This window comes from Budorcas taxicolor, chromosome 2 (assembly GCF_023091745.1).
Source record: "Budorcas taxicolor isolate Tak-1 chromosome 2, Takin1.1, whole genome shotgun sequence".
Classification (NCBI taxonomy): domain Eukaryota; kingdom Metazoa; phylum Chordata; class Mammalia; order Artiodactyla; family Bovidae; genus Budorcas; species Budorcas taxicolor.
The window spans coordinates 136,363,403-136,435,491 of record NC_068911.1 but is presented as its reverse complement, the minus strand read 5'-3'; the positions used below and the strand labels follow the sequence as shown (position 1 = coordinate 136,435,491).

General features: G+C 41.6%; 1 protein-coding gene across 1 annotated transcript; it reads right to left on the bottom strand.

Moving 5' to 3' along the window:
- Positions 1 to 22,772: 22,772 nt before the first annotated feature.
- Positions 22,773 to 56,759, bottom strand: CD28 (CD28 molecule). Its single transcript, XM_052653272.1, has 4 exons — positions 56,570 to 56,759; positions 29,294 to 29,647; positions 28,918 to 29,042; positions 22,773 to 22,901 (listed from the first exon to the last, which is right to left on the bottom strand). The coding sequence occupies exons 1-4, from the start codon at positions 56,757 to 56,759 to the stop codon at positions 22,773 to 22,775; spliced, it is 798 nt and encodes a 265-aa protein (XP_052509232.1).
- Between the last annotated feature and the right edge of the window lie 15,330 nt (positions 56,760 to 72,089).

The window sequence follows — 72,089 nt, the reverse complement described above, 5'->3', positions numbered from 1 at the left end:
ATATACATAATATATAATATTAAAAAATTGATCAGACTGACTTCATATGATGCCTTTTACATATTATTATTAAATTATATTCAAATTCAAAAAAAAATGTGATATATGGGCTTTCCAGGTGGCTCAGTGGTAAAGAATCCACCTGCCGTTGTAGGATACATGGGTTCAATCCCTGGGTTGGGAAGATCCCCTGGAGAAGGACGTGGCAACCCACTTCAGTATTCTTGCCTGGGAAATTCCACAGACAGAAGAAACTGGTGGGCTACAGTCCATGGGATCGCAAAAAAACTGGACACAACTTAGCACCTAAACAACAACCACATTCTTGTATCAAATCTGACAGCACACACAAATTACAACATATCCCCAGTTTCTCTTCCCCAAGTTCCATTTTAACCCAAACTTTCTAATTCAACCACTTGTCTAATTAACTGTGTCTCTATTGGTATAGTTCATTATACTCCTGAATGTTATTACATATAGTCCATGCAAATGCTGAAAATTCAGAAAAACTCAGCAAAGCTTGTATAGAATACATTTTAGAATATTATCTTCAAACTATCTCCTAGGAAAGACCTCCATAAAGTGGTTTTTATATGTATAAAGATGATATTTTTAAAGATCTCCTTACCTGAGGCAGGAAAAACGTGTGGCTTCTGGGCTTAGTGTGACCTGAATTTCTCTCCTCCATTATTCATAAGTCTTTTCCTTTTTATGCTTGTTTTTTGATTCATACTATGAAAATTCCTCCCACCCTTGAATTCAATAGGTTGACCTAAAAAAGTATGTTTCTTGACTCATGAAGATCTCATACTCTTAACTTATCATGCCTAACACAGCTATAGAAAGACATATTCACATTTGCACACACACAGAGGCACATGCATATGTATTAAAGATTAAACTTTTGATTCTTGAGAACAGTATTATGCAATTTTAAATTTCACATACCATTAAGAATTCTTGTTAAAAATGTTTGGCTCTGACCATTCAGAAATCCTACTGGAACCTAACAAACATTACTGTCCTTGTTTCAGCCATCATCTAATTACGGTACGGTGGTAGAGAACCCTCCTGCCAATGCAGGAAACCCTACTGGAAACTAACAAACATTACTGTCCTTGTTTTAGCCATCATCAAATTACGGTACGGTGGTAGAGAACCCTCAGGTGATGTAAGAGAGGCAGACTGGATCCCTGTGTTGGGAAGATCCCCTGGAGAAGGGAATAGCAACCCACTCCAGTATTCTCTGTTTTTCACTCCAGTATTCTTGCCTGGAGAATCCCATGGATAGAGGAGCCTGGTGGACTACAGTCCATGGGATCCCAAACAGTTGAACACAACTGAAGTGACTTAGCACATACAATTACCGAATATAGGAATAAGACAGTCTGCAATTCAGCAGCAGTTCTTGGCATGTTCTTTCTTCCCAATGACTAAACTGTTAAGATTTTAAAATTTAAGATTGATTAATTCAAATCATAATAAGCATGGAGTCATTATGGAATCCATGTTAATGTGCGTGAGTCACTCAGTTGTGTCTGACTCTTTGTGACCCCTGAAGATTGTAGCCCACCAGGCTCCTCTGTCCATAGAATTCTCCAGTCAAGAATACTGGAGTAGGTTGCCGTTTCCTTCTCCAGGAGATCTTCCTGACCCAGGGATCAAACCCGCGTGTCCTGCACTGCAGAATTTTTTCCCATCTGAGAGTTTAAGAAATTGTCTTAAATTAAGAGAAGAGTAGGCTGGGCTGCTCCGGAAGGGCTGACCAAAGGATGCAGAGTCTGCCCATCTTCAATATCTCTTCTCTCCTTAAACTATTAAACACTTTGGTCTTCTTCAAAGCAATTCCCCAAAGGTGGATCCTGACCTGAGAAGGACAAGAAATCTCTAGCTGGGAGTGTTGATCATCCAAAGAGAGACTGGGCTGTTCACTGATATATATGTAGTTACACACTTCTCTCTCCTATCTCTCATCAATCTCCACCCAAATCAGTTACATTTGTTTAATCAGGTTAGTAGATTCACAAGAAACATTTTCAATAGCATGGCCAATATGGGCTTATCATTTAGATGCAGAAGACTAGGGTTCAGCCCTTTTCTCATCTGCGTGTGTTACCATGACAATTTCTTAAACACTCTATGCCTTGGTTTCCTGGGCTTCCCAGGTGGTGCTGGTGGTAAAGAACCCACCTGCCAATGCAGGAGACATAAGAGGCCTGGGTCAGGAAGATCCCCTGGAGAAGAGAATGGCAACTCACTCCAGTATTCTTGCTTGAAGAATCCCATGGACAGAGGAATCTGGCAGGCTATAGTCCATAGCATCACAAAGAGTCAGACAACTGAAGCGACTTAGCGTGAATGCCTTAGTTTCCTCACCTATAAAATCAAAACAACAACGTCTACCTCAGCGTGTTTCCATGAAGATCAACAGGGAAAGTGTATGTGACAGCATTTCACAAACTGAAAATGCAATATGACATCATTATTATTATTATTATTATTATTATTATATTAATTATCAGCTTCAAATAGAGTAAGACTAGCAACCTTCTAAAGAGGTCAAGGGTAGAACCAAAGAGAGTCCCAGACCAAAATCCCCGAATACGGTACAGAACACTAGTTCCATGAGTTATTAATAGATATTGTGTATGTGTGTGTGTTTTAAGTAAAAGAATCAAAATTAGATAGGAAATACTTGTTTAAAAGATAAATCAGGGTTTTTTTTTTAATTACAGGACTTCTCAGAACCTTTAATATGCAATGTACACAGTGATGCTCTGAAAGAAATATCATCTGTAGTGTTTACTCCCAATTTTTGCACCCTCCCCATTTTCTTTTTGCAAAATGCAAACTTTAGGAAGTACAATTTTATCTTTTGCCCACTCTCTTCCATGTCTGCACTCCTATTTTCTTTTTTTATTTTTATTTTATTTCAAATATAAATTTATTTATTTTAATTGAAGGTTAATTACTTTACAATATTGTATTGGTTTTGCCCTACATCAACAGGTATCCACCACAGGTATACACGTGTTCCCCATCCTGAACCCCCCTCCCACCTCCCTCCCCATACCATCCCTCTGGTTCATCCCAGTGCATCAGCCCCAAGCATCCTGTGTCCTGCATTGAACCTAGACTGGTGGTTCATTTCTTACATGATATTATACATGCTTCAATGCCATTCTCCCAGATCATCCCACCCTCTCCCTCTCCCACAGAGTTCAACAGTCTGTTCTATACATCTGTGTCTCTTTTGCTGTCTTGCATACAGGGTTATCGTTACCATCTTTCTAAATTCCATATATATGTGTTATTATACTGTATTGGTGCTTTTCTTTCTGATTTACTTCACTCTGTATAATAGGCTCCAGTTTCATCCACCTCATTAGAACTGATTCAAATGTATTCTTTTTACTGGCTGAGTAATACTCCATTGTGTATATGTACCACAGCTTTCTTATCCATTTGTCTGCCAATGGACATCTAGGTTGTTTCCACGTCCTAGCTATTATAAACAGTGCTGCGATGAACATTGGGGTACACGTGTCTCTTTCAGTTCTTGTTTCCTCAGTGTGTATGCCCAGCAGTGGGATTGCTGGGTCATATGGCAGTTCTATTTCCAGTTTTTTAAGGAATCTCCACACTGTTCTCCATAGTGGCTGTACTAGTTTGCATTCCCACCAACAGTGTAAGAGGGTTCCCTTTTCTCCACACCCTCTCCAGCATTTATTGCTTGTAGACTTCTGGAATCCAGCCATTCTGACTAGTGTGAAATGGTACCTCATTGTGGTCTTGATTTGCATTTCTCTGATAATGAGTAATGTTGAGCATCTTTTCATGTGTTTGTTAGCCATCTGTATGTCTTCTTTGGAGAAATGTCTGTTTAGTTCTTTGGCCCATTTTTTCATTGGGTCCCTTATTTTTCTGGAATTGAGCTGCAGGAGTTGCTTGTGTATTTTTGAGATTAGTTGTTTGTCAGTTGCTTCTTTTGCTATTATTTTCTCCCATTCCAAGGGCTGTCTTTTCACCTTGCTTATAGTTTCCTTTGTTGTGCAGAAGCTTTTAATTTTAATTAGGTCCCATTTGTTTATTTTTGCTTTTATTTCTGGTATTCTGGGAGGTGGGTCATAGAGGATCCTGCTGTGATGTATGTTGGAGAGTGTTTTGCCTATGTTCTCCTCTAGGAGTTTTATAGTTTCTGGTCTTATGTTTAGATCTTTAATCCATTTTGAGTTTATTTTTGTGTATGGTGTTAGAAAGTGTTCTAGTTTCATTCTTTTACCAGTGGTTGACCAGTTTTCCCAGCACCACTTGTTAAAGAGATTATCTTTAATCCATTGTATATTCTTGCCTCCTTTTGTCGAAGATAAGGTGTCCACAGGTGTGTGAATTTATCTCTGGGCTTTCTATTTTGTTCCATTGATCTATATTTCTGTCTTTGTGCACTCCTATTTTCTGTTTCTTAACTATTAGAGCACTTGATCTAATTTCTGTTTTGTTGGATTTCTGTTAGCAGGTGGAGAATAACAGGTTTTTCCAAAACAGTGTTTTATTGGAGCAAAAACCCCATGGCTAAGCCCACTCTATATAATACAGTTACAGGAACTCAAGGGAACAAAATATTAACAGGAAACCAAAGCCATCAAAAACATGAATTGTACTGTAGCAATACTTACCCCTCTCTGACCTACAAAGCAGGTTTTTGTAAAGGTAATTAATCAACCATCACTATTTATACTTAATTATTCTTTCTTATGAAGCAATACTATTATATGAAATCTTCACATGTCTCTTTATGCTAGATTTTTAAGACCTACCATCTCAGCTACATGTTTTCAAGTTCCATGGTAATTTTAGGAGCTTGTACTCTTTGACATGGAGCTCTTACAGGCACTGGTTTTACACTAATATAAAAACAGAGTGCAGAGTAAGTTTTTTCACATGGCATATTTTAGGACTTAGCATAGCCTAAGTGACACTCACTTCCTTATTTGGGGCATGAAAAGGTTCTAGCGCACTGTCAAAGTCATCAACTTGCTGTACTCTCTGCATGCACTCATATCTGCCTGAAGCACACACCTTCCTCTTCTCTCAAATGTTTTCACATCTATGAGTCAGATCTCAAGTTCTTGGGCCAAACTCAACTCCCCTACCCCTCTTTTTTTCCTTTTGTATCATATTTAGTATTACTTATAATCCTTCCCAAACACCCAGAGGCCACCCAGGTGTGGAGTGTCTCTGATCGTGGCAGTTGTCTTTCTAAACTTCACCTACACCTCCCCCAGTGCGACCCCCACACTCCCACAGACCCTCATGGCTCATTTTCTCCACTCCCTTTAGGGCAGCCAGACACAAGCTCCACCTAATTTATAAATGACTACATCTGCAAAAGTCTGTCTAGAGTCAGAAAACAACTTGGGTTTGATTTGAGTGTGAAAACCAATGTACTCACTTGTTTGTTAAAAGATTTATGAAGCTGCATTAATCATTTCAATTTCTGGACCCCCCTACATCCCCTAAAAAAGAAGGAAAAAACAAGTGGGAAGGAAACCTACAGTATTGTTTCATCTCCTTTTGCTACCATGCCTTGACACAAAAGTTCACAGACTTGTAGAATCTCTGAATGAGAAGGTCAAGATGGTTTAAGCACCTAACCCATGATGAGATCAACATGTGTACTAGTGAAAAGAAAGTAGGCCTTAAAGCCACACAAAATGGGTTGGCTTTGCTGCTTCCTAGTCAAATGGCCTTAGACAAGTTACTTAACTTCCCTGAGTCTCAACTTCCTCAAATGAAAAATGAAGAAAGTAATGTGCAAAGGTTATAAGGAAAATATGAGGTTACATACTTGAGATGCTTAAAGTTGTGCCAAACACCAAACAAATGGTAGCTATGATCTCATTTATTTAGCTATTTAATTTCTACGTATTTGATAAATGATCATCCTGCTGTCTTAACTTCAGGGATGAGAAACTCTGTGCTTCCTTAGTCAGCCCATTCCATCTTTGGAAAGTCCTCCAAGAAATACAAAGTAGCTCCTTATTGTTGGGATTGCCAAATTCCCAAGGAAGAAGAGATTGGGGTAAATGGTAGAGAGGGCTACATTAAAGAATAGCAGAGGAGGCTGTGGATTCAGATTGATCAGAAAAGAAAAAAATTCAGGCTCAGTCAGGTCAGCGTGTTCATTAACTCTCCTATTTGTGCATGCTGAGACACTGCAATCATGTCTGACTTTGTGTGACCCCATGGACCACCAGGCTTCTTGGTCCATGAGACTCTCCTGACAAGAATACCGGAGCGGGTTGCCATGCCCCTTTCCAGCTCTCCTACACATGTATGCGTACCTATCTCTCAAGCCCCAAAGACTTGTTCAAAGAAAGTTCACTCTCCAGCCGTTTCTGTGTGGATGGATTGGAGGGGGAAAGGCAGCTTCAATTAAAGCTGTTTAGTCACTCAGTTGTGTTCAACTCTCCGTGGCCCCATGGACTGTAGCCCACCAGGCTCCTCTGTCCATGGGATTTTCCAGGCAATAATACTGGAGTGGGTTGTCATTCCCTCCTCCAGGGGATCTTCCCAACCCAGGGATCAAACCTACATCTTTCATGCTCCTGCATTGGCAGGTGGATTCTTCCCCGCTAGCGCCACCTGAGAAGCCTCAGCAAGGAATCATTATTTCCCATACTGCCATCTGAGGAAGTTTTGAAGGCATTTGGGAGATACTAGCTATTTGTCCCTCTTACAAGGCATGAGTTGTTAGCCAAAGCTCTGATGTCAAATAGGTGAATACTTATTTGAAGTCATTAGTAAGATCAGGCGACTTCCCCTATCGCTTTGGCTTGGAGTAAGGAATTTGAGGACCTTGCATCCTGGTCCCACATAATAAGCAGATTACCTCTCCTGAGCCCAACCAAACCACCACATTCTTGCTTTAAATAACATATATCTTTTGCCATTTTGGAATGAAAGGGACAGAAGCTTCAATAATCTTTCTGAATTTAAGTTGATTCCTCTAGGATTTCAACTCATTGGTCCTCATTCTATTTAGCCCCTGGGTCACACGCACAAAAACGTCGAAACTGCTTGGCAAAGCTCATTCTCTAGGTAAGTGGGGGAAATTATCATTCTTGCCTAAGAACAATTACAAATTACTACAAGACATGGGCCTTGATGGTTCTCAACAAGTTGAAAGAAAAAGACCATGTAAAGCAAAATGATTAAAAATGTGGCTCTGGAAAGATTAAAACTTTAATCTTTAATTTAAAAGATTAAATGATTAAAAACTCTGGCTCTGAGTTTGAATCCTTGACAAGTCATTTGGATTCTCTAAGTCTTAGTTTCATTGACTATAAAATAAACAAAATACTCTAATAACAAAGCCAAGTGCATAGATGAGTTGCAATGATTGGATAAAACCCTGTGTGTAATGCACATGTTATGGCGCTTCTTTAAACATGGACCATAATATTATGATGGAAGCTTCAAATGTTTGCTTCTTGAATGCCAGGATATGAAAGCTATACTTATATACATGGCATTTGAAAGGAATTTAGAATTTATAGGAGCTTCTGAATGCCAGTGAAGGGTTTCCAGCCAACACTGACTTTTATGTTGTCTTTTGACATCTCTCCCTCCAAGGTTTAAGGCATGGAGAGTGTTAAAATGATCTTACACAGCAAATTAGTATCACCAAGTTAAGTCCTCTGACTCCAAATTCTATGACCTATCCACTTTGCTTGTTTCATGGCACTGTTGTTGATTTGGGATATAGCTATTTAAAAATTCTTTCCCCCTCCTTCCATCTTGAGCTAGGGACTAATTCTCCTGCTTTTGAATATGAGTTGGTCTTAGTGACTCAATTCTAACTTCTAAGGCAAACTACTTCTGTCTGGATCTCTCAAAGGATCCTTGCCCTTAAATCCCAACTGCCATACTATTAGGAAGCCCAGGGCTGCTGGAGAGGCTCTACATAGGCCAACAGCCTCCAGCTAACAGCATTCTCTGAAACCCCAACTGGAAGCCAACATCAGCTGCCAGATTCTACAAAGAAGCTTTCAAGATGGCCCCAGAGACCCAAGAGAAGATTATTAAACTGAACCTAGTCAATCCTCAAACTGTAAGACACAGTAATAATATATTGTTGTTGTTGTGTGCCACTAAGTCTGGGATGGTTTGTTACACATCAACAGTTATGTAGGTAACAGAATGGAAACAGTGGTGCAGAGGGAGGGGACGGCACTCACGCCTTCGGGTACCATTTGTAGATGTAGGCAAAAGCCCTCACAAAGCCAACTGATCCCATGAAGGGAAGGCTCCACTGCTCTTCCCACACATAAAAGAAATATAATGCAAGCTCTGATGGTTTGTCTTTGCCCCTGTAATATCAAATCACCCTGTGCGCTTTGCACCCAGAGAAGAATAGAAGAGCTTGCTTTGCAGGAAGCAAATCCCCCACAGTCCATTCATTGCCTAGTGCAGCAAAAAAATAAAAAAGAGTTGAGAGCAAATGAATGCAATGGCCTTTACCCACACGCTAAAAGTAATGATGCTCACTGCACCCTGCATATATGTGTATGGATAAGAAGGAGACCAGCAACCCTCTCCAGGCCAAGATTCTTGTTCCTCCCTCCCTACTGTCTCACCTTCTCTAACTCTACCACCCCACCTCAGTGCTCAAGAGTCTTTTTCCATCTGTTATTTTCTCTTATTCTTTCAGCTTTCATTTCTCTGTTTCTACTAGACGCCCCCTGTCCTTAGACAGCTTAAATATTTGCCTTCTAACATCAGCAAAACTTTCCTTCACCTTATCATTTTCCTCTTGCTCTCCAATCAACAAATACTTGTAAGCCTAGCATGGCCTCCATTATTGCATCGTGTGCTAGACTTTGGAAATACCACCAAGGAGTTCCCAGACCAATAAAGGTGCCAAGAAGCTTCTCTTCACAAAAAAATGTCTTGCCATAAGTTCTGCTCTTTTGACCTCCTGTTCTTCATTGTCTGATCACAATTTTCCCTGCTAGGACCTCACTTCTAGTCTCACTATCCCACTGAAACCAGTCTTGCCAAGGTCTTAGTTGCTAATTACAAGAGCTGACTCATCGCTCATCTCACTTACCTACAGTGTTGAGCACACTCTCAGATTTAGGATTTTCTTCTTTTTTTTCTTCTTTACATTGAACTACATGAAGTAACAGTTTCAGTAAATCAAAAACAGTCAAATAGTCAGGATTTGGGGGAAAGAAAGGATGAGTAGGTGGACCATGTGAATTTTTTAGGGACATGAAACTATCCATATATTATAATGATGCATGTGTTCAGTCATGTCTGACTGTTTGCAGCCTCATGGACTATCGCCCACCAGGCTCTTCTGTCCTGGAATTTTCCAGGCAAGAATACTGGAGTAGTTGCATTTCCTGCTCCAGGGGATCTTCCCAACCCCAGGATCAAACCTATGTCTCTTGCATCTCTCCTGTCTTGGCAAGTGAATTCTTTACCACTGGCGCCACCTGGGAAGCCCAATGTTGCATACATATCACTATTTATTTGTCAAAAATCTGTGGAAAGTATAAAAGCAAGAGTGAACTCTAATATGAACTATGGATTTGGCTGGTAATGATGTGTCAGTGATGGTTCATTGATTGCAATAAACGTACCACTCTGGAGGGAGAAGCTGACGATGCAATAAGCTGTATGGGGTGAGGTAAAGCAGGGGTGGGGAGAATTTATGAGAACTTCCTGTACTTTTACTCAATTTTGCATTAAATTTAACAGTGCTTTTCAAAGTGAGTCTATTAATTTTTCTTAATAAAAGGTCAAATGTCAGCAGTTTTACGTGGTTCAACCTAACAGTTCTACTTGCTTCCTCTGGTTTCTCCTGCTAGGTCGTTTTAGGCTTACCTCCCTCAGTTCCTGTCTTAGCTGTTGGTGTTCCCCAGGGTTCCGTATTTTCATCTCACTATGAAAACCCCCACGGGAAAAAGAATTCTGCCCTGAGAATTCTGCATATCGGGCTCCAGAAAATGCTCTTCCACATCTCTTGACCTATGACCTCAAAATACTGGGCAACTGCCCTCCAAATGCCATAAATTCTGTAGTTTGCCCCTCTGCCAATCTCAATCAGAAGTTTGGGGAGGACCGAGAGCCGGAAACTTTTCATCAAAGGAAAGGGAAAAGTAGCCTTTTAAATTCTTCCTCTCAGATAGCATGAATGCAATGGATTCTTTTACGAGAAGATATCACTTCCCACTACTGCTAAACATCCTTTTTCTTGTTTCTCTTTGGGCTCCAATTTGCAGTTCCAGAGGGTCTCACAAAGTAGCACAGTGTTTGCTACAGTTTCACATGATATTTTGGACCATTTTGCAATATAAAGCCATTTAAATGATCTAAAATATGTAAATCTGTAAACCTAGAGAGCATACACGAAAGCTGATGCTGGGTGTTTACTATCACAGGTTTGGTTTCCTGGGACCAAACTCTGAGAGCCTGAAATTTATTAGAGTTTTTACAAGGAAAAAATGCTCAGTGGGAAAGAGCAGTGAAGGAAGCAGGATGGGGCCCAGGGAGAAATTGAACTGTGGAGCAGTCACTGTTAAAACAGAGCCGTGGTCAATACTATCACAAGTTTCAGAACACTGGGGGCTGGTCCTTTAGCATTATCCCAATGGTGGTACTGCCAAACCGACCTAGCACTGAATAAAGTCTGCTCCCAGGGAGAAGGCATAACTCAGGGTGAGTCAGGTCCTTGCAGGAGAGAGCAGTTCTTGGAGAGGGGACCATCAGAAGCAAACACAGCAAGCTGCAGAAATAAGGCCTCAGTCCTGCATGGAGTCTGGATGGCACCTCTTTGTGTCCATCATGTTGACATGGCAACTAAATGGAAGTTAGATGGAAGAACTGCAAATTCTGATCTATTTAAATGTTTAAATTTAAAAGTTTTTGTGATAAAAGTCATGTAATATAAAACATACTATTTTAGCCATATTTAGCTGTACAATTCAAAGGCACTAAGTATATTCATACTGCTGTGCAATTCTCACTACTGTCCATCTCCTGAATTTTTCACCCTCCTAAACTGAAACTCTGTCCCCATGAAACACCAAGTCCCCAGTTCCCCTTTTCACCACTCCCCTGACCCCTGACATCTACCAGTGTACTTCTGATGCTATCAGTTTGGCAAGTCTATGTATCTCATATAAGTGAGAAGCAAACACTATTGTCTGCACCTAATGTATATGGGAATACATTTTTAAGGTTAACTTAATATATGTCCTGGAGGAGGGCATGGCAACCCACTCGAGTATTCTTGCCTGAAAAACCCCACGGACAGAGGAGCCTGGCCAGCTACAGTTTATGGGGTTGCAAAGAGTCAGACATGACTGAGCAACTAAGCACAGCATAGCACAGTATATGTCCTAGAAACAGATTTGTTTCCCTATGCTGTATAGGAGGTTCTCATTAGTTATCTATTTTATACAAAGTATATGTGTGTGTGTGTGTGTGTGTGTGTGTGTTATATATACATGTTTATTTAAATCTTCAAAAAATTAAACAATTTTAGCTTTATTTTGTTCTTTTTTTTTTTAATTGTAAAAGGAAAGTCTATGAAAGTGACACTAACAGGGTTGAAAATAAAAATGTATACAAGCCAGAATTTTGGCCAAAAATACAAAAGTCACATATGTCTCACTGTTTATATTTGGCACTGTGAGTTGTGAGTTCAAATGCACGGAAAATAATGACATTCTTTGGAAAAACTCAAAGATTATACACAGTGTTTTATGGATCTTCTAAAACAGAGAAAGTGAAAGTCTCTCAGTTGTGTCCAACTCTTTGCAACTCCAGGCTAGAATACTGGCATGGGTAGCTGGTCCCTTCTCCAGGGGATCTTCTCAACCCAGATCTCCTGCTTGGCAGGTAGATTCTTTACCACTGAGACACGTGGGAAGCCCTCCTGGAAAGGAGAAGGGGATGACAGAGGATGAGATGGTTGGATGGCATCACTGATTTGATGGACAACCTCTGGGAACTGGTGATGGACAGGCAAGCCTGGCGTGCTGTAGTCCATGGGTTTGAAAAGAGTTGGACATGACTGAGTGACTAAATTGAACTTATAAGAGAGAAATCTTGATGAAATACATAGCAAATTCAACCTTATAACTGCTTTGAGTATATGATGAGAATGGCAACTAAATACTATTAATATTGTACTGAAGCAAATAGACTTAGATAAGTCTCAAATAGATAACACATTAGAAGAATTATGTGAAACAATAGAAGATCCTCAAGTAAAGAGCAAATTGTGGTCTTTGTTAGAAAATGAAATTAATTCTGTACTTGTTCTGGTTATTTGGCATGAAATATTGCCTATCATTTATTACAAAAATAAAGAAATCTAAATGTGGATGTTTTATTTTTAAAACTAATTTAAAGTATTTTCATTTTAGAGTAAATTATTTTCCTAGATGAAAAGAATGCAAATGTGAAAAAAGAGGCATTTTAACAAAATATAAAGAAACTAGAACAAAAAGCAAAACTGTTTGCATGGACATGAAGGAAAAGATTCACATATAAATAATCCTGAAGCTAAATTCTCTAGGGACTATTTTCTGGCCATTTGAGATAAAGACACAATCTCAGTTGAGACTAAGAATGACAATGAACACAGATAAGCTGTTTCATTTAATCAGAACCCCAAGGAAAATGAGTTTTGCCTGGGGATCCACTACGAGTAGCTAAGAGAGACTGAAAAGATGAGGGTGCCAGGCCTGTATACTGACTGTGACTTTCTGATAAGATTATATTAGGAGAAAAATGGAGATAGATTCTGCCACTTGGAAAAAAAAATTATAATTGGAGGACTTCCCTGATGGTCCAGTGATTAAGAATCCACCTACCAGTGCAGGGGACCTGGGTTTGTTTCCTGGTGAAAGAACTAAGATCCCACAGGCCTTGGGGCACCTAAGCCTGTGCACCATGGCTACAGAAGCCCACGTGCCCTAGAGCCAATGCTCTGCAACAAGAGAAACAACCACAACGAGAAGCCTGTGCACAGCAACTAAAGAGTAGCCCCCAGTAGCCTTGCAACTAGAGAAAACCCACTCACAGCAGCAAAGAGCCTGCAAGCCACAGTGAAGACTCAGTGAAACCACTAAAAAATGAAAAAGGAAAGAAAAGTTTAAGCCACTGATCTAGATTAACAATGTGATTTTTTATTTTATATTTTCATACATTTTTAATTTTAAAATCTAATATATTTTTAAAAATATTTATTATTTTATACTTTCTAAGGCCTGTCTTTCCTACTTATTTAATAAATTATTAAATTTAAAAGTTATAGGAAACTTTAGCTTTATTCCAATAAACCTGATTGACAAATATCAAACATAAAATATTTATATCTATAAGACTTAGGAATGTGATGATGGGAGAAAAGCCAAAACAATGGCATTTATTTGGGGGAAATTATCCTGGAAGAGTTATAACAAAAAATTTGAAAACTCATAGGAATTAAATTTGAGGTTATTTGGTCTAGCCCCTTCACCTACTGATAACCATGAAACAAGAGAAGACTGCCATTAAGTGAAAAATTTCAGGGACATCCTAAGAGGAAATCCCAATCCTGATACTCTCCAGGTCACAAAAATTTGTTTTCCTCTGAAATCTGAACCAGGAAGTTTCTTCTCACATTACTCCTAAAAGACAACCCCACCAGATGAATGTCAAGAAAAACCAACCAATTGAATTAAACTCTGTAGAAATGCAGGAAAGAAAAGACTATAGAGAAGGGCCCCCAGAGAGAAATTGTTATGGTATGCCATGGTTTTTTTTAACTATTGTTCATCCTGGATCATTCCTGTTTTGAGATAAGGATCTAACCTATTCCATAAAGAACTCAGAAATCAAGCTTCAGAAAGTCAAGCATTCTATTAGGACTTCAATAGCCCTTCAGTTTCAGTTCAGTTCAGTTCAGTCGCTCAGTTGTGTCCGACTCTTTGCAACCCCATGAATCGCAGCACACCAGGCCTCCCTGTCCATCACCAACTTCCGGAGTTCACTCAGATTCACGGCCATCGAGTCAGTGATGCCATCCAGCCATCTCATCCTCTGTCGTCCCCTTCTCCTCCTGCCCCCAATCCCTCCCAGCATCAGAGTCTTTTCCAGTGAGTCAACTCTTTGCATGAGGTGGCCAAAGTACTGGAGTTTCAGCTTTAGCATCATTCCTTCCAAAGAAATCCCAGGGCTGATCTCCTTCAGAATGGACTGGTTGGATCTCCTTGCAGTCCAAGGGACTCTCAAGAGTCTTCTCCAACACCACAGTTCAAAAGCATCAATTCTTCAGCGTTCAGCTTTCTTCACAGTCCAGCTCTCACATCCATATATGACCACTGGAAAAACCATAGTCTTGACTAGACCTTAGATGTTGTCATTACAGAAAAGTGCCCTTTTCAGGTGGGCATAGCTCTTCTAGGGGAGTAGCTTATTTTGTTGTCCTTCAGTTGCTAAGTAGTGTCCAACTCTTTGTAACCCCACGGACTGCAGCATGCCAGGCTTCCCTGTCCTTCACCATCTCCCAGAGTTTGCCCAAACCCAGGTCCACTGAGTCAGTGATGCCATCCAACCATCTCATCCTCTGTCATCCCCTTCTCCTCCTGACTTCAATCTTTTCCAGCATCAGGGGCTTTTCTAATGAGTCTGCTCTTCACATCAGGTGGCCAAGGGATTGGAGCTTCAGTTTTAGCATCAGTCCTTCCGATTGATATTTGAGGTTGATTTCCTTTAGGACTGACTGCTTTGATCAGATCCTGACTGTGTCTTAGCCTCCTCATCCCTTTGGCTAGAGTCCTCGCACAGGGCATACAGCACATAAGAGTTCACAGTGGCTCTGCATGCTGGAGAAGAAAACTCTTGGAATTCCTGCGGCTATTCACCCAGACCCAGAACTTGAATGCCATGTACGAAGTGAGGATAAATCCATTCTACCAGAATCTGTTTTCATTGCTGGCATCCTTGACTGTTGGCAGTCATCTTAATCATCTGACCTTTTAGAGGCGATTTCCTCATCTTGGCTGGATAGCTCAGGCTAAATGCTACATTTGGCCCTATTTTTAAATTGCCCAGATGGTGTGAATGGGTGTGTGGCTCAGGGTCCACACACAGGCTGGGGCTACTTCCAAGGACTCTTTGTACCTTGGGTGTAACCAGCAGCTGTAGACAGAAGGGAATGGAGGTGAGGGAACGGTAAGGGTCAGGTCAGGGCCTTTCTTATCTGAGTACAAGTGATTTCACCAGTTACTTGGGAAATGCTGAGTCTCAGTTTGAATTTCAGAGGGATCACTCTTAGTCACCCATTAAATGGCAGCCAAGTGCAGACTGAAAGAATGTGATGGACAGAAAATAGGAGGCCAATGTTTTGCCAGCTGCTTCTGATCTCTGTCATTCCCCCACCCCCCGAGTTGGATTTGAGGGGGCTGGGTGTGGATGAATTCACAGGAAAATGGTCCTTCCTTTTCATTACATAAGACACAGGCCATTTTTTGCCCCTTCGTGCTGTGACTCAAAATGTACTTTGTTTCCCTGGAGATTAAACTGACGTGATGCTGAGAAAAGAAGAGAAAGAGCAAACAGGACTAGAGAGAAGAGGAACCACAATTCCTGAGATTGGTAAGCTTTTAGCCGTAATGTCCAGGGCCACTATCATCCCGAACTGGCTTCTCTCCCTGTTTATTTATAATTTCCCATCTCTATCAAAAGTGATTTTCCCTCAAAGGAAGTTTCTTCTTCTTCTTCCACTGATCCACGTCCTTGTTTCAAAACAGATACTTACCATTCACCACTCCCAAGTTCACACATATCCAAACTAACTCCTTCCAGCTCCAAAAGTATGGAGAGTGACTGGAACTCAAAGACAAGCTTGTAGCTAAAATTATGGCTTGGATCCAAGTCCAGAGCCAGCAAAGGCCAAATCCAGCCCACCATCTGCCTCTGAGCAGCCCCTGAGCTAAGAGTTGGTTTTACATTATGAGTGGCTGGGGGTGGGGGAGGGCGGACTCAAAAGAATATTAATATTGTGTGATGTGCAAAAGTTACATGGAATTCAAATATCCACAAATAAAGATGAGAACACAGACATGTTCACTAGTTTCCATATTGTCTGTGGCTGCCTTTGGACTCCAGTGGCAGAACTGACTGCAAGAGACAGTATGATCACAAATTTTAAAATATTTGCTATCGGGCCATTTCCAGGAAAAAAATTTGTCAATCCTGAGCTAAGATGTGAAACATGTTTGAGATGGGAAATAAGAACATCTCAAAAAAATGTTTCAAGCAAACCCCAGATCAAATAGCCACATTCAGGTCTGAACACATAATTAAGAATAAGTGGTATTATCCTGATTAGGGTATTTTTAAAAAGAAGAGACATACAACATCTACACTCTGTACTTGGTGAGCATCGAGATAGTAACACTGTGTTGCCTGCTGCCACGTGCCCATCCTAGCCTACTTCTTAGAGCTGGGCAAGGGCTCATTAAATAGTTATAAAGTGGATGGGAAAAAAAGAGAAGAGGAAGAGACATAGAACAAGTGAAACAACAGTTGCATGGGGTTGGGAATACAAAGGGGACCCCAAGAAAACCTCAGATTTGTCTACCTTCATGGAATATGTCACAGGTTCTTGAAAGTTAGCAAGAATGCACATTTTGGAAGCTAACATATCAAATGCTAAGTGTGTGCCCAGGAGACCAAGATATGACTAAGTAACCATGGTAACTGCCATGACGCCTACTCAAGCCCACCTTGTCCCACCCCCTTCCTCAGTCACCAGACACTCATCTATTTAGTCCAGAGACTAAATTCAGACTTGGAGATTAGCAAGGGGAAGGAAGTCAAATCTGACGCTCACGAAATAAACAGCACCACTTGTCGCTGTTGATCTTTGATTAACTGGCTCTTCTTTCCGAACCAAGGCCTTTCTTTCTCTCTCTCTCTTTCTCTGTGCTTGCAGGTGACACCCACACATATCCTTCAGTGTTGGCAGAGATGCTCACTCAGATAACAACTGGAGTTCATGCTGCACATTTTCATCGTCGTGTGTCATCATCACCAAGCAAAACCACAACTATAGGAAAACAAAGCTGTTTGCTGCTCTTCTGTCTCAACTGACATTTCCACCTAGCTCTCACAATTTGTTCTTTGGAGCCAGAGGAGTGTTTCAATCTGCCACTGAGATAGCTCTGCCCGTTGAAGTGTAAGTAGAATCCAATCCACCCTTACGCAAAAATAAATTCACCTTTCTGTGACATTTTGTCCCCTCAAATTCCCAGCATTCCAAAACTTTTCACCGAGTTTACACAGGCAAATAAGATAAGGAAATGGACTTAGGAAGCACACATTCTGGCCTTTAGAGTGGCCTCAATAATGAGATTAGCTCAAAACAGATGACATATTCTTGGATCACCCATATTTCATCCTTAGTGTTTTTCAAGCATGGAGTCCAGTGTCTGTACTCTGAAAGGAACAAAAGTCACCCTGAGGAAGTGAGTTCCACTTTGCCCTGGACAGTGGCCTGGATCTCTAAGCGCTGAGAGCCTGGGAATCTTCAATGAGAAAGCCACACATTCCTTTGGGATGCCAAATCTGAGAACCACCCACTGAGATTCATTCCAGAAGAGCTAAACTTCTGAGCACCACTGTTGAAAAGCTAAGAGCTGGTGCCTCAGCTAAAGAGACACAGACAACATGACCAACTAGTTTCTGGTAACTCCCAGATCATCCCATTTACTACTGCTTAAGTTGGTGGTCAAGCCACCAGAGAAGCCCAGGGTAGGGGTTAGGGCCCCTATTATGATTGATCCAGAAGTTTCTTTGATTTTTTTCTCACTCATCTATTATCTCTGTTCCACACAAGGAGAGGAGAAAGTGTTCTGCTTTAAAAGGAATCAATCTCTCTTATCAGACTGGATTTTAAAAAGTGAATTCAGGGCTGTGGCACACTGGTCTCTTAGTGACATAGTTAGAACAAGGTGGGAGGTCTGTTAGGTAAAGTCATAAAAAGTTTGCAATTTATTTCATTTTGTACTTGAGTTACAAAGGGCTGAAACCTTTTCACAGAACCAGATTATGCTATTTTTATTAGCCCAGTAAAGGAATATTTATTAAGTCTATTCATTTAATGCCTGATTTTCTTTTACCAACTTATCCTTTTCTGGTTGATTTGGTCTGAGTTACTAGCTAAGTTGAACCTTTCTTGGAGTAGGAGATTTTGGTTATCTTTAAGTTTAATGAGCTCCATTTCCACAAAGAAAATAGTCCATTTGGAGATGAAGTCATAGCACACCCAGGCCACACTCAAAGCACAATTTGCAATCAAGTAGTGGTAGCTGTTACATGAAGTAATAGCTTGTGTCTCTTGTGCAAGGGCCTTTCCCTACCCCCAAGAGGGTAGCACTGTGTGTGGTGATTAATATACCTATTCGAATTTTTCAACTTGCTCCAAATGCCACAATTTTGTTTATTTTTCTACTTTTAAACTATTGCATGCCATTAGCCTGTTCAGTTAAGACAAGAGTATGACAGGAGAAGAAGCTTAAACTGTCTGTCCTCAGCATCCTTGAGTTCTTTTAGAATCATAGCCAGGCAAGGCATTTATAGAATTTAGTGGGTCAAGAAAAAAGGAAAAGAAAGAGCAGCGATTTTGTAGTAGGATGAGATTTTAACAGCAAAGCCAACATTTTCAGATTATTTATACTGAATGCATGTTTAAAACATAGTCAATACTCCATTAAGAGATGATTTGGAGACTTCAATGAGAAATCGACTTAATCTCTAACTTAGCGTGACTTTTTAAGATGACTCTAACAGTATTGGTTTTTCTCACTGCACAAATATTTCTAAAATGTAAATGAACTTATAGCTATCAGGTTTTCTTTCACCCGGTTTGGCTGTGTATATGTTTTACTTCCTGTCTCATGAATAAAGTAGATTTTTGAGCTTACTAATAGGAAAGTGGAAAACAGAACTGGCTCTATTCTTCTCAGAGTCTGATTACTTTCTTTAGACTGGCCGTTAATTTATGAAGGCTGCTGAAATTCATTCATTCGGTCAATCAATATTGGTTAAACACCAGGCTCTGTTCTGGGCACTGGAGGTATGACAACAAACAAAGCAGTCAAAGCACCATCCCTCTTAGATCTAGTTTGGGGAAATAGGCAGGAAACAAATAAGTTTAAAAATCATGTGTAAGAAATTGTGAAACGCTATGGGAAAAAAACAAGCAAGAAAAGCAGGTGTTTCTTGGAGGGATTTCACAATGGTAGAAAGTGACTCTTGAGCAGGGACCTGAAGAAAAGGAAGGAGGAAGCCAGGTAGATATCTGGGGAAGACGTTTCAGACAGAGGAAACAATATGTGTAAAGGCCCTGAGGCTGGAACGTGTCTGTGATATTTGAGGAGGAGTGCATCAGAAAGTATACATATACTTATAAGAAAGAGATTTCCTGAGCCTCAAGTGCCCTTGCAGACACCAAGCCCTGTATAGTAACAAGTCTACAGCAGTGATGCCCTTGGTTCCAGGTTCATCACTGCCACCATCTCAACCTCCAGCATGCAGTTAAATTTAGCACTGTGGAGTCAGTCCCCAGGCCTGCCATGGTTCCTGTACAGCAGTACAGAAGGCTGAGATGAGGGATCTGATATCCATTTAACCACCAAGATCCCCATTAAATTAACCATGAGAACTAGTGGCTCAGTTAGTTAACCTGAGGAACAGACAGAATCAAGGCTGAAGTTTGATCTTTCTGATTCAGCGTTTACATCACATAGAATGCACAGGTAAGCCCTGCCTGACATCTCAGAGACATAAACTATTGCTCTGATGAGAAGCTGTGACTAAAGCCATGCAAATAATCCAAAAGTGTACTTCCCTTTGAAGTAAAACTAATATTTAAAAGTCTGGATTTTTTTAAAGGTTAAACTGGAGATTTACTAGAAGGGTTTATCCCATACTTTTTTTAAATAACAGATTTTCTCCAGATTCATCACAAAGTAAAGCATACCTGCTCTACCCAGTTAAAGCACAAATTTTAAAAAAAACCACATGGTAGTTCAGTAGTTTTATCACTGAACGCAGAACATCATGTACACTAAGTCTCTTTAAATTGGCATGTTCATCCCCAAATAAGTGAGCTCACAATCAAAAATTACAGAAACATTGTTAATTATAAGACTCTTACAAAAATAGTAGCAAATGGCATTGTTTTCTTCACAACTGCCATATCTGAAACTGTAAAAGCCTTGCTCCAACCACTGTTTTTAAACCATTTCTTGGTTCATAGTAATAGTGAAAACGGACTTCCCTGTTAACATTTCTACTCTGGTTCTGTTCAGAGTGAGTAAGAGAAATCTAAAGTATGATTCATCTTCAGTAGACCTATTTTTCCCATCAGAAAATAAAACCATGTATTACCAAAGAGCAAATCTTTCCATTTTTTAATTTATTTTTTGCCATTGCCCTTTCTAAAAATTCTCTAGCTCTGTCCTTTTCTAATTCAATCTGATAACTTGGATTAAGGAACTCTGTATGCCAAGAGCCTGGCAGTGTGTCACGTGTGTCACATAAATTCAACAGTTCTTCATCACCCAAGTACCGCTAGGTTTGACCTTCTTTGAAAATAATTTAACTCATGGAATGGAAACCCATTTTGAAATCAACCAAAGTAGAATATCCTCTGTCTGGAATTATAAGATTTCTATTCTTCCATATGTTACCAAAAAAAGTTAGAGGAGACCTCTTTATATACATAAAAGTGGGAAGCAGAACGCTGTACATTTTTATTACAAGCTAAAGTATTTTGAAACAGGGAATGCGAGGGAGTTTAGAGGCTCTCAAATTTTGTAGCACCTCATCCCTGGGTAGTGGGTTTAAATTTGTGTTATAACAGTCTCTTCTTTCTCAGGTCATTGCCCGGCTTAATTTTTATACATAGGTTATCTACACGACAATAATAATAATAGCTAACATATGTCAGGCATGGTACTACGTGTCAGGGACAAGCAGGAAAAAAAAAAGACGAACTTGGGACATGCCCTCATGGAAATGATAGTATAAAAACAAACTTTTTTGATCATTATCTTCATTTTATAGTTGGGGAATCAGAGTTTTAGAAAGGCAGGGACTCTCCTGAGGCCAACTAGCGATAGAACTTGAACCAGGTCTGCTGCTGCTGCTAAGTCGCTTCAGTCGTGTCCAACTCTGTGACCCCATGGACTGCCAGGCTCCTCCATCCATGGGATTTTCCAGGCAAGAATACTGGAGTGGGTTGCCACTGCCTTCTCCGTGAACCAGGTCTACCTGCCTCTAAAACCTAGACTTCTCCAACATCTGAATGAATCAAAGCACTGAACAAATTATAACGGCAACAGTAAAGCTGTTCTTCAAGGTCCCCAGACATACTCCAGTTGACCCAAACTGGAACCAGAAAAATATCCATAGTGTGTCCAGGGTCTGGCCTTGCAGAGTGTCTTGAGAACTTTGATGCTATCTCAAAAGCATCAAATATTTTTCCATGTTGAAGGATCTCCAGGGTAAACAGGCAGCCGAACCACAGATTTCTGGAGCTCTGAGCCCTAAAGCCAAAAAATCCCAGAAAGGAGCTCTCATCATGGCTCTTTCTGCCTGCTGTTTCTGGAAAACTCCCACCAAATGCTGGCCATCCCTTCAGCACATGGCAAGAATTGTGTCATTCCCTTCTGTTCTCCCTCCTTCAGAGGTTTCTCAGGACTCATCCCTCCTGTTCTAATGGACGCTAACATCCTTCTTTCACAGTATCTTTACTTCTCTCTCTGGATACGCCCTCTGCATCCCACCTTAGATTTCATGCAAACAATAAAGAAACCAACTGTGCAGATCTAAAATACATGAAACAGAAGAGGCCCCTGTATGATTGGACTGAAATGAGCGGCTGAATAAATAGCCCTTCATCATATTCAAATAATTTTTGACCTAAAGCGACCTTATTTCCTGACACATTCTTCCTTGGTGTGGGAGGACTACTTTATTCTTTCAAAATCATATTGTGAAGACTACATTGAGTTCCCATCATAGGGAGTAAGGAAAGCAAGTTGGTTTGCCTCCCATGACTCTAAAGAAAATCTCTTGGTCAAAATGACCAAATAGGACCAGAATTCAAAAAGATTATCTACATCTTTACAAACTAAAACAGCATTAAATAGGAACTAAGTGGCTCATTTCGTGAGTGAGAGACAGTGTTTTAATGGTTTTAAAAATGTTTACGTCTCACCACTCCCTCCCCATTTCTAACCTATCCCCACCTTAAATCCCCATTTTTCCAAAGGGAGTGATTTCCTAACTTCTTCTCCATCTAAAACGTCTTTCAATATCACACTTCGCTTGACCACAACGTGTGTGTGAGTTAGAAAGGAGTGGAACTGGAGGCAGATTTCAAGGCTTAACAGAACGCACTCACTTTTGGTTTTCTACCCTAACCTCTCAATCCAGTCAATAAATACACGGTGAGTTTGAATTTGGACTGTGGCACTAGGAGATAGAGTCTGCCACAGTAGTCTTCCTTCACTTCATCTCAGAGTCTCAAAATGACGTTCTTCGGTCTAGTCATTCAAGAAAATTTGGCATCAGTGGCCTAACAGGAGGCCACGGTGGCTGGCTGAAGACAAGGCAGGCCTTTCCTATCCAGAGCAGTGGTGTTGAGCAGGTGAAGAGGGGCCAGCCGGCTTGCATCTGGATAGGCGTCCGTGTCAGGAGCGGTAGGCCGCGAAGTCTCGTGTTGGCGCATAGGGCTGGTAGTGCCTTCGGGTGGGCCCTGGCCTGCGGGGGGTCATGTTCATGTAGTCGCTCTGATGCATCCTGTTTCTCTTACTCTTCATCTGTGAAAAAAAAAAAAAGACGTGTCATTGTGCAGGGGGTAGGACACAGAGAGAGGTGTCTGGGGAGGAGTTCTACGATTTGGGGACAACCACTCAGAGCATGGCCAGTCAAATGAAGCCATGAATTCACTGAGCACCTTGGAGTTCGATGGTTAATCCAACCCGACTACTTTGGACTCTTCCAAATTAACTTGAAAATTTTGAATCGAAGAAAGTGTTTTAGAGAAAGGCACCCCTGTTATTCTCAATGCAGCCATGTGGATGAATTCCAAAAGCATGTCTAATTAACATATCAACCGTTGATATGTGAATATTCTTAAAGGTCCTTCCTCCTTTGAAAAGGTTAAGCATCCCCATGGCAATCTTCTTACGTTAACCATTTGCTTAAATAAGCCATTTTTCCCCATAATTAACCAGAGGAACTTCAGCCCTCCAGAGTCTGGAATAGTCACAAATATATAGCAGTGGAGTCCAAATTAATTGAGTGTTACATTCTAGGCAACTAGTTACATTCCTGTTCCTTTATGTGTATGTACATTTCCATTCGGGTTTCCCTGGTGACTCAGGTGGTAAAGAATCCACCTGCAATGTGGGAGACCTGGGTTCAATCCCTGGGTTTGGAAGATCCCCTGGAGGAGGGCATGGCAACCCACTCCATTAAAGACAATGGCATCATTCATCTCCATTCCTCAGACTCAGCTCCCTCTGGATGAATTTCTACCAGGGCTGAGGGAAAGAAGGGTGATACTAACCCTGGAACAAGAGCTATATACACCATGAACCTTAGCAAAGTTTTGACTGAGGGTTAAGAACATCTTTTCTGGATCAATGTGCTGGTAAAATTTACTTGTTTCATAAAAGACCCATAAAAATTCTAAAAATAGAAAGCCATCCAGATTTCTGGATTTAGAGTTCTCTAAAATGAAAAAAAAAATGTCTATTTCTTGGCATATAGGCCTGATGCAAAGGTGAATACGTTGGACAGGAATGTCATGAACACCTGAATAAGTAAGCAAAAGACTGGCCTTGTTTCCATGCACTCCTACCTGAGCCCTTCCCATCTTCTTTGTGAAAGGGCCATGAGTTAAGTGCTGAAAGTTGGCAAAACACTTGTTTTCAGGCCTCATCTTTTGAATTCTCAGCTGCATTCTAGATGATCCATTATTCTCTCCTTTCTGAAACGCTCTGTTTTGCCTTCTGTGAGATGGTACTTCCAGGTTTCATCCTACCTTGAAGAAGGATGGCCACTGTCTCCTTGCCTCCTTTGCAAACTCATTCTTCCTTAACTAGACATTCAGTGTTAGAGTTCCTCACGGTCCTAGGCATTCTCCTCTACTCATCCTCTCTCCTAGGCAACTTCATGCATATTCACAGCTTCAGTTATCACCTATTTCACCTGAATTTATATCTCTGGATTAGACCTCAAAGGTGCTTTAAACTCAACATGTTCAAAGGCATGAAGGCTGGTCCCCTCTAGTGTTTCTCATCCCAATGAGTGACACTATCCTACATATAGTTGCCCAAGCTAGACCTCCTAAGCTTCATCCTTGATACCTCCAGTTCCCTTATCCCCTGTCCCAGGGGACATCTGACAACATCTGAAGACATTCTGGGTTGTCACAACTAGGATGAGTGCTACTGGTCTCTAGTGGGTCGAGGCCAATGATGCTGCTCAACATCCTACATTGTACAAGGCAGCTCCTGACGACAAAGTCTTACCCAGCTCAAAATGTCAGTAGTGCCAAGACCAAGAAATCCTGGTCTGAAGAGTCTGATCATGAAAAAGAAAGGAATGAAAAGGAAGCAATGGATACAAATACATCATCAAGTTAGAGTGAGTTTTGTTAGACTGTTTGGGTCCTCCTTCTTGCTCATACTCAGAGATGACTGATGATCGGAGCCCGGGTGACCAGAAGGATAGTGTTCCATCCACAGGTATAAGGCAAGAAGAGAGGTGAAGTAGGTTTGAGAGTGGCTCTCAATTCAGTTTCGGTTATTTGGGATTTGAGATGATGGATGGATTATCTAGCTGGAAATAAGAAGAGGACAGCATTAAATAGACATAACTGGGGGATTCATTCAGAGAGAGATAGCTATGGAAACCAAGCGTGTGAGGGAAGTTGCCCTTGAAACATCTTGGTTCTACATCCTTTTGATAAATAAAAGACTAGAGTCCTCTTGAGCACAGGGTTATGGCAGGGAAGGAATGACACAAGAACTGCCCTGAAATAAATGTGAAAGGCTGCTGCTGATATCGTGGGAGGCAGGATAATACTTAGTAAGTTAGTACTTACTCTAACTCTGAGGACTCCTCTTGCCAGACTTTTAAGGACAGTTTTTGCCTCTGGACACTCAAATTAAACTATAGCCAATTAGAAGGACCCCCATAATGAAGATGTCTTGATTCTGAAGTTCTCTGGAGTGCACCAAAATTATGAAAAATCTGCTGCAGTCTGCTCCCATGCTTACCCTCTTGCTGTTATCAGATAGAAGATTTAGTCATTTTCACCCTAACTGTAAATACAACAGTGGGGTAGAAATGACACATGCATGGCTGGGAACAGTAAACAGAACCCACAGTGTCCATGAGCATGTAGCATATGTATATGTGTGTGCAGAGCACTCACTTTACATGCCTGGGTGACTAAGTCATTCAACCCTTCACCATTCAATCTATGCCACAGGCGTGTGATTTTTATTTCAGAACCACTCCTCCCTTTCTCTTCCTCCTACCCCATCCTTACCCATTCATTTCTTGGAAGCAGCAGAAAGACACAGGTAAACATAAGACAATATATTTAAAAGACATGGTCTTCAAGACCCCACTGGAGGGACTTCCCTGGTGGCCCAGTGGTTAAGAATCCACGTTGCAATTCAGGGGATACAGGTTTGATCCCTGGTCAGGGACTGAAGATTCCACATACTGCTGAGCAACTAAGCCCAGGTGCAGCAAGTACTGAAGCCCAAACTACAGGTCCATGTGCCACAATGTAAGATCCCACATGATGCAACTGAGACCTGTTGCAGCCAAATTAATTTGTTATTAATAATTGATTTTTAAAAGCATATCCACTGGATTTAAAGACAGATACTACCGTACACACACTCCCCATAGTGTGATTTATAGAGGAGAAAACTGTTTTTTAAGTGTTCCTTTAGACTAAGAAGGAGAGTGGGCTTACCAGCTCCATGGAGCAAATGGAGGATTGAGTGAGGGTGACAGGTGCTGGTCTGTGGCCGCCTGGCAGAGGAGAGCTCTTTGTTTACTCGAATGTCAGCAACAGGTCAAGAACTGAGATAGCATCTGCAGCTGCTCCCAAAAACCCACTCAGCCTAGAACTGCTTAAGGCAGTACATCACAGGTCCTCAGGAAGTTCCGGAAAACAGCAGCTTACACCAAGGCACAGTGCAGACCAGCCAAAAATAGGATCCTAGAAAAGTACCCCCGAAATGGCTAAACTCTAGGGATCCCTAATGATCTGCCTGCCTATCTCAGTAAAGTGCTGGTTGCTTGAACAGTAACAGTATTGGACGAGCTCAGGTAAAAATCCTGTGTTATTCAATGAAATATGCATATATATTTATTCTGTCCCCTTTTGGTCAGAGAGTACAAACACCTATGTTTGAGATGAGAATAAAGGGTACTTCTTATTGAGTAACCTCATTAACCACAAGAGGCCACAGAAGAAGATAAGGTATACCAAGCACTGAGACTTCCCAATTTTCAGGGAGCTCATGAGACAGAAAGAGACCAGAGCAGGTTTGCTCAAGACAAAGCAAGATGAACCTCACTAGGAGTTAGTGTTAGTCAGTCATGTCCGACTCTATGTAATCCCATGGACTGTAGCCCATCAGGTTCCTCTGTCCATGGAATTCTCCAGGCAAGAACACTGGACTGGGTAGCCATTCCCTTTTCCAGGGGATCCTCCTGACCCAGAGATCAAACCCAGGTCTCCCACACTGCAGGCAGATTCTTTATCATCTGAGCCACCAGGGAAGCCCTAGGAATTAGTAGCGCTGCCAAAGAAAAATGTATTGCATTATGATATTTCCGAGTTGAAAATCTACTTTTTAAACTCATTAAAAATGAGAAGCCACTTTTGTCCCTTTGGGTAATTCGAGCCACTTAGTATATTAGTTATATAATATATAATTAAATTATAGTTATATAATATATAACCAGTTATATATTATAGTTATATAATAACTGATACTCTAGTGCATATTGACAATACATTTTAAATGGTGAGTAATACCCTTCTGGCCTCAAAAAGTTAAAACAGTTTCCAAAATTACTTTTCACAAAGCTAGGAAAGTACATTGACCTAGGTCAGCATGGTACAGGGGAGTACCTGTCCTAAAATGTACCCCCAAAAGACACTGCGCCTGGATTTTAATTAAGAAGTTGTTATTCTAAGGGGATCAAGATAAAAACAGGAACTGAGTTTCTAAATTATATCATTGACAAACTCCACAGAGGTTCAAAAATAGAAGGTATCTTGGATGAAGATAGCAAGATCCACAAAGATGAAGGGACTCAACTAACATCAGAGAAAGAACTTGGGCAATATTTTACTACATAAAAGGCCCCCATCAGGGCTGGGCAACTTGCAGAAGGCAAGGCAGGCACATTCTCAAGATAATATCTGGTATAAAGGATTTCCAGGAACAAGCAGCCACTTTGGTGCTTACAGATCTTGCTGGAGGTACAGATTAGGCAACAGGCTGCCTGACAAATGTCCATCTGTCCCTTGGTCTCCCCAAACGGGAGAAGCATGCGGGAAACAAGGGAGAGGCAAACTTTGGCCATAGACCAACAAGAGTTTAAAAGGATTACAGGCTGAATTCATCCTGGGCATGACTGTGAACCCAACTGCCCTCCCCCTCCACTCATGCCCTGCCCAGCACCAAGGCAATAGTAAATAGGATGGCTTCAACATGACATGACTCCCAGAAATCACTGATTCATGTACAAATCAGATGTATGGACTGTGCCTTCAAGAAGAGTATGGTGCTCCAAGCATACTCATTTAAGTCCTTAGTTTGGCCTCTCTAGGGGTTATCAATTCATAGGTATTCTATAAACACTAAACTAAGTGTATTTAATACCAGAGGGATGGTGAATATCCAGAGGAATAGTCTTTATCCTTGAGGAACATACATCTCTTGTTGAGGAAATGATTCATGCATGCATCTAACTACTAGAAAAAAAAATTCAAAGACAATATGGAATGAATGCCATCCTGTGTACATAAGAACAGCAAGCTTCTGAGTAAGAAAAAGGAAAGAAAATAAGGAGGTCCCTGATTCACAGTATATATGGTTATCAATATGTGTTCAAACCTAGGCCGAAACTTCAATACTGAAGAAGATAGAGAAAAACACTATAAGTTAATTGTGTGAACAATTGCAAAACTTTGTAAACTCCAATTCAGCAGTGAGAGCTCAGAACAGTCTAACTCCCATTATAGTTTCATAATGACAGCACCATACTTGGCCTCACAAAATTTAACTGCTTCAGAAGAGATAAAAATATGACTCAGATAAACAGACCTAGTTTCTTTGCTAGGTTTGAATGTGTAATTTCAGTAGTCAAATTTCTCATGATTTTTGACCATGAACAAAAATTGTTCATTGGCTTCAGTTGCTTAGATTCCCAAGTCACTTATGTTTTTATACATATTTTATATGTCATAATGATATTGCAAAATGGCAAGAAGAAAACTAACTTTCTACCTTAATTTGTCCCCCACCCTAATTTGCCTGTTTAGCTTCTTACTTTCCTAGCCACCTAATCAATGGCTTCTGGAACATAAAACTCACATCAGATTTTTATTTCAGGTAAAACTGAATAGTCTAAAAGAGAATCTAGCAGGGAAACCTACTCAAACCTAGCAGAGAAAAAGAAAATAATCACATGTTAAATGGAAAATAAGCCACATAGGCAAAATTCTTGAATATGTCCAATTGCTTATGCAATAGAAAAGTTACATGAAAGCAATGCTGTTTCTCTTACCCAGCAGTTAGAAAGAGCCACTGTTACTAGCAAGCTATAGAAAACTAGCACTCCGTTTACCACCACCAAGGTCCAAAATGGCTTAGAAGACTCAGGAGACTGGGGAGATGGACAAAGATGTTTCTCTGAAAAACAGAATAGAGTAGATTAAATGATATGGGAATGGCATTTGAGTACGTTTCCTTCCTTCTTCCCAGGGCAGAATGTGAGAGGAAACAAAATACGCAAAATATCACTAGCTTAACATATGTAGACCTCCTCTCTGGTTTTCCTCTTTGAGAGTTAGCCAACCCCCACCACTGATCATGACCTAGTTTTCAAGACTGTAGTTGAAAACTGTTACTTGAGAGCAGACATTGGCCAAGTGGTACATTACCTTTCACATGGATAATGGTGCCATTACTCTTCTCATTGTCTATGTAAGGAGGAGGATAAAGAACCTCAAGTTTGCAGAAATAAATATCTGTTTGGTTGACATACAGATCCTGGAGGTAGAAAGTCACTGTTTCATTGCCTACTTTCACGGTGCAGTTGAATTCCTTATTTGTTGACTGAAGTGGATGGGAGTGGTTTCCATTCACAGCACAGACCTCCACAGCGCTATCTGCTCCCTTATAAAGGGATGCCCGGAACTCCTTTGAGAAGAGGTTGTACGTGTACTTGCAGCTGAGATTGACCTCATTGTCGTTTACCACAAGCATGGGCGACTGCTTCACCAAAATCTTGTTTTCTGGAGGGGGAGAAAATTATTTGCTTTAAAAAAAGAGTATGCTAAGTCACTTCAGTCGTGTCCGACTCTGTGCGACCCCATAGACGGCAGCCCACCAGGCTCCCCCGTCCCTGGGATTCTCCAGGCAAGAACACTGGAATGGGTTGCCATTTCCTTCTCCAATGCATGGAAGTGAAAAATGAAAGTGAATTTGCTCAGTCATGTCCGACTCTTCGCTACCCCATGGACCGCAGCCCACCAGGCTCCTCCGTCCATGGGATTTTCCAAGCAAGAGTACTGGAGTGGGGTGCCATTGCCTTCTCCAAAAAAGAGTATAAAGACTTAAAAAAGATAAAGAGAGAGATAGGGATAAGAGGAGAGACAGAAGGGGAGAAGAAAGCACTGATAGTTTGGACTCCATCCTAAGTTCTATTTGTTTGTCACTAGCTTGCTTCATGGGCTTCTCAGGTGGCTCAGTGGTAAAGAATACACTTGCCAACATAGGAGATGCAGGTTTGATCCCTGGGTTGGGAAGATCCCCTGGAGAAAGAAATGTCAACCCACTCCACTATTCTTGCCTGGGAAATCCCATAGGCAGGCTACAGTCCACAGGGTTGAAAAAGAATCAGACATGACTTGGCGAATAAACAACAACAGCTTGCTTCATAAGTTGCTTCCTCTCTTTAGTCTCAATTTTTTAATACACCGTGACTGCTGAGCAAAATAAAAATTCTAGGTTTATTAACTTTCTCTAAGTGAAAAATGGGTGAGAAATGGGATGTTAAGGTTATTCAAAAGTTAATATAGGTAACATATATAACTATTATTAATAATAATAGTATCTTTGTATGATTTCTTAGATTTCAAAGCACTTTTCAATATAACATCTCATTTTTTTCTTCCTCCAGTTCCACAAGGAAGGAGGGCATGTATCATAAGATGAAACTGAGAACCAGGGCTATTTTGTAGCAGAATTGGGACTTAAAGACTAGCTCTGACTCTAACAAACCATGCTAACTTTCTAATTTGTAAGTAATTAAAGTAATGGAACACACCCAGAAAAAAGAATATAAGGACTTTTTTTTTTTCTGAAATCAAGATATGTTAATTAACAAACAGATCTCCAGCAAAGACTTTCTCTTGGCAGACAAAGACACAGGAGCTCTTTGGGAGATAATTGCACTGAATGTTTACATTTTGATATTATGTTCATTCTCCTTTGAATGGAACAGTGGAGTAAGTTGAAAGGCACTTGGAAGGCAGAAAGTGGCCTTCTGTTGGTACTGAACACCACAGCTATGCATTTGGAATTTTTTAATCTATGCTGAAATTTCTAACAAACTAATCATGCTTAATTGTATTAATTTACTAATCAAATGGTTTACTTGAAAGTGGCTTTTAACACCTGACATAGATAAACAAGTAGATTTGTATTGATATTTTAAGCTATGATTCATCCTTTTATGAAGGAATTTAAGTGTTTTGAAACATTTTTATTTTATTGTCCATTCCAAGAATAGGATAAAGAGGTAACAAAAATATTACCCAACGAATTTATCCTCCACAGCAAATTCTGAAGGCAACCTTCCAAGACGCTTGCATATTTCTTTCTTTAAATCACAGAAGATGGAAGAGGCGCAAGAGGCCCACAAGTTATTTCTCTAGTCTGTCTTCTACCTTTATGTTATCCTCAGTAAATGATCAAAGAATTTGGAGACCACCTAGCTCAGTCTCTTCACTTTTAAGCAAAGAACCTGAAATCTGCATAAGGGAAGAAAGCATATCTATTCTATCTTGTTTTTCCCCCACTATATCCCCATTCCCTAGCACATGACATTATATTCCCTTTTTGGGTAGTGACTATATGAGACCTAGAAACACTGGATGATCTACCTAATATCACTGAGCAGATGGTGAGCAAAGTGAAGACTAAACCCCAAGTAAATTACAATCACTTGAAAAATAGGCCACTGAAGCACTGAGAATCAACTTTGCAACCAAGACTTTCCAAAATTATCTAAAGCAATAAATCACTTGGTGTCTTTGATTCAAATTTCAACACAAAATACTTTTTTTTTCCCTATTGCTTTGAGGTATACTAACAATTGTCTACCTATTTGCATTTTTTGAAAAGGGTTATTTGAAGCAATACACCCACATATCCATACTGAAGGGTCAATAAAATAATCTCTTACAATGAAATTTACAGTTGAAACTGGATTTGAATCCATGAAAGTTATGACCAACCTAGATAGCATATTGAAAAGCAGAGACATTACTTTGCCAACAAAGGTCCGTCTAGTCAAGGCTATGGTTTTTCCAGTGGTCATGTATGGACATGAGAGTTGGATTGTGAAGAAAGCTGAGCGCTGAAGCACTGATGCTTTTGAACTGTGGTGTTGGAGAAGACTCTTGAGAGTCCCTTGGACTGCAAGGAGATCCAACCAGTCCATTCTAAAGGAGATCAGTCCTGGGTGTTCATTGGAAGGAATGATGCTAAAGCTGAAACTCCAATACTTTGGCCAACTCATGTGAAGAGTTGACTCACTGGAAAAGACTCTGATGCTGGGAGGGATTGGGGGCAGGAGGAGAAGGGGACGACAGAGAATGAGATGGCTGGATGGAATCACCGACTCGATGGACATGAGTCTGGGTGAACTCCAGGAGTTGGTGATGGACAGGGAGGCCTGGCGTGCTGAGAATCATGGGGTCATAAAGAGTTGGACACGACTGAGCGACTGAACTGAACTGAACTGAACTCAAGTATTTTGTTTCTGCTTTGGGGGAAACAAAGCTGCACAGATCACTAATAGATTTTCATCTCCTACACGTGCCTGCATGCTCAGTCATGGCTGACTTTTTGTGACCCCCATGGACTATATAGCCTACCAGGCTCCTCTGTCCATGAAATTTTCCAGGCAAGAATAATGAAGTAGGCTGACACTTCCTTCTCCCAGAGGTCATCCCAACCCAGGAATTGAACTTGCATCTCCTGCATTGGCAGATGGACTCTTTACCACTGAGCCACGACATCGTTCTCAGTCCTAGTTGTACACCAAGAATCTGTCCCTGGGGACTTCCCAGGGAGAAGTGGTTGAGAATCTGCCTTGCAATGCAGGGGACTCTGGTTTGATCCCTGGTTGGGCAACTAAGATCCCACATGCTGTGGAACAACTGAACCCAAGTGCCCCGAAGCCTAAACACCACCACTAAAGAGTCGGTGCACTGCAAGGAAAGATCTTCCATGATGCATGGAAGATCTTGCCTGCCCAACTAAGACCCAACACAGTCAAATAAACAAATAAATAAAATTTGTCACAAAAGAAGAAAAACATGTGCCTGACTCCCATTCCCAAAAATTGTAATTTAATTGGTTAATGCTGGTGGAGGATAGATTGATTTTTTTCATTTTTTATTTTTTATAGCTTATTAAGATATAATTCAGCTTCCCTGATAGTTCAGTTGGTAAAGAATCCACCTGCAATGCAGGAGACCCTGGTTCAATTCCTGGGTCAGGAAGATCTCCTGGAGAAGGAATAGGCTACCCACTCCGGTATTCTTAGACTTCCCTTGTGGCTCAGCTGGTAAAGAATCTGTCTGCAATGCAGGAGACATGGGTTTGATCCCTGGGTTGGGAAGATACCCTAGAGAAGGGAATGGCTACCCACTCCAGTATTCTGGCCTTGAGAATTCCATGGACTACAGTCTACGGACCTGCCTCTTGAGAAACCTGTATGCAGGTCAGGAAGCAACAGTTAGAACTGGACATGGAACAATAGGAAAAGGAGTACTTCAAGTCTGTATATTGTCACCCTGTTTATTTAACTTATATTCAGAGTACATCATGAGAAACGCTGGGCTGGATGAAGCACAAGCTAGACTCAAGATTGCCAGGAGAAATATCAATAACCTCAGATATGCAGATGATACCACCCTTATGGCAGAAAGTGAAGAGGAACTAAAAAGCCTCTTGATGAAAGTGAAAAAGGAGAGTGAAAAAGTTGGCTTAAAGCTCAACATTCAGAAAATGAAGATCATAGCATCTGGTCCCATCTCTTCATGGGAAATAGATGGGGAAACAGTGGAAACAGTGTCAGATTTTATTTTTGGAGGGGTCTCCAAAATCACTGCAGATGGTGATTGCAGCCATGAAATTAAAAGACGCTTACTCCTTGGAAGGAAAGTTATGACCAACCTAGATAGCATATTGAAAAGCAGAGACATTACTTTGCCAACTAAGGTCCGTCTAGTCAAGGCTATGGCTTTTCCAGTGGTCATGTACAGATGTGAGAGTTGGACTGTGAAGAAAGCTGAGCGCCGAAGAATTGATGCTTTTGAACTGTGGTGTTGGAGAAGACTCTTGAGAGTCCCTTGGACTGCAAGGAGATCCAACCAGCCCATCCTGAAGGAGATCAGTCGTGGGTGTTCATTGGAAGGACTGATGCTAAAGCTGAAACTCCAATACTTTGGCCACCTCATGCAAAGAGCTGACTCATTGGAAAAGACCCCGATGCTGGGAGGGATTGGGGGCAGGAGGAGAAGGGGACGACAGAGAATGAGATGGCTGGATGGCATCACCGACTTGATGGACATGAGTTTGGGTGAACTCCGGGAGTTGGTGATAGACAGGGAGGCCTGGCATGTTGCGATTCATGGGGTCACAAAGAGTCGGACACAACTGAGCAACTGAATTGAACTGAACTGAACTGAACAGTCTATGGGGTTGAAAACAGCTGGACATGATTGAGAAATTTCATGTTCAAGATATAGTTCATATACCATAAAACTCACCTTTTTTAAAAGTTCACCCTTTTAAGTATATAATTCAACGACTTTTTATTACAGTCACAAAGTTGTGAATGGATCATCACTATCTGATTCCAAAATACTTCATTACTCCCCACAAAAATCTCATACCCATTAGCTGCCCCTCCGCATTCCTTCTTTTTTCCAGCCCTTGGCAATCACTAATCTATTTTCTATCTCTATGGTTTACCTATTTCCATATAAATGGGATCATGTAGTATGTGTTCTTTTATGTCTCGCTTCTTTCACATAGCATGTTTTCAAGGTTGATCTATGTGGTACCATGTATCAGAACTTCATTCCTTTTCATGGCCAAATGATATCACACTGTATGGATATACCACATTTTTCTTCATTGATCAGTTGTTTCCACTAGTTGGCTATCTTATGAAGGCTGCTATGAACATGTACAAGTTTTTGTGTGGATGAGCATTAACAATTCTCTTGGGTGTATGCCAGGAGTGGAACTGATGGTCATGATGGAAACTCTATATTTAACTTGTTGAGGAACTGCCAAAATGTTTTCTAAAGCAACTGCACCATTTTACATTCCCACCAGCAGCATATAAAGGTTCCAATTTCTCCACAAGCTTTCCAACACTTGTTGCTGTCCATCTTTTTATTATTATTATTATTATTATTATAGCCATCTTAGAGATGTGAAGTGGTATTTCTTTATGGTTTGATTTGCATTTCCCTGATGACTAATGATGCTGAGCATTTTTTCATGCACTTGTTAGCCATCTGTATATCCTTTTTAGTGAAATGTCTATTCAGATCATTTGCCCATTTACCTGAATTATCTTGTTAGTATTGAGTTGTCGGAGTTTTTTACATATTTTTGATGCACATTCCTTTTATCAAGATATGTGATTTGCAAATATTTTCTCCTGATTCTGTGTGTTGCCTTTGGCATTAGTTTAATAACTCCCCCAGGTGATTCTAATATTTAGTCAGGATTGAAAACTGCTATAGCCTAAGAGAGTTCTCAAGCTGACAGCACATTAGTCACCTGGGAGCTTAAGAAACTCTTGATTCTCGGGCCAATTAAATCAGAATCTCTGGGTATAGGACCCAGACATCAGTCTATTTTAAATTTCTCAGGAGATTCTAATGTGGCTTAACAGTTGAAACTCATTTCTTACCCCCAATTCATGGGCTTCCACAGGCTTTTCCAACCTTATTTCCTCAAACCAAAACCCCCCAGGTTAGCCAGATCACCTAAGGTACCTTCCCAGGACACACTGTGAGTGCCTCTCTGTGTACTTTTCTCAGTGACTCTTTGGCCTACAGTGTCTCTCTTTTCTTAGGTCTCAAAACTATCACTCTCTGTTCTACCTTTTGAATATCTCTTGTTTCAGAGGCTTCCAGTTGTTTAGCTTTTGATCTGCATGTATTTTCTCTACACCCCTAGTTTCCAAGTCTCCTCTGAGCAAGGACAAGAGGTTACACTTTTTTGTACAATACTGCCTGAATAAGGGAGTCTCATTAAATAATTGACAAGTGAAAGATGGTGATAAGACTGTACCATTCCTAGCAGCTAACTCTGCCTAGTATCTCATTAAGTCCTTATTCGAATCTGTGTCTCAATAGCAACTTTAACTTCATTTATTATTCACCCTAACAAATCCTCACTAAAAGCACTGAGAAGTTAATACGTAAAGACTCCAAAAGTTCAGCTTGTCTTGATAGGAAAATCCAACTCATCTTTTGTTTTATCTTCCATGGCCTTTTTCTTTGCTTACTTAGAAAGAATCACTGAGTTGGTTCTGACTGGAAGAATCAACCCCAGCAAGAAATGCTAGCATTGCCACTCCTTTTCAGGTTAGGTATCTGTATTTCTGCCTATTGAGGACCCCAGGAAGTGTGTTTCCGTGACTAATTACTTGAATTTTGTTCTAATGAGCATTCAAATTCTTCCTGATATTCCTTTGAAAGCTGATGTAAGAAAAAAACATGAGAGTAGAATTTCTTTGCAGAGATTTTTTCAAAGGAGGGTGCAGAGGCGGGCGCATGGGCAAGACAACTGAGTAAGGCTAAAGAGAAATCCTGGATCACTGGTCAGTTTGGCTTCCTCCTCCCAGCACCCACAGTGACATGGAGAGGGAAGGAGGGAGAGAAGCTCAAGCATCTACACTCCAGGAGTTTGCTTAGTGCATCTTGATAACTCGGGTGTGACACCCTTCCAAGATGCACTGGGAGAGAGAAACCAATTTCCCAAAGGGGAGCAGGGCTCAGCTTCTATCCTTGGGCAGCTCAGAATCTGGTGGGGAAGAAAGATACATAAACAGACAGCTCCTTTTTTTTTTCTTTAATTGGAGGATAGTTGCTTTACAATGTTGTGTTGGTTTCTGCCGTACAACAATGTGAATCAGCTCTAAGTATACATATATCTCCTTCCTCTAGCGCCTCCTTCTCACTTCACCTTCCATCCCACTCCTCTAGGTCGTCACAGAGTACAAAGCTGAGCTCCCTGTGCTGAACAGCAGCTTCCCACTAGCTGCTGTATTTTACACATGGTAGAGTATATATGTCAATACTACTCTTAATTCGTCCCACCCTCTCTTTCCCCCACTCTGCCCACAAGTCCGTTCGCTATGAACAGTTACTCTGAAAACAGTGGCACAGTGAGCTGCGTTAGTAGGGGCAATGAGGGAACCAGCTAAAGATTTCCGGATGAGCTGACTGCTGACCTGAGTCTTCTAAGGATTATGCAGATGTTGATTCAGCACATTTTTATTAAGTTAAAGTTTCCTAGCTGAGTCTTTGTTTTAGGGGATGTGGGTGAGGTAGGGGACTGTGGGAAAGATAAAGACAAAGAGAAAAATACAGAGTAAGGCAAGTGTTGGGAATTGCAGCTACCTCCATTTGCTGGACCTGAGTTGTTAAAGACAAGGTTGGCAAAGTGAGCACAGTTCATAGCTTGGGCTCTCTCCTGCAGATGATGAGGACCTGCTGAAGGAGTTTAAGCAGAAGAGTCGTACATACAAGTTTTCATTTTATATAGATCCCTGTAGCATAAATGTGGAAGGTAAATTTAAAGAGAACAAGAGTGAAAATATGGAGACCAGTTAGGATGCAATTGCAGTAGTCTAGGATCACTTTCCTGCATTGGAGAAGGAAATGGCAACCCGCTCCAGTGTTCTTGCCTGGAGAATCCCAGGGACTGGGGAGCCTGGTGGGCTGCCATCTATGGGGTCACACAGAGTCAGATACGACTGAAGTGACTTAGCAGCAGCAGCAGCAGCAGGCAAGAGATGATAAGGGTCTGAACTATGGTTATAAAGAAGTGGGTGAACTCAAGAAATACTTACAGGCTAAAATTGGCAGAACTCAGCATGGGCTTAGATGTGGTGAGTGAGGGAGTTAAAAATGCTGTCCTCAGACCACACAGACCAACCAGTAAGTAACCCTGTTTTCCTTTTGCCTATGTCTTCATTCATTACATGACCAGAATAGACAACTCAATAACTGAGGGGAACTTTGGACGTCTGGGCTGTGAGGAAGACATTCTTCCAGCGTAGGGGATCATTGCAAAGAAAAAGCAAATTCCCCCAAAGCTTCCCAGGCCCACAGTCAACCCCATGGAGCTTAGTCAGTATTTGCTCTTTTTCAGAAGGGAGAAGCAGTGGTCATCCTCTGCTTTCCTTCACAAAGCATAATACAATGAGAGAAATGAAAGATAGATTTTCTTTCTGTTTATCATGAAACCTCCAATTCAGACCTCTGCGGTGTTATTACTAGTCAATGAGATTTCTCCTGAGCCCACTCTGCTCCAGTACTACTTCAGTTCAGTTCAGTTCAGTTCAGTCCAGTCGCTCAATCATGTCCGACTCTTTGCGACCCCATGAATCGCAGCACACCAGGCCTCCCTGTCCATCACCAACTCCCAGAGTTCACTCAGACTCACATCCAGTACTACTTAGGGAAGAGCAATCCAAGATCCTAGTATTTAGGCTGGCTGTTCCCGTCAGTATTCTCCTGGTTGATGGCTTATCCAGCAATTGAGCAAGGGAAGGAAAAGTGCCTTCTTGCATGACCCTTTGTACCAATATTTTGTTGAGAAAAAGCTCAAAAAATGGTTAAATGGCCATTTGAGGGAAGAGAGATATCCAGTTCATCTATCAAGGTTTACTTTCCTCTCTCTTCCATATCAGCCCATATCTTTTAAAGTTAGCAGCTATGCTTGAAGTAGTTCATTTAATATGTGCTGGTGTGGACAACAGCCTCCCAGTTTAAGGTTCAGGCTGAATTCATTCTGGCCAACAGAACCTCTTGTTTTTCAACGTGTGTAGCCTTATAGTACTTGCTCCCACCTCGGTTCATTCGTGTCCCTCATTCAGAGAAGCCTAAGTGAGAAACCAGTTCATAGGACTTCAAAATCTACATCTGCTTTAGAGAAACACCAAAGGAAGGAGATTACTTTTGGTGGTAGAAAAAGACAATCAGTTGTTCTAAGTGATATTGAATATATGTCATCACCGTGACTTCCCGTAGACACAATAATTCTGATTCCTCTTACTTTTTTCTTAAAACGGAGCATGTGTAAAAGATGCACACCCCTTACCCTGTGATACCAAAGTAATAACATGGATCCAGCGAAGCAACCAAAAACCAGAACCCCAAATGATATTTGGATTTGATACACATTTTGATTCTCTGAGTTTTAGGGATTCCACGGTACTTCAAACAATTTAGGACATATTGTAAAATTCAAGGACCTATCTAGACTCAGAAGAAGAAACCAAAGAAATATTTAGCTTCCCCATACTAAGTTCTGTTTGATTCCTTTTTGCTTTCCAGTTAGTGCTAGGAGTGGAAAGCACTCTTCTCAGGTTAATTTTTTCTTAGCAGATCCACCTTTTGCCCTGGAAAATAGTTGGTTTTCCATCTTGTGAGTAGTTAGATAAGGTCTACCTAGGTCAAACCTACTAGATTAAAAGAGAGACATTGTCAATCCATCAGTTGTATTGGCTTCTGATCTCAAAAGATTGGCTTGATTGACATGTCTCTAATTGAATTGGCAAGTTGTTTTGATGATGAATTTAGTGCTTTGCTTTTCAAAGCCTTTCCTAGCAGCTAACCCAGCTAAAGGTGTGGAGACAGGAAGCAGTAACCTCAAACCTCTTTCCCTCACAACTCCTCCTTGACAACAGGCAACATGAAGAGTAAGATGGGAGGTGAGAAGGTACTTATCTGCTGCTTATGAGCAAGGCAGTGAGAATTGAAAGATTTCCCACAGATAATCTGTGAATTTTGTGATATAGCTGACTTCTGGAAAATTGAAAGTTGCTTGTGCTTCCATGAGAAAGAGGGGAAGGGAGCTTGGTTACCAAAAACAAACCAAACAAAACTTTCCCTTTTGGCCTATTGTAAATGGGCCAATTACTATAAAAATAAACAATGCTCTGAACAGGTGGAGTGGATAACCATCTCTAAGGTGTGGTTCCAAACACCAGGGAAGGAACCCTGACCCTAAAGGACACTCCCCACCTGTTCAGTTAATGCTTTGACTTCAAAATAAAGTGAAGCCTAAAATGCAATGTGGGAAACACATTGACAAATTAGTACCTAGGGTCTATATTCATAGAGCTACAAAGTGCTTTCTCCTATTTTATCTCATATGAGCTCCAGATTAACCTGCGAAATACAGGACAGTTATCTTTACACCCATTTCATAGATGAGGAAACAGGTCCAGAAGGCCTAATTCTTCTCCAAGGTTCCTGGACAAGTATGTGACCCTTAGGACTTGGTTCATGCCTCAGGACTGCTAGTGTTTGGTGTTTTTTTTCTTAATTGAACGATAATTGCTTTACAGAATTTTCTGGTTTTCTGTCATACCTCAATAAGAATCAGCTATAGGATTCTTGTCAGCTATAGGAGCCATGTCCCCTCCCTCCCAAACCTCCTTCCCATCTCCCTCCCCATCCCACCCTCCAGCCTGTCACAGAACCCCTGTTGAGTTCCCTGAGTCATACAGCAAATTCCCATTGGCAATCTATTTAACATGTGGCATTGTCAATTTCCATATTCTATTCCCTCTACTAGTTTGCATCAAAATTTCAACATAATTTCAATGATTGTTTCTGCTGCTGCTGCTGCTGCTGCTGCTGCTGCTGCTAAGTCACTTCAGTCATGTCCAACTCTGTGCAACCCCATAGACAGTGGCCCACCAAGCTCCCCCATCCCTGGGATTCTCCAGGCAAGAACACTGTAGTGGGTTGCCATTTCCTTCTCCAAAGCATGAAAGTGAAAAGTGAAAGTGAAGTCGCACAGTCGTGTCCAACCCTTTGCGACCCCATGGACTGCAGCCTACCAGGCTCCTCCATCCATGGGATTTTCCAGGCAAGGGTACTGCAGTGGGTTGCCATTGCCTTCTCCAGTGACTGTTTCTAGACCTTCTCAAAGTTGGACCTGATTGTTGGATGGCACATAAGTGAGAATTAGGGAGGAGAATACTGTTGAGTAGAGGAGTCGGTGGAGGGGGAAGAGGACAGGACCAAGATTAGTTTCATTTTCTACCCTATTTTCCCGGAGCACCATCCTACAAAAAGTGCTCAGCTAGAAGGAAAGTTGGAGGTGATCTCAGCCAATCCCTTATTTTCAGAAGAGGCAACTGAAAACCAAGGAAGGAAATGGCTTTGTAAACAAGGTCACACAAATTCTAGAAGAGCTAAGATATAATTTACGTATTCATGATTCTAGGAGTAATGTATTAAATCATGAATGAATAGAAAACCAATTTTGTACTTTTAGCAAGACTGACTTGATTTCATGGTCATATTTAGAAAAAGTCTCACCAAACTCACTTTGTCTCTACACGAAAGATCTTGCTTACAATGTCAGAGATTACCTAAAGGTCATAGATAAAGCCCAGACAAGGCCTACAGACAGGATTGCCACTGAAATGTCTCTTATCAGTTATTTCAGATCCACAAGCAATAATTATGCCATGAAACAATTCCATTTCAGCTTGCCCAGATGTCCAAGAGAGTTTGAACACAAACATTAGTCAATACACAAAGTCACTTTCAGTCTATACTTCACTGGGCAAATCCTAACTTCAAGGCCTTTGTGAATTACACTTATTTGTCATATTTAATTTACAATATTCCATCTTTCCATTTCTTTACCATAGCACCATAGAGAAATCCAATGGCATGCAGAAGCTTGTGAACCAAAATGGGAATAGACAGCACTTAAGACTGAAGGCTGTAAGGAAGCACCAAAGAAGATAGAATACATGTTGGGTTTTTTCTTTTTTGGTCGTTTGTAAATAGTGTATTCTTTTCACTTTTTTTTGTTGGTGTATAAATGCTTCACAATGTTGCGTTAATTTCTAGTGCACAACAAACCACATCAGCTATATATATACATATATCCCCTCTCTCTGGAGCCTCCCTATCTCCCAGCTTCCCCCGCTCCCCCACTGCAATCCCACCCCTGCTGCTGCTGCTGCTGCTGCTAAGTTGCATCAGTCGTGTCCAACTCTGTGCGACCCCAAAGACAGCAACCCACCAGGCTCCCCCGTCCCTGGGATTCTCCAGGCAAGAACACTGGAGTGGGTTGCCATTTGCTTCTCCAATGCATGAAAGTGAAAAGTGAAAGTGAAGTGGCTCAGTCGTGTCAGACTCTTAGCGACTCCATGGACTGCAGCCCACCAGGCTCCTCCATCCATGGGATTTTCCAGGCAAGAGTACTGGAGTGGGGTGCCATTCCCACCCCTATAGGTTTTCAAAGAGCACAGAGCTGAGCTCCCTGTGCCTTACAGCATACATGTTTCTTTACCAACATCATTTTTCTTCAGAACTTCCCAAGAACTTCATTGGGGCCCATTCTGTCAGGAAGATCTGCTGGAGAAGGAAATGGCAACCTACTTCAATATTCTTGCCTGGAAAATCCCATGGACAGAGGAGCCTGGTGGGCTACAGTCCATGGGGTCACAAAGAGTCAGACATGACTGAGCAACTAATACTTTTCTTCTGAACATCACAATCAGAGTTTCTTCTGCCATTCAACAATCAGATTGTAAAGATCTTAATCACCTTGTTTCCTTTTTAAAAATTTTAACTGAACAGAATTTAGCATGTTAGGCAGGAACCAAAAAAAAAAAAAAAAAAAATGAAATCCTTCTCTTCTCAACCATCTTGCCCTGTGATGTTTGTGAACATACTGTGAAGGTGACACTGGTTCCCCTGGCACAGAACACCTCCCCCTGACCACAGAGCTGGTGAAGTTACCGTAACTTTCCTCAAATCACATTTCCTGTTCATGCCAGGGATACCCTTCCACACGTGGCCATCTGACCACTGACTCCTTTTTCAGGCTCCACAAAGGGCAGGTGGCTCACAGTCCAGCCCATTATTTGCTCAGGAACTTAGAAGACAAACTGTGCTTCCTTGGAGGTCAGGGACCCAGACATCTGAGGCTCTGGTAACTCTAGCTGGTGGCTTGGTTTCACACAGATGTGAGAAAGAACACAAAACATTCAGGCTACAGCGTCTCTCACCATCCTTTTCAGTGAAAACAAAGAGGAAAACAAAGCTATCAAACTTTGAAAGGCTCCAGACTCTCTGAAATCCATATTAAAACAGGGAAATAAAAAAAGGGGTAATTCACACGATGTTTCAAAATAACTTTGGTGTCATTTCATCTAGTTTTCTATTGATTGTCATCTTGAAACTCTCCTCATTTTCATAAGGAATAAATATTGATGGGAAGCCCCTCCCATCAAAAGGGCTTTGAAAAAGCATAGTCCATGTATGTATACTTTGTCTCATTCAGAAAACAGCACACTCAAAACTGGGCAATAGGAGGTGAGTAATTTATAATAATAATAGGAAAAGACTGTTGACAAAGGTTTGGAAGCACAAGATATAGTATCAGTTTGGCCAAAACGTTCACAGCTTACAGAAAAACCCAAACTAACTTTTTGGCCAACCCAATACTAGAACCTGTAGCTAAAAGCGGCCAAGTTATAACCACCCCCAGATCTAAAGGGACAAGGGGAGGGTAAGGTTCCCAGAATCAGAAGGAAAAGAGAGTCACGTAAAGGAGGCCACCATGACAGAAGCAATGACTTCTGTAGGGAAAAACAGTCAGGCCAAGCCACAAGCCCTGCCCGGGATTGTGTAAGCACCACTGTCAATTATATGTGTACATTAAGTCTTACCAAGAGCAAGTGTGACTTTCAAACAAAACCTAAAGAGACCTTAGTTCAAACAAGTACCTACAAGACAGATGATAATAGAAACAGAAATAGAAGCTTCTATTGACCCTCACCAGTCTAAGCACCACCTTTAGCCTTGATCTGTGTTTTCACATGGCCAGACGCTGTACTGTAGAGGACAGTCGTCCTTGGCCTTTTAAAACCTTGCTGTGCTCCAGGCAGTTGTCAGAAAGTAACTCAGAGGTCAGAGAGGGACAAAAAGTCCCATCCAAGCACCTAGATCTAAGGCACTAATTCTTGAGAGAGAAAAATTATCAATACGATCAACGAATACTTTCTGAAAAGAAATTTTGATGTGTCAGAAAATTACTCTTTGGTATTCCGACTTCTACCTTGACAATGTCAAGCTTTCACTCAGCAATTAAGTAATGGGGCCTACTGTACTAGGTTTCTGGGAGATGGGAAGATGCAAAGATGCAGTCTCTCCCTTCTAGGAGAGATCCTAAGGCAGCTTCACAATTAGCTATGCTCCAAAGCCAGGTACAATATGTGAGGCCTGTAGAGGGTCACTAACAGTTGTGCGGGAAGAGCCCTTGTTTCCAGACATGAGTCTGCTTTTGTGAAGACTGGGGTTTAACTGGGCCATGAACTTCTGGGCAAATTTAGACAGGCTAAGGTGAAGGAAATGCCCTTTAGTGTAAGAGTTTATTGGGGATCAGCTGAACATTGTATCTACATAGAAGGAAAATAAGTGAAGATGCATGATGCCTCATGGCGAGCTTTTGATGCCAAGAAAAAGGCACATGGATTTTACTAGAAAGACAATGGGAGACACTGAAAACACCTGAGCTGAGACTAAGGTAGTAAGTGCTGCTTTGGCAAGGTTAGCACAACAGCAGGGAGCACATTAGCCAGGACTGAGGATGGGGCGGAGGCAGAGACGGGTAAGATCTAAGCCAACAGCATCACTGTGAGCTCCTAGGGCCTGAGGCTCAGAGGCAGCAGCTGAGATAGAAAGGGTGGGCAAGGTGTTGGTACTGGGTTATGCTTGGTGATGGTGAGCAGGAATCAAAATGACGTGTAGCTCATGGACTAGAGAGACCAGTGACAAAATTAGCTAAATGAAGAGAGGAAATTTGTTTGGGAAAAAGCTGTTGGGTTTTACATATGTTGTGTTTGAAGGGCAGGTAAGGCATCCTAGAGGAAAAGTCCAGGAGTTTGACGAGTCGGACTACAGCTCAAGAAAATCAAAGATAGACACATACATTGAAATGTCATCTATATTAGGGCAATAGGTATTATTAAACCTGCTAAATAAACACTGCCTGTACCATAATCCATCCCCATCATTCAGAGACATTACCCAGCCACATACATACAAAGCAACAGAAACTTGAGTGGTGGGACTTTTCTGGCAGTCCAGTGGTTAAGACTTCACCTTCCAATGCAAGGGGGTGTGGGTTCAATCCCTGATCGGAGTGCTAAGATCCCACATGCCTCACCACCAAAAAACACGAAACAAAAGCAATACTGTAACAACTTCAATGGACCCGTAAAAAATGGTCAACATCAAAAAATCTTAAAAAAGGAAAAACTTGAGTATGATGGGACTCAGGCCCCACCATCAAGGCTTTGCGTTATCCTCTCAGCTCCTAATGCTGGAAAGATCATCTAAGAGGACAACATCACAGGGCATCGTAATTTATATAAAAGAGTTACTTATGACAAAAGTTGGAGCTTCCCAGTGGCTCAATGGTAAAGAACCCACCTGCCAATACAGGAGACATAGTTTCAATCCCTGGGTCAGGAAGCTTCCCTGGAGTGGGACATGGCTACCACTCCAATATTCTTGCCTGGAAAATTCCATGGATAGTGGAGCCTGGTGGGCTGCAGTCCATGAACTGAGCAGCTGCGCATGGATGATACCAAAAGCCACCAGACCAGTCTAAAAGTCAAACTTTAAAATGTTGCTTATAGTTCAAGTGGTAGATAACCAGGATTTTATAACTTTCTACATAAAGAATATGGCAGTAATTCAGTTAACAGATGCCCATAGGTGTCAATGAACTGGCTGTATTAATATATTGTATTCTAAATACATATTTTAATCCGGTAACCAAATCTTGGAACCTTGTTTTCCTCCTGAGCCACCATCATTCCGAGTCCTCATTCAAAACAACTCTGTAAAGACAACAGTACTTTTTTCCTGTTTCTTTCTCCCTAAATCTTTGGGTGTGTGTGCTCAGTTGTGTCCAACTCTTTGTGACCCCATGGACTGGAGCTCACCAGGCTCTTCTGTCCATGGGAATTTTCCAGGCAAGAATACTGGAGTAGGTTGCCATTTCCTACTCCAGGGGGTCTTCCTGACCCAGGGATCAAGCCCTCATCTCTAGTGTCTCCTGCACTGGCAGGCAGGTTCTTTACCACTGCGCCACCTGAGAAGTCTACACCTTTGAGAAGTCCGCTTAGGGTCACCTTGACTCATTCAGAATCTTCTAGGTAAGTCATCACCTGGAAGTTCAAAAAATAATTAGTGTTCAACCTTAGCATATGTAGGAAGATGGTGAGAACAAAGCCAATATTGTTCCCCAAAACCCTGCTGTCATTTCTAAGCATATTAGCTGATTCACAATCTCTCCAATTTCCAAGGTGACCAGTTATAGTTCTTGTGTTTTCCCTATTATAAGAGCATCCACAAAGGGGTGGGGTGATCTGGTTGCCTTGCTAGAGCTAATAAAAGCTAAACCTTTTATCCCATTTAAGAAAAATTTTTAAGCCAGAAATAGACCTGAAATGTCTTCTTGTCCCAATCCCGTTGTATATCAGATGAGGAAATGAAGGCCTAGAAAAGTTAAGTCATAGTGTAACAAACTAAAACTCTTCATCATATTCCCCTCTCTTGATAAATCAGGGGTTTTAGCTTTTGAGTTTGGAAAAAGAATAACAGTCACATTCCCCCTAAAGCCAAGGGCAAGCCGCCATGTCCTTCCTCTGAAAAACACAAACAAACAAACAAAACACAGATGCCAAGATTAACATCCCTGACTGGAAGCTGGAGCCCTGCCCATGATGCTGGGGAGGCTTGGTCTGAACCTTGTGATACTGTTATCAAAGCTGTGAGCTGAGGCCAAGTCTAGCCACATGTACAGTTTTGAAGACTCAAGCAAATTTATGGTACAAACCAACTAACTCTTCAAAGTTAAGGTATGTACTGTCCCAGTCACCATTGTTGAGATAGGTTTAACACAATGACCTATCTTGAGAGAAATCAAATATATATATATATATATAATTATATTTATACACACACACACACACACACACACACACACACACATACACACACACATATATATCTATTTCACAAACGTTTTCCATGTCAGGTTTGCCAGTGTGGAATCACTCGTCTACCCTGGCTTCATCCTCACACATCTCTCCCTCTGTAAACCTCTTCCCTTCCTCCCATTCTTCTTAGACCATTCTTCTTAGTGCATTCTTCTTTCCTCTCCTCTTTCTGATGCTCCCATTCTCCAAATCTCTGTCCCCATCTCCTCAAAGAAAATTGCCCCCATTCTCTTGCTTTTCTCTCTCTCTTCCTCTTTCCTTTCTTAATAGCCTTCTCTCCCTACCACCCATGCAACACACACACACATTCAAGACCAACACGTGGCTCCTTCCACATGTCAAATGTAATTAAGTCATTTGGCTTGGAAACATTACATGTGGACTATGTACAAATTACTATGATAAACTCTATAGGTGATATAAGTTCCTGATGGTCTTCACTTTATCTAGAAATTTCCTCTCCTTTTCACTATCTCGTTTTTATCCCCCTCCATCTCTTCTCAACCCTTTGAAGAGTTATCTTCCTTCACCATCTCTGCCTAAACTCAAAAAACCCCAAATGGCCTCCTTTCAGCCAAAATCAATAATCTTTCCAGGGCTTCCCTGGTGGCTCAGTGGTAAAGAATCCACCTGCCAATTCAGAAGACATAGGTTCAATCCCAGGCTCAGGAGGATCCCCTGGAGAAGAAAATGGCAACCCACTCCAGTATTCTTGCCTGGGAAATCCCACGGACAGAGGAGCCTAGCAGGCTACAGTCCATGGGGTCACAAAAGAGTCGGACATGACTTAGCAACTAAACAACAGCAATGACTTTGTGCGTCTGTGTGTGTGTTATTCACTCCTCCTTCCCTTATACAATCAATGTATTAACCATTGCCTCTGTTTGAAACTCTGCTTTTGGCTCTGGCGACATTCCATGAGCCTCGTTCCCCTCTTCTCTCTCCAAAACACTCTTTGTCCCCTTCACTAGCTCAGCCTCCTCTTCAGCTAAGCCCTAACTAGGCCTGTTTTCCAAACTTCATTCAACTGTCTGTTTTTCTATAGCTGTCCCCTCTCCTTTCTACTAGCCATCAATTTCCATCACTTCAACTTTATTCCAAAGTTGAGGATTCCTAAATGTTTTCTTCTTACCTGGTTCCCATATCTTCAGCTATGTACTGACATCTCAAGTCTTTACTTCAAACTCAGTACATCTAAACTTAAACACTGTTTTCATCCAAAACTCAGCTGAACAACAAAATCTTGGTTTCAGGTGGTAACACCACCATTCCTTTTAAGCCAAAATCTTGACATCATTCTTTATCCTTCCTTCCCTTTCACAAGCCAGGTACTAAGCCCTGAAAGATCTACTTTCAAAATATCTCTCAGGACAGTCACTTCTTTTTATTTCCACCTTTGCCCAAATCCTATGACCCTCTTCCTGACAAAGTGACAGAGTGACATGATCTCCTGGTCACTAGTCTCCATACATTCTAGATCATCCTGCTTCTGCAACCTGTCAGCTGCTTCCCAATGTCTTGAAAATGAAGTTTGAATTTTCATTATGAGCATTCAATCTTTTTGACCTGACTCAAACCCATCACTCCAAGCCTCTATACCTTCAGACTGGCCATCTGTTCCAAGAACATGGAATGATAATCCTGGTATAATTTCTTCATTTGTATTTCTTCTCCTTCCTGAGGCAACATAGCATTGGTAAGAACATGAACCCTGGAGCAAGAGTGCCTGGACTGACTCACTGATTAGCTGCGTGACCACAGATAAGTTGTTCTATCCGCTCCATGCTTCAGTTTTCCTGTCTTACAGACAAGAGAATCACTGTAACTACTTCAAAGGATTTAGGGAAAGAATAAATGATTTAATACAGAGAAGGCCAGATAAAACAGTGTATGGAACATTATAAGTGTAAAATAAATATTAGCTAGCAATTATTATTAATAACATCATGCATTCACATCTTATCTAGCTTTAAAGTCCAGCTTAACTCCCAGATTTCCATAAAAGCTTCTATATTAACCTTACTAATTATTTTACAGGCATCCCTGGTGGCTCAGAGGGTAAAGCGTCTGCCTGCAATGCAGGAAACCGGGGTTCGATTCCTGGGTCGGGAAGATTCCCTGGAGAAGGAAATAGCAACCACTTCCTCTTTTTAGTTCATTTGTTTCCTTCTTCAACAAATATTTGCCCAACACCCACAACACATCCTACACTGTACATAGTTTTGAGGTTATAAGGATGGATATGATACAATCCTGTCTGTAAGGAGCTCACAGTCTAGAGGAAAAACACAGATGTACCAGCACACAATAATAATTTTAGGAATCCTGATGAGGAAAGAAGTCCCTCACTTTGCCATGTAGAGTCTCAGAGAAAAACTTCTTAGGTGAGAGGAGTAGGGAACATAATGGATTACAAAAATAATATATGTAAATCCATTATAGCATCAAATAGCATGATGAAGTAGGAAACTTCCAAGTTTTATTTATCTGTTTCCAGCTGTTATATTCTGTTATATATAGTCTTTCCAACTAGAGCTGAAGTCTCTAAAAGCACAGAGAACTACTTAATTACAGTAGCAATTCTTGTGTGCTAATTAAGTCCATATCTCTTTTCCTGTTTTTATATTCCTTCAGGTCCCAATAGAAATTGAAATACAAGAGAAATTTAACAGATATGCTAGATTGAGTTACACTCCCATTGGGACTCCTCTTACAAGACCATAGGAAAGACTGAATACCAAGGGAATGCTTCCTCGGGGAGATGGATCTTGCACTAAAGACTTAAAGTGAAAGTTGATTAGCATTTGGATGCATGGAAAGGAGGCATGCATGCTCAGTCGTTAAGTCACTGCTGACTGTCTGCAATCCCATTGACCATAGCCCACCAGGCTCCTCTGTCCATGGGATTTCCCAGGCAAGAATACTGGAGTGGGTTGCCATTTCCACCTTCCATTCTCTCTTCCATGGAAAGGAAGAGGGAATCCAAAATGGAAACAGCATCAGAAAGGTCATAAACATGGAGTACAGGTGTGTGAGACAGTGAAGAAAGCCACAATATAAGAAAGGGTTAAGGATCTTATACTAGGATATGAAAGGAGATAGATTAGGTAAGTAAAATGGGTCCAGTCTAAAAGCGTCCCAAAATGCCAGGAAACATTGCAATGTCATCTTCTAGTAGCATCTTCTAGGAACCATCAACACAACTTCCTTTTCGATAAATTGAGAGATGTCTAAGTTTCCTCTATCTTTAAAAAAGTCTGTGGTTGAATTCAGCAATTCTATGGATGCTTCAGCTTATACCTGTTTTCCTTAAAATCTATTAGTATAGATAGGAAATCATTCACAGTGTTCCTAAATTGAAAGAGAAAAAAAAATCTGGAAAGATTTCACAATTTTCATTTTTAACTTCACTGAAGCTCAAACTGGGTTTTGTATCAGTCACACAACCTAAAACAACATGTTGTTATTGTTTAGTCCTTAAGTGGTTTCCAACTCCTTTGCTACCCCATGGATGGTAGCCTACCAGGCTCCTCTGTCCCTGGGGTTTCCTGGTGAAGGATACGGGAGTATTCTGCCATTTCCTTCTCCAGGGCATCAATCCAACCCAGGAATCAAACCCACGTCTCCTGCATTGGCAGGTGAATTCTTTACCCCTGAGTCACCAGGGAAGCCGTAGAAGATGTTAATAAATACCTGTTCAATGATAACACGAAGATCTGTCTTCCCAAGGCGTAAGAGGGAGCAGGCACTTCAGAGAAGAGTAACTTACTAATACCCATGTTAGTCTCCCCAAGAGCCTTATGGTGGGAGGAAACATTCTTCTCCTAAGATTCCATTCTGACCCACTTTCTATAAGATAGAGTCTGTGAATCACAAATGGAATCCTCCTGGACTCAACATTCCTGAAGCTGGTCTAAATTATGTACCCTTCTTACTAGTCCTGTTCAATTTCAAAGCAAGTCATCAGGGTTACACAGAAGCTGCAAATACAGCCACAGTGATGTTCTGACACTTCAGTTCAGTTCAGTTCAGTCGCTCAGTCATATCCGACTCTTTGTGATCCCATGACTTGCAGCACGCCAGGCCTCCCTGTCCATCACCAACTCCCGGAGCTCACTCAAACTCAGGTCCGTCGAGTCCGTGATGCCATCCAGCCATCTCTTCCTCTGTCGTCCCCTTTCCCTCCTGCCCCCAATCCCTCCCAGCATCAGAGTCTTTTCCAATGAGTCAACTCTTCGCACGAGGTGGCCAAAGTACTGGAGTTTCAGCTTTAGCATCATTCCTTCCAAAGAACACCCAGGACTGATCTCCTTTAGAATGGACTGGTTGAATCTCCTTGCAGTCCAAGGGACTCTCAAGAGTCTTCTCCAACACCACAGTTCAAAAGCATCGGTTCTTCGGCGCTCAGCTTTCTTCACAGTCCAACTCTCACATCCATACGTGACTACTGGAAAAACCATAGCCTTGACTAGACGGACCTTTTTTGGCAAAGTAATGTACACGTCAAATATCCCTAAGCAATGAAAAACTCTATCTTTTCAAGTTAAAACAAAATCACCCACCTAAGTTCTTAGCAGGGGAATCTAAGTCATTGTTAAAAATGTAACATGTGTCCATAATTAATATTCTTGTTTGAGTGAGTGGGTAATGACTAGGAGTTACTCTTATAATCAATACATTACATGGTAGATTGTGAACCAACAAGGTGACTCAGATATGCAGAAAGGGGCTCACGATTAGATTAGAGATCAGAGTGAGATGCGAGTGGGTGACTCTTACGACACCATCAGGAACTATAAACCTGGTTACCTTGGCAACCAGAGTCCCCAAGATAATGAAGATGATGACAAATGAAAAAGATGACGGTAATGGTGATGCAGAGATAAAGTCGCAGCTCAGTTAAGTAAGAAATTCACCACCACCACTCCCTTCTCAACAATGAAAATATAAGCTAAAATAACCTGAATGGTCACACACAGACTGAATTAAGATGCCTAGGAAATTAGTATTGAAATCCTAATGTCCAAGAAGTCTAAACTCTTTTTCATATCCTCTAACAAGCGGCTGAGTAGCCCTTGAACATATCCAGCCCACCTCTCTTCTAGTGCTGAGAGTCACCAAAATGAGAATTTAACAAACAAGCAATTAGATACCTACTTTCCATGGGGCCTGGGTTACCTTACTTCCGGCTTCAGGGACCAATTCTCATACAATTCTCAGACCGAAAACTCTGGGTACAATTTTTTTTCATGACAACACCATGTCATTGACCAAAAACAAGTCAAAGAAATTACCAAAAGAGACACAGATTCCTTAACACTTCTTAGAAACCAGAGACCCCTCAGTCTGTCACATAGCCACCTAGCTGTTAATTTTTTTTTCTCAAGTTCAGCATAACCGTCTACTGAGAAGTCCCAGCCTCTGTGAACTTTCATAACCAAGAAATTTCTTTTAGAAAATGGCAAACAAAGATTGAACCAAGATGAAAAGGAAAAAGGATAAATAACTGTGCTTTCAGAGGGCCTGCCCTCTGATTTTTAGACAAGAGAGTCTGCAGTGAAAATTGTGTATCGTTATCAAAGCCGATACGTGTGAATAAAGAGCTATTGTTTTAAAGATGATAAACCACAAACGGCATTTTCTTCTGGGATGTTGGTGGCATAATAATTTTCATTTTGTAAAAGTCAGCACATTGCAAGCAGGAAATACTTGGAGGAAGATAGCCACACATGATAAAAGCTGAATGGTAGCCATGGGGCATTTTGACACGAGAATTGAATAAGGATATTAAAAAAAAGGATGGTGTATGTTTAAAGGAGAGACAGTGAGGTCCTTCCCCTCCGCATAGTAAAGGTTTGAATGTGGGAGCTTCAGAATAACCATTACAGATTCATTTCTTTTTCTAATCTACCTGTGAAAATGACTCATCCTATTTCCTGGTATTGATATATTGGCACTAATTTTACAATCCTTGCTGTAAAAGTTCTTTCTGTATGGCTGCCTTTAAAAAAAAAAAAAAGTATCTTTGGGTGTAAGAACAGAGTAAAACAAATTTTTTTTTTAAATTTTTAGTTGGAAGCTAATTGCTTTACAATGGTGTGTTGGTTTCTGCTGTACACCAACATGAATCAGCTAAAAGTATACATGTGTCCCCTTCCTCTAGAGCCTCCTTCTCACCCCGCCTCACATCCTACCCCTCTAGGTGGTCAGAGCACCGGACTGAGCTGCCCGTGTTATATAGCAGCTTCCTACTAGCTAGCTATTTTATACATGGTAACGTGTATGTTTCAGTGCTACTCTCTCAATTTAAAGCAAATTCTTAATTGCACTTTGGAAATGTCCATTAATTTTACTTGAAATGACAAAAATCCCAGTCAATTTTTAGCAGTCAGAGTAACTGGCTACTATGTATTGGTTGCCATATAGACACAGCAGCCTTGCATTTTCCATGTACATCTTTCTCCCTAACTTCCCCAAGCCCAGCCTCAGGGCAATACTTTCCTGAGAGAAGTCAATGACTTTTGTGTACAACTACCTCGAGGGGTCATTTGCTGAACTAAAAATAAAGTCTTTAATTACCTTGTTTTGCTGATGGTTTTTCATTAAATACCAGTCATTTTCCTGCCTTCTGTGCCTCTCTCAGAAAAAGAAATGCTGTGGGGAATAGAGCAGCACCAGAGAAATCAATCGTGTTCAAATTGGCCATTTTGGACAGTTTCCTTGCTAAGGTTAGGGAAGAAATGAAAAGAAATGCTCTCATTGAAAAAAAAAAATGTGTTGTCCTGATTTTGGCCTTCATATTGGATGATTGGCTTGCTGGAAACAATAACCAATATTGACTGAAAAATCGATGAACAATACTGTGTATTATAGGTACCCTCCTTCTATCGTCAACCACAAATTGTTTCTCTTTCAAGGGCCTCCAGTTCTAAGCTGGATTCATAATACAAAGTCAACAAAATCCTCTGTTGTGGATCTCAACTGCACAGTTATCCAGTAAAAAAGGACATGCCATGTTAGTAAAGGAATTGTGTCGGTTAAGGTTTTCTTATGCTTCCTAAGTCACTCTTCTTTAATTTTACTCTAAAGATCTTTTATAGTGTCATTAAAATCATGAAGAATCAGGTTCAGGTTTGACCTTCATAGGATAAATATTTAAAGCTATGCTGTGAGACAAAGAGTTAGAACGTTAAAATTGGTCAAAAAAACTGTCCTTCACACACGGACACATCCACACATCTCAACACAGAGATAGCATTCGTCTTTCACAGGCCGCAAGAGGATGGCTACACTTTGAACAGAGAATTTCCTTAACTATAACTTTTTCATGGAAGGTAAAGAAGAGAGAAACAAAAGCACATGGAAGATTTTGCACCACTGATTAGAAGGGACCAGACATTTTTGTATGTTGTAATTATTTTTTCTCATAAGTTTTCTTACTGAAAGAGGCATTTTGTTTTTTTGTTTGTTCGTTTGTTTTTAAGTTTTTTTTTTTAATTTTTTCATTTTTACTTTATTTTACTTTACAATACTGTATTGGTTTTGCCATACATTGACATGAATCCATCACGGGTGTATACAAGCTCCCAATCCTGAATCCCCCTCCCACCTCCCAACCCATATTATCTCTCTGGATCATCCCCATGCATCAGCTCCAAAGAGGCATTTTGAAAGTACCTTCTCAAAAAAAAAAGAGAAAGAAATTGCCTTCTCTACCCCTTTCCTACTTTGTTAGATGGCCACTCAGCACCAAATGTTAAAAGTGATTTTGGGAGGTGAACTGGCATTTGAAACATAGATGTACCTCAAGTCAAAGACAGTTTCCATGGGTATGATCTTTTCAAGGCTTCTCTCACTATCCCCCTTTTAATAAATGTGCTAAAGGAAACATATTAAGCTTTGAGTCTTACAAAACATATCTGCAAAAGAGAGTGAATGAATTGATGATGATGGCTGTGCACAAAGAAAAGTATTTTGTAGACAGTTACCAATTTTAAATAATTTTCCGTTGGAGTGAGGCTTCTCTCTCCTTTCTGCCCATTCTTTATGGCTTAATAAACTATGAGATTTTGAATAGTCTTTAAGAATAAATTTTAGGGATCCCTTAAAAAATAGACATTGAAGATTCTTTTAAAGTATGTTTGTTAGCTCTCAGTGCTGGGTATTAACCTATCTCATCACCAGCTCATGTCTTTTATTATATCAACACCTTTTATACACAGAATTTTAAAGGTGCTCTCTGGCAATGGATGGGTGTATTGCACAGGTCGGGTAATTACACTCTTTGGAACTCAGGCACATGATATTTAAAGGACAGCAAGAAATCATGCAATCCCCATACTACCAACATAAGTGAGAAAGAAAATGGAAGATGCTGGCCTTTCATTATATCGTCAGTGGAAAAATAACTATCCTTACTTCAATATGCCGATTAACCCCTATCTGTCCAATTTTTGAGCCAAGTAGGACCATTTTCAAATTCTGAGAACAAGTTGAATGAACACCTGACTCCAGCCCACCCAAGTAAGCAACAAACTCTTTCTGTTGGGAACTGTGATTTACCAAAGATGATCTAACCCTGGACATATCTGGAGCTAAGAAATTATAAAGCACACCCTATTAGGTGGAGTAGCAGAAAAGCACAGGCCCTAGAGTCAGACAAAGGTGGTTCAGACCCTGGTTCCAACAGCTCCTACATGTAGATCTTTAGCCAAATTAACATTCCTTCCCCCAGCTCTTTATCTGAAATGGGGTTAACTGTGATCACATCAAGTTTTTCATCTTCATCCCCATCATCACTGAAAACTTAAAGAATTTCAACCACTTGAAATAGATATCAACCAGTTGTTTAAAAAAACTAATTTATTAGCATCTGTATGGCACCAGCTTCTGTGACAACTCCAGAATTCATTTTGGCACCCTTTCAATTTCAAGTAGACACAGCAAAAGAATCAGACAGGACTTAGTGACTAAACAACTAGACATGATAATTGTAGCCAACTTATCTTGCCGCCCAAGCACTGACTATGCTGAACATTTCACATGGTTTGTTTCATTTCATCCTCGCAATGACCTTGAGAAGAAGTTATTATCATTCCAATTTACAGATAAGGAAACTGAGGCTTAGAGAGTTTAAATACTAGTCTAAGCTCAGTTATCAAAAATAGATCTGTGATATGAACCCAGGCAGTCTAAATCCAGAGCTTTCAGAACCAACATGCATACAGCAATTTCCTTATATTTAAAAATATATATGTATACACAAATGCTAAAAATTCTTGGGACATTACCAACTAATAGTTAAATAAATCTGATTTCATTCCAAAGAATGCTTAGTTAAGTATTTTGCTGGCTATAGTCTGAGAATCAATGAGTTTCTTCAATAACAGGTTGCCATTTCATAGCAAAAACTACACTTCAAATGCCCAAATGTCCTGAGTTCTTTGAAATTTAAAATGAACCATTCACTGATAAATGAAGAAAAGCATTGCACCTTTTGAAATATACCAAATAGAGGGTGCATGATTTTAAAACATTTTTTTCCTGAAAATTAAATGAAATAAAATGAACCGAAAGCCTCAAAAGAAAATGCTGGAGGAGGAAAGAAATCAAAACTGTTTACCTGCTACTTGAATGGAGGGGAAGAAGTTGAGAGCCAGGAGCAGCCTGAGGATCATGGTGCTGACGGTGGGCCACGGCTCCAGCCCCTCCTCCCTGAGAAGCCCAAGTGTGAGGTGAACCAAAGACACACTTGAGTGACTCGACTCGTCATCCACGGCCACCACCGCCAACTTACTTGTCTTGGGGCACATGATCAAGGGACTCAAACCTCAAACATTTCACACAGGATATTACATTGTTTTGATGACTTCTGACTTTTCCTCTTCTTTTAAAGGCAAACCTTTTCTTGTCACTGAAAGAGTATCAGTCACTCTATGATGGTCTCATGGAAATCATGCTCTGTAGAGGGGTGTTGGAGCTGTGAAAAACAGGTACTTGAAATCTGTGCTTGAAATCTAAAATGTAAGGGTAGACAGATGAGATGATTCTAAGAGGAGAGCTTTTCATAAGACGGGGGTAGACCGTGTCCAAAAGACACCAGTAAGAATTATACTGAGGGACTTCCCCACTGGTCCAGAGGTTAAGAATCTGCCCGCCATGGCAGGAGACATGGTTTTGATCCCCGGTCCAGGAAGATCTCACCTGCTGTGGAGCAGCTAAGCCTGTGTGCCACAACTACTGAGCCCACATACCGCAACTACTAAAACTCACACCACACTGAACAGTAGCCCCCGCTCACCACAACTAGAGAAAGCCCAATCACAGCAATGAAGACACAGCATGGCCAAAAATAATAAGTAAATAATTTTTTAAGGGTTATATTGAAGATTTGGGAAATAATTGTTATTAGCATTGAAATGTATAAATATGAGGATTTGAACGTTTGTTTTGGACGTAGGCAGCCCCATGGAGCATGGAACAAAAACTGCTTAGTTTATGCCAAACCTTTCCCAACTGACTTCAAGGAACTTTGAGAGAGACACCCCACTTGCAAGCACCCCACCTACTGAATATCTGGAGGAGGTTCCCTAAGCAAAGAGGGAGTCAAAAGTATCCTGTGTCTTTAGGGGGCAGTGAGGTGACAAAAACCTCTTGGTGTCTCGTGGTCTATATGTTCCTCAAGGAAATTAGAGGTTAAGTGGCAGGCATGAAAGGAGGCTCCAAGCAGCCTCCCCGAGGCTGGTGACCAAGCCTCTGCAGGCCTTACCTTCTGAGAAAGTCTTCTGTGTTTACGGGCCTTCCCCTGTCACAGCCAGCCCAGCTATCCTCTTTTGGAGCCTGGGTCTCAGGATCTTGTAATCCACAGCTTGTTAAAACACCTTCCAGGAACTTTTTTCTGCTTTCCTGAAAAATCTAAGGTGTATGTGATTAACTTAGTTTGAAGTTTGTGTATATGTCTTAAAAAATAATAATAATGTTTTGTATATTGATATTTATTCTGACTATAAATGATCAAACCAATCAATCCTAAAGGAAATTAATCCTGAATATTCATTGGAAGGACTGATGCTGAAGTTGAAGCTCCAATACTTTGGCCACCTGGTACAAAGTGCTGACTCATTAGAAAAGACCATGATGCTGGAAAAGATTGAGGGCAGGAGAAGGGGACAACAGAGGATGAGATGGTTGGATGGCATCTCTGACTTAATGGACATGAGTTTGAGCAAGCTCCAGGAGATGGTAAAGGATAGGGAAGCCTGGTGTGCTGCAGCCCATAGGGTCACAAAGAGTCAGACAGGACTGAGTGACCGAACAACAACAACAATTAAAAGAGGACACATTTCATATAGAAAATTTAGAAAAAGATACTTTTACTTTTGTAAATGTCAAAAGAATCACTAAAACAAAATTCACCTATGACCTTACCACTCTGATATAAACACTGTTCCCATTCTGCTGCTGCTACTGCTAAGTCGCTTCAGCCGTGTCTGACTCTGTGCGACCCCATAGACGGCAGCCCAACAGGCTCCCCCGTCCCTGGGATTCTCCAGGCAAGAATACTGGAGTGGATTGCCATTTCCTTCTCCAAAGCATGAAAGTGAAAAGTGAAAATGAAGTCACTCTGTCGTGTCCGACTCCCAGCGACCCCATGGACTGCAGCCTACCAGGCTCCTCCGTCCATGGGCTTTTCCAGGCAAGAGTACTGGAGTGGGGTGCCAATTCTGGTCCTTTTCTATTAAGATTTTTACATATTTAATATCTGGTTTTATTTATAGTTTTCAACAGATCTACGCTATTATCTGTTATATACTGAACATTTTTTCCATGTAAGCATTCTTTATAAACATTATTTGAAACTGATAAATAATATTTCACCCTATAATCACCTCGTAAGTTGTCTGTGTGTGTTAGTTGCTCAGTCATGTCCAACTCTTTGCAACCTGTGGACTGTAGCCTGCCAGACTCCTCTGTCCATGGAATTCTCCAGGTAAGAATACTGGAGTGGGTTACCACCCTTCTCCAGGGGATCTTTCCAAGGATTGAACCCAGGTCTCCCACACTGCAGGCAGATTCTTTAGCATCTGAGCTACTTGGGAAGTCCATAAGTTGTCTTACAATCCACTGATGGAATTAACAAGCTTTTGCTATTTTCAAGTACTGCATTGAACATCTTTCATGATTCAGCTATAAGTGCAAGAAGACTTCATGTCCTCCCTTCTTGTCTGGCAAATGACAAATCAAAAATATTTCCCATTCTTGTAGACCCTCTTTGTCCATATTTTAATTTTCTCACACAGTTTTTGTGACCTCCCCTCTCCTGTACCAATATATCTTTCTGCCGTTTGGAGTAATCTGTCCTTGGAAATGATTCCCTTATACCTCTGAACTAAAGGTAAATGATGAAGTCATGTCCCCAGTCATGAGGGGGACATCTTCAAGAGAAGATTCATTTCTCAAATTTGACCCAGTATTCCTAGTTCCTCGAAGATATAGGGGAACTTCTAACTTACCCTAATGTCTTTCTAGCAACAATTTGTAAAAGGCAGGATATGACTTCCCTGGTGGTCCAGTGGCCAAGACTCTGCCTTCCCAATGGAGGGGGCCTGGTTTCAATCCCTGGTCAGGGAACTAGATCCCATGAGCCGCAACTGAGAGAGTGCATGCTGCAAGAAAAGACTGAAGATCCCAGTGCCACAACTAGGACCCAGCACAGTCAAATAAATAAATAAGTCAAGATACCCTTCTCCAAAAGTTTACCCCTATGCTGGAGTCCCCACACCACCCAGATCCAGAACAAGAGACTCTAAAATTCAGCATAGAGATTAAGAATGTGTACAGTAGAAACAAAGACTCCCCCATATTTTCTGTGATTGATAACAAAAGATTAAAGAGCAAATTAATAGCTGCATAGAAAAGAAATATGCTTCAAGCATTGAGCATCTAGTTGATATTATGTATGTGGTAGTGCTTAATTGAATCAACTGTAGTTGGACAGGTGTGCAGTGATATGGACTGGCTCCTTTATTTTGTGAAAGAGGATGTTGATGCCCAGAAAAGTTAGCTGATTTACACAAATCCACAAAACAATAGTTAAGTATACTTGATTTTATTACTTGACTAAGGGTATTTGATGTTCACTCTTTAGAATATAAAGAAACACAAACTTTGGCATTTGCCTTCCCGGTTCCCTGGTGGCTCAGAGGGTAAAGCGCCTGCCCACAATGCAGGAGACCTGGGTTCAATCCCTGGGTCAGGAAGTTCCCCTGGAGAAGGAAATGGCAACCCGCTCCAGTATCCTTGCCTGGAGAATCCCATGGGTGGAAGAGCCTGGTGGGCTACAGTCCATGGGGTCACAAAGAGTCGGACACGACTGAGCGAGCTCACTTTTTTAACATACTAAAGAAACAAATCATTTCATTACAGACCTTTCACATTTACTCCTGAAATTCAATGGCATTCACATACACTAAGGAGAAATGATAGAGATGAAATAAGAGGCTTTCAATCCATCAGTTCATGGAGTACTGAGACCATCCTTCTTGCTGTTGTTGTTCAGTAAGTCGTGTCCAAATCTTTGCGACCCCATGGAGTGCAGCACACCAGGTTTCCCTGTCCTTCACTGTCTCCTGGAGTTTGCTCAGACTCATGTCCACTGGGTTGGTGATGCCATCCAACTGTCTCACCCTCTGTTACCTGCTTCTCCTCCTGCCCTCAGTCTTTCCCAGCAGCAGGGTCTTTTCCAGTGAGTTGGCTCTTCCCCTCAGGTGGCCAAAGGATTGGATGACATTTCCCATAATAATAATAGCACTTATGAACCAAGCACTTTGCACACCTGATCTCAAAGTACACTCACACAATCTATATAAGAAACATGCTCTTATATCCCCATTGTACAGATAAGAAGACTGACTCTGAGAGCAGGTTAATAAGTCTCAGGAAGCCGTGGAGCCAGGATTAGAACCTAGACCTTTCTAACTTGAACTACCATGCCATAATCACAGCCCTGTACTGCCTCCCCACTGTCAGCCCCCTCCAGGACTGTAAACTCCTTCAGGACTAAAGGATAGGGAATATGCATTGCCTTTCTGGTGTGTGCATGCTCAGTTGCTTCAGCTGTGTCTGACTCTTTGCGACCCCATGGACTATGGATTGCCAGGCTCCTCTGTCCATGGGATTCTCCAGGCAAGAAGAGTGGAGTGGGTTGCCACTTCCTCCTCCAGGGGATCTTCCCAAACCAAGGATTGAACCTGATTCTCCTCCATCTCCTACATTGCAGGCAGATTCTTTACCCACTGAGCCACCTAGAAAGACTTAAAGAAGACATGGCATATAAACACAATGGAATATTACTCAGCCATAAAAAGGAACAAGTTTGAGTCCATTGTAGTGAGGTGAGTGAACCTAGAGCCTATTATACAGAGTGAAGTCAGAAAAACAAATACCATACATTAACACATATATATGGAATCTAGAAAAATAGTAACAAGATCTCTTATGAGACATGTGTGACCAGAGGGTGGAGAAGAAAGAGAATAGTGACCCAAGATGGCACTGCTGCTGCTGCTGCTGCTGCGTCTCTTCAGTCATGTCCGACTCTGTGAAACCCCATAGACGGCAGCCCACCAGGCTCCCCCGTCCCTGGGATTCTCCACTGGGAAGACTTAATTAAACAGTACTTCATAAAAATTTTCATAAAAATTCAAGATTCCTTAAACCCACATACACTCTTGCCATTCAAGGACATACGCTCTATGATGGAACAAATGACCTTAATAAATCAACAGGTGTACTAAAATCCACACTACATGGCTCGTCAAAGAAAAACACAAGTGACCAAATTCTATAGGCTGTTTGAAACATAATAGGAACTAACCCTAGGGGTAAGATCCTTTAAAAAAAAAAAAAAGTCTCAGGGTATGTAATATTGTGATATAGTAAGAAATATGTATTTTGGTCTTCATCCCTGGCTCCTACCAATAGCTCCTAAAACTTTTTCAATTCCCTAATCAATAAAAATGCCAGGAGGATCTTTTGTTTTAATATTTGGTCTTTGGCCCCAGTTCCTGACACAGAGCTCCTAAATCCCTTGGAATTTCCTGGATAATAGGAACATTTTTTTTTCTAATGAGGTAACTCTTGCTGGGTCCCTGGAGAGCTTTCAGAAGCAAGTTGGTGACCAAACAGTTAAAGCTATGATCAGAAGCTTGGAACTTTTAGTCTCATCCCCTATTCTCTGGGGAGGAGAGAAGGGCTGGAGATTGAGTTAAAAGTTAATCACACCTAAGTGATAAAAAAAAAAAAAAAAAAAAAAAAACTTCATAAAATCCCTGAACTACAGGTTTTGGGGAGTTTCTGGGTTGGTGACCACATCACAAGCAGGGAGGGTAGGGCACCCCAGTTTCATGGGACAGAAGCTCCAGCACTTGGAATCCAGAATCACTCTACATCTGTCTCCTCCTGTGGATGTTCAGTTATCAAGTCCTTTATTGTGTAATAAACACTCAGGAAGCATGAGTATTTTTCTGAGATCTGTGAGCCACTCTAGCACATTATTGAACCTGCAGGGGCGTTGTGGGAACCAAATTTGTAGCCAGTTGGTCAGAAGTACAAGTGACAACAGGGACTTGCAGTTGGCTTCTGAAATGGAGGTGGTGTTACTGGACTGAGCCCCTAACCTATGGATCTGACGCTGCTGCTGCTGCTGCTGCTGCTGCTGCTGCTGCTGCTGCTAAGTCCCTTCAGTCGTGTCCGACCCTGTGCGACCCCAGAGACGGGAGTCCACCACACTCCTCCGTCCCTGGGATTCTCCAGGCAAGAATACTGGAGTGGATTGCCATTTCCTCCTCCAATGCATCAAAGTGAAAAGTGAAAGTGAAAGTCAAGTCGCTCAGTCATGTCCAACTCGTAGTGACCCCATGGACTGCAGCCCACCAGGGTCCTCCGTCCATGGGATTTTCTAGGCAAGAGCACTGGAGTGGGGTGCCATTGCCTTCTCGGATGGATCTGACACTAACTCCAGGTAAATAGTGTCAGAACTGAGTTGAATTGTAGGACACCCAGCTGGGAGTAGGGGGCAGGGGGCAGGACAAGAATCACATATTTGGGAACTCCAATGGCAAAAAGCAAAGGATGTGAAGTCCCACAGTCATAGGAGTCAAAGCCCAGCTGTGTCACCTTGTAGCCATATAATCTTAGAAAGTCATAATGTCAATTCCTCATGTGTAAAATGAAGATCAAAATGCCTCCCGCAATAGGGTGCATATGTCACACAATGAGTGAATCTCTCCACTCTTAAGCCCATCAGGCTCCTCTCTGTCCATGGAATTCTCCAGGCAAGAATATTGGAGTGGGTAGCCATTCCCTTCTACAAGGGATCTTCCCGGCCCAGGTATCGAACTTTGGTCTCCCACGTTGCAGGAAGATTCTTTACCATCTGAGCCACCTGGAAAGCCCACTCTAAAGATAGAAATAAGATTTAATGAACCTCCATGTCATGTTTATTACAAGAGATGAATAAATATTGGGTCAACCAAAAGATCATTGAATGTTTGATCTATTTCTGTGGATTCACTTAACTTCATAGCAACAGTGCCACCAGAATCATTTCAGAAACTAGCATAGTATTCCTCCTTGCCAGGCAATTCTTTAACAATAACATAAACCAATATAAACTATATGAATTATCACTGAAGAAACTTCAAGAATCTGAGTTGCCAAGTCAGTCAGTGGGAAACCCTTGGCAGTCTCTAACTCGTATAAAGCAAGCCTACGAGGATAAAATCTTCTTTGATCCGAATTCCTGCTAGAAGCTTATCTTTCATATTAGTTTCTAATTTTTCCCAAACATCTGCCTCACAGAGGTTCAAATGCTCACGTGGTGGGTGTAGGGAAGTAATGAGGCCTGAGATTCTCCCTTTGAGCTATGGGGTATCACTCCAGCTGTTTATATGAAAATCTTATTCAAAAAAGCAGATAAAAATGAGGTTTAAAAACCTGTATATTACCACAAGCCAGCAGAACCAAAGCCTGAAAAAAATTAGGCTGCCACTAAAAGAAATTAAAAACCACTAAAAGAAACAAAAACCAAGAAATAATTGCCATATTGATGGACTAATCCCAAGTAAAGAAATATTAAAAATGATATATTTGCAGAAAGAATCTGGGGGGCTTTATCAAGGATTTCATGAAAAATACAGTGAACAGTAACTTAAAACAATTATCTAGGGACTTCCCTGGCAGTCTAGCGGGTAAGATTTCACCTTCAAATGCAGGGGGGTGCAGGTTTTCAATCCGTGGTCAGCGAACTAAGATTCTACATGCCTCCCAGTCAAAAAACCAAAATAGAAAACAGAAAACAATCTAGTAACAAATTCAATAAACACTTTAAAAATGGTCTACGTCAAAAAACTCTTAAGAGAGAAAGAAAAACAATCACGTAAAAATCTTTCAGGGGCTTCCCTGGTGACTCAGTGGAAAAGAACCTGCCTGCCAATGCAGGTTCAACCCCTGGGTCAAGAAGATTCCCTGGAGGAGGAAACGGCAACCCACTCCAGTATTCTTGCCTCACGGACAGAGGAGTCCATGGGGTCGCTAAAGAATCAGAAATGCCTTAATGACTAAACAACAACAAAAATCTCTGGACCACTCGGCCTGGGTGGGAGGGGGGTTGGAGGAGAATGGATACATATATACGTATGGCTAAGTCCCTTCACTGTTCACCTGAAACTATTACAGCATTGTTAATCGCCTATACTCCAGTAAAAATGAAAAGGTTAAAAGAATCTTTTGACCAGTAACAGAGGCAGGCCTGTCTCTCCACGTGTAAAAGCAGTAGCTAGAATAGCGTTTCCTGGGAGCTGCCTGCTAGCAGGTATGTGCTCAGCATCACGCACGCATTATCTCCTTCAATCTCCACAACAACCCGAGGTGGTTGGTACTATTAATATCTCCATTTTATAGGTGAGGAAACAGAAGTTTAGAGAGTTAACAATCTACCCACAATCACACAGTAAGTAGCAAAGCTGGGATTTGAACTAGATTCGAACATCATGGGAGAAGAAGATACCATCCCAAAATAAAAAAAACCAACAGCTTGAATCTATTACTGACAGGGCAGTGGCTGAGAGCAAGGTTTTTAAAGAGGCATGCATCTTCCTGATGGACACATCTATGCTTCAGCAACAACTTCATAAACGTTCCGCAAGAATTCTATAAGATGTGCAGAGCCTTCCTTCGGTCAGCAGCATGGGGCTCTCTTATTTCTCTGTGCTTAGTTGCTCAGTCATATCTGACTCTTTGCGACCCCATGGACCGTAGCCTGCCAGGCTCCTCTGGGGCTTCTCCAGGCAAGAATACTGGAGTGGGTTTCCATGCCCTCCTCCAGGGGATCTTCCCAACCCAGGGAACAAACCCAGGTCTCCCACATTGCAGACGGATTTTTTGCCATCTGAGCCACCATGGAAGCCCATATTTCTCTGCTGATCCTATATTCAAGCAGACCCAGTCAAGAGGAAAAAACAAATTTTGTGTAGTTGTGACATCATCCTAAAGGATTTAATCCTGATGAGACCTGGAATTTGTGTGCTGTCAACAAGGATACATCACAAGCCCAGGCAATGCTGATCTAAGCTTTAGGACGGTTCTGTGACAACAAGCTCATCCACTTGGTCATCTGAAAAAAAGCAGAAGGGGAGGGGTAGCTACTGAAAGCATCATCACTGCCACTAAAGATGGAGAGACTATTACCAATCAGACCCAGGCTAAACCACTGTGACAGTGTGACAAGTGACAGTCTTAGGATCCACAGATATTGTTATCAGGGAAGTCTACTGTGCCATTCTCCAATCCTCTCATTCTGGAAATCTAATGGTCTCATGAAGCCGTGTTCCTTCGGCCTCAGAAGACCAGCGCCTGCCTATGGCAGTCGTTATACAGAGTTACCGAGGGCCCTGAGTCGGCTGAATTTTTTTTTTTTTTTTGGAAGCCGCTGGGACATTTTGGATATTTTCTAGAAAGAGGAATGTTAATTAAACACAATTGGGGTTGGGAGGGCAAGGTGAGGAATGTATTTCGCTTCACATCTTGTTTTGAACCTGATCTGACCCTCTTCTATTCCCTGCTGTGCAATCAGAGGGATGGTGAGGAGATGACCTCTGACCTCTCCAGGAAGTGCGATCTTGTCTGGGCCTTGGGAAAACTGTCATGCCTGGTTTTCCTCCTTTCAGAAAAAATGCAAGGACCTTCCTCCCCCTCACATGTTTTACCACAGACCCTCCAGGAAACAGAACTGTTAACTTCAACATTGCTTTCAATGCTCTCTCGTATTACTGGGCCCCCATGGGAACCTCCCCACCCTCCCCCTTGTTTCATCTCCCTCCCCCCTACCCTTTCCCACCGTTCCCACACTCAGTGAATAAGGAAGGTCAATCTGAATACATTTGTCCCCATTTCTGGAAGCCACAGAGGAGAAACAGCTGTTGACCTCTGTTCAGAGCACATGATCTGTTTGTCCCAAAAGTAGCTTGGGTGAACTCCAGCTAATATATACAATCTCCACTTCCTATGGAGAAGGTAGGTCCAGGGCAGCATATTCCCCACACTTGCTTTCTTATAAAGACAACCTGCTTCCAAATCCTGGGTCCTATTCCTACTAAGAATAATACTAATAATTATAAAGAGAACTGCAGCTAAAATTTATTAAGCATCTGCTATATTAAAGATAAAGAACAAAGTTAGATGCAACCCAAGGTTTAGGCCTTAATTTTTCTTGTAAGTTTTGGGAAAAGCAGTATTTTTCTCTCTTTCTATACTTGCACATCTTAATACACACAAGAGAGACTAAAAACCTGTACTAACCTCCTGTGTGTATAGGCAATGAAACTGAAGATTTTTTTCTTCTAGAAATATTGGAAGGGAAAAAAAGAAAGTTGAGGAGGGAAGGGGAAAAACTATAACTGGGATATTACAAGAAGCCCAGTAGTAAGAGTACAGAGCAAGAGTACAGAGGCTATGGCCCAACATCCAGACAAATCTAGGATTTGTCTAGAAATTCATCCACTAACACCGCAGTGCATCTCATGTCTTATATTCACGGTCTTAAGAAAAATTCTAGACTGAACTTGTCCTCAGAGCATTTAGCTTCTGTTATAATACAGGCTTGAGCAAACTCCAGGAGATAGTGGAGGACAGAGGAGACTGGTGTGCTCCAGTCCATGGGGTCGAAAAGAGTCAGACACAACTTAGTAACTCAACCACAACAGCATAGGCTGCTCAGGATTGGGGCAACCAAAATCCATTCTTCACTGAGGGGCCAGAATCAACATTGGAAACATAGGGAAATCTCATCCACATCAGAAATCTAATCTATTCTGGTTTCACTGTATGAAATTTGCCCAGTTTTGCTATTCAAAATTGTTATAAAGGAACTTCTAGAAAAGTTGAAATTGTTTAGCTGGCTTGTTAGAACTAACAAGAGGAGGAAAGTCTGTAGCACCCTTGAGAATGCACTCATTCATCCAAAAAACCTGGGTTCCGGGCCCATGAAAGGGAAGACCTTGTTCTGCACCCTGAGGAGTGAAGGGAAAGAAAAGCAGCATCCTCGTCCTCAGGGAACCCAAGTCTGGAAGAGCACCGAGGAAGAAGCCCCTCCCTTACCAGGAGCGGCTTTCAGGGCAGGAATGCTATGATGTGCAGGGTGAGCCAAACTGGCCAGACTAGCAGTCGGGGGGATATGGGACTTCCCTTCCAGGCCAAGCATACACTATTTCCAAAAGCCCTTCTGCATGGTTTGCACTGGTGATGTCATCCAGCCATCTCATCCTCTGTTACCCTCTTCTCCTTCTGCCTTCAATCTTTCCCAGCATCAGGGTCTTTTCCAATAAGTCTGTTGTTCGCATGAGGTGATCAAGTATTGGAGCTTCAGCTTCAGCATCAGTCCTGCCAATGAGTATTCAAGGTTGATTTCCTTTAAGATTTTTGGGTTTGATTTCCCTGCTGTCCAAAGGAGTCTCAAGATGCGATGGACATGAATTTGGGCAAACTCTGGGAGATGGTGATGGACAGGGAGGCCTGGCATGCTGCAGTCCATGGGGTCACAATGGAGTCACAAAGAGTCAAACACAACTGGGCAACTGAACAACAACAACATATGCATGGTTTGCTGAGGGAAACACAGGGAGCGCAGTATGGCTGGCATAGAAACAACACTAAGGAAAGGCAAGGGAGGTGACAGGCAGTCAGAGGCTGGTCAAGCCATGGTAAGAAGTTTGCCCTTTGTACTAAAGACAATGAGGACCCCTCACTGTATGGGTCAGAGAGCAGGTTAAGAATGCTATTACCGATTTAGGAGACATCAGCATATGGGATCCCGGTTTTCAAATAGGTTTAATCTCTCTCATTAACTCCAACTGATTGATCTCGACTGCCCAAATCACAGTTGAATGGGATTTCTGAGACCTCATACCAGTTTGATGGAAGCATGGCAAAGACATGGGGGAGGATAGGAAAAGTTCTCTGGCTCCCTGACCATGACTGTGGATCAGACTGCAGGCTGCTCTTCTCCACCTGTCCCTTGAATCTTGGCATTTTCCCATCATTGATATTTGAGGAGGCTAACAAAGTGCACCCTTCTAGTTGCTAATCTGGGGCTTCACAGGTGACACTAGTGGTAAAGAATCTGCCTGCCAATGCAGACGACATCAGAGACTTGGGTTCCATCCTTGGGTTGGGAAGATCTCCTGGAGAAGGGTTAAGCTACCCACCTCAGTATTCTTGGGCTTCCCTGGTGGCTCAGACAGTAAAAAAAAAAAATCTCTCTGCAATGTGGGAGACCTGAGTCCAATCCCTGGGTTGGAAAAATCTGCTGGAGGAAGGCACGGCAACCCACTCCAGTATTCTTGCCTGGAGAATACCCATGGACAGAGGAGCCTGGTGGACTATAGTCCACAGGGTCACAAAGAGTCAGACATGACTGAAGGGACTTTGCACACATCCACACCCTCGATAATTTAGTTATAAATCAAATCAGAGAGACTAGGAAAGACAAAGGAGTCGTGATGGTGGAAATGCTTAGATCCCCAATAAAGTACTACTGGAGAATGTGGCTAAGTGTGTGGCCATAACTAGCACCCCAGACTCACACAGACTTACCCACCAATCACAGGCATGGCTAGAAATCCACAGCCCCCGCCCACAAGGGCAGAGTCTCTTTACCATTCAGCTACCATGACGCCCAGAGCAGAACACCGTCTACCTGCAGGAAAACAGGTCTCAAAAGTGGGGGTGGGAGGCAACAAGAACCAGAGGAAGAGGGGAAGTCAAGGTAGGGTTTGTTTGTGAGGAGACAGAGGGAAGCATGTTTTCATGCTCAGGTATGGAAGACATCACAGAGAGAAAGGCTGAAGAAATGGGAGAGAGAGGATAATCTGTGTGTGGAGGGGGAGGGTGGAGGAGATGATAGGAATACACCCAGGACATAAGCTAATACCTTAGCATTGACGAAAAAGAAGGAAACTACTTTGAGGCCATCCCACTTGTCCACGAAAATGGAAGTTAGTTGAGAATAACTAACGTGGACCAGGCACGTTTCAAGTCACGCACATTATCTCGTAAAAACCCTCTATAGGAGCCATTATTTTTGGTACATTTGATGGATGAGAAGACCTAGTAAGTAACAGAAAAGGACTGAAACACACTTCTTTCAGTTCTGAGATGGTTCTCTTGGGAAAGGGGAGACAAACTCCTTGAGTCTGACTCCTTGCTCTTTGACAATAAACTGCCACCTCAGAAGAAGCTTCCACTAGACTGCATGAATCAATCAGGCATCTGCAGAAACGATCATTCAGTTTTTGTGATGGAGCCTGAGGGTCGGTGTGATTAAGTTTCAATTCAGTGTTTATAATCGCTGAAGAAGGGAACAAACATCTCTTCTTCCCTCTCTTTCTCTTCCTCCTTTCAAGATACAGAAGTAGGCGCATGTAATTTCAGTAGAAGCATTTTAATGTCAGCATTTTCATTTCTCTGGATGCCACCTCAGACTTTTGGGAAACTGGGTTGACTTCTCAGGGCTTCGCCACTGGTGCTATGTCTCTGCTGAGAAATTAGACTTCCTAAAAATAGCCTCCGTCAGGTGAGAGAGGAGTAGGCGGTGGCAACTGGCCCCTGAGCTGCACTGGCCTTGTCTCAGCCATCTCTATGTACCTGAGGCTTCAGTCCAAAGGAATAGAGAGGGCTGAGGCTGGCCGAGTGGACTGTTGCCAGGCCCTGGAGGTCAGAGTTTCATGAAAATGATGTCTGTTTCCCCAGATCTCTGCTTAGGAAAGGTCTGTGGAAATGTACGCTGTGTAGCCAAGATGGTGGGTGTGTTCTGTTGGATCTATGCCTGTTCTCCCTGGGTCTATCACTCTCTTTTTATTTCTCAGAAGTTCAGTCTCTCAGTTGGTCTACAAGCTTCATAAAAATATGTATGTGCTGGGAATTCCCTGGTGGTCTGGTGATTAGGGCTCTGTACTTCCAACTGTAGAGGGCAGAGGTTCAATCCCTGGCCAGGAAACTAAGATCTCACTGGCCACATGGCATGGCCAAACAAACAAACAAAGCCATATATGCATTTCTGCACAGACATGGGATTGGCAAGTACTTATTTTCTCTTTCCTTTTTCTACTCAGTCTAAATGCAAAAATGCCTCACATGAAAGTGGGTATATGGCTGTTTTGTCCCCAACATTCCTATTACTTTACCCAGCTGGCAAGACCGTCTAATAAGTCTGGCAATTCTTAATCATTTTTTGTGTCAGGGACCCCTTTGGCAATCTCGGAGCCTAAAAACCTTTTCTCACAATCCTATTCTGAAATGCAAAAGAAAAAAAAAAAAAAAACCCACATAGGACTGCAAAAAAAACCCCAAAATTATTGAAATGTAGTTTTAAAATATTTTTTAAATGTGATATAGTAAAAATTTTGCTTTATTAATACATTAAATGAAAAGATCTAGCGATGGTGTGGTAACTGTAATTTTGAAGTAATGTAAACATAAGTGACACGTTGAGATACCTGCAACAACTCCATGATACAAAAATATCTGTGATTTCTATTGATGGCAAAGTCAACAGTACTGCTAAAATTACTGTGATTGGTTGCTTCAATACATTGCTGAAATGGTAAATTTCAGTTAGAGAGGTTAGTGAAAATGAACATATCATTTCTTTCCTGTCCAAGATTACATCAGATTCCTGGTCAAGAACCCTGCTTAAGTCAGCCATCAACGTCTCATCAGTCTACACATGGAACACACACACACACACACACACACACACACACACACCCCAAGCAATGCATGCCTGAAATCTCAGTATTAGAATGACACCTATAGAGGACACCTCCCACATGTCTCTGGCTTCCCTGGTAGCTCAGCTGGTAGAGAATTTGCCTGCAATACAGGAGACCCCAGTTCAACCCCTGGGTTAGGAAGATCCCCTGGAGAAGGGACAGGCCACCCACTCCAGTATTCTTGGGCTTTCCTGGTGGCTCAGACAGTAAAGAATCTGCTTGCAATGCAGGAGACCTGGGTTCAGTCCCTGGGTTGGGAAGATCCCCTGGAGGAGGTCATGGCAACCCACTCCAGTATTCTTGCCTAGGGAATCCCCATGGACAGAGGAGCCCAGCAGGCTACAGTCCATGGGGTCACAAAGAGTTGGGCACGACTGACCAACTAAGCACAGCACAGCACACATGTCTATATCCTGGACAGATATATACATAAGATCAAGGAGCAGAAAGAGTAGGTAACATTGTAGATCTCAATGTCAGTTTTCTCTTTAGCCTCTAGTTTCAAACACTGACCTGACTTGGTGGCTCATTTTAACCTCATACGCAGGAGACAGTCCTAAGCTCTGCAAGTCTGCCTACACTTGCTTTTCTCCTGCATTTCAGATGAACTCCAATTTTCCATTCTGCTCACCATTACTCAACGGGATGAGACATCCAGTAGCTGAGACAAGACTTTGAACATGTAGTGGAAGGACCACACTCAGGCTCAGATCTCAAGCTCTGGTTGGTGATGTCAAGCCTCTTGACTGCCCTGTAAATTCTCCACACCCTCCACCTGACATCCTGTCCTCCATGGTAGTAAATCCAAAAGTCTTT

Bases quoted from the DNA above. Each gene is read 5' to 3' on its own strand.
- CD28 (XM_052653272.1), bottom strand. From the start codon at position 56,759: ATGTGCCCCAAGACAAGTAAGTTGGCGGTGGTGGCCGTGGATGACGAG. The intron at 29,043-29,293 runs GTAATGTACCAC...TCTGTTTTTCAG, and splicing joins CACCATTATCCATGTGAAAG to AGAAACATCTTTGTCCATCT. The intron at 22,902-28,917 runs GTAAGAGAAACA...TTTTTTTCACAG, and splicing joins TGGCTCTTTCTAACTGCTGG to ATGAAGAGTAAGAGAAACAG.